The 59,958-nt window shown below is 41.2% G+C and overlaps 5 protein-coding genes across 6 annotated transcripts; all 5 read left to right on the top strand.

The window, feature by feature from the left end:
* Positions 1–12,071: 12,071 nt before the first annotated feature.
* Positions 12,072–14,167, top strand: LOC103017584 (gamma-crystallin B). Its single transcript, XM_057551485.1, has 3 exons — positions 12,072–12,080; positions 12,179–12,421; positions 13,892–14,167. The coding sequence occupies exons 1-3, from the start codon at positions 12,072–12,074 to the stop codon at positions 14,165–14,167; spliced, it is 528 nt and encodes a 175-aa protein (XP_057407468.1).
* A 7,464-nt stretch (positions 14,168–21,631) lies between these two features.
* On the top strand, positions 21,632–23,735 carry LOC130708718 (gamma-crystallin B-like). Its single transcript, XM_057551484.1, has 3 exons — positions 21,632–21,640; positions 21,747–21,989; positions 23,460–23,735. Exons 1-3 carry the CDS (start codon positions 21,632–21,634, stop codon positions 23,733–23,735), a joined length of 528 nt encoding a protein of 175 aa, XP_057407467.1.
* Positions 23,736–28,418: 4,683 nt separating this feature from the next.
* On the top strand, positions 28,419–29,985 carry LOC103021141 (gamma-crystallin C). 2 transcript variants are annotated; one of them, XM_057551500.1, is made up of 3 exons: positions 28,419–28,427; positions 28,534–28,776; positions 29,713–29,985. In XM_057551500.1, exons 1-3 carry the CDS (start codon positions 28,419–28,421, stop codon positions 29,983–29,985), a joined length of 525 nt encoding a protein of 174 aa, XP_057407483.1. The 2 variants fall into 2 exon arrangements, with proteins under 2 accessions (XP_057407483.1, XP_057407482.1); XM_057551499.1 differs by having other exon boundaries at positions 29,710–29,985.
* A 9,095-nt stretch (positions 29,986–39,080) lies between these two features.
* LOC103018156 (gamma-crystallin D) lies at positions 39,081–40,800 on the top strand. The gene is made up of 3 exons (XM_007187816.2): positions 39,081–39,089; positions 39,170–39,412; positions 40,528–40,800. Exons 1-3 carry the CDS (start codon positions 39,081–39,083, stop codon positions 40,798–40,800), a joined length of 525 nt encoding a protein of 174 aa, XP_007187878.1.
* Positions 40,801–47,897: 7,097 nt separating this feature from the next.
* On the top strand, positions 47,898–50,289 carry LOC103017309 (gamma-crystallin F). The gene is made up of 3 exons (XM_057551382.1): positions 47,898–47,906; positions 47,987–48,229; positions 50,016–50,289. The coding sequence occupies exons 1-3, from the start codon at positions 47,898–47,900 to the stop codon at positions 50,286–50,288; spliced, it is 525 nt and encodes a 174-aa protein (XP_057407365.1). The 3' UTR covers position 50,289.
* Positions 50,290–59,958: the final 9,669 nt, after the last annotated feature.

The raw sequence follows: 59,958 nt of genomic DNA, 5'->3' as shown, positions 1-59,958 counted from the left end.
GGAGGGAGAAACACTGTCTGCCTCTATGACCCACGATCTGAGGGAGAGAGGAAAGAAACATAATGAAAAACTATGAAACCCATATACAGGAGAAAATATAGAACCAGTTGTGGCTGGGATACCAAAGACAAAGGATTGCTGGAGAGGTTAGGGCAGCTGAAGTTTCAGGTAAGATTAGTCAAGAAAAGCTGAGTGAAAAGAGAAGTTTTAAGCGGAATTCCCAAAGTAGAGAAGGTCAAGTATGCATGATGAGGTCGTCTGGGAGGAGAAGTGTTAAATTAAGAGTTAAAGGGCCTGGGGCTCGCCGCAGCCAGAGAAAGCCCACGCGCTCAGCAACAAAGACCCAACTCAGCCAAAAATTAATTAATTAATTAATTAATTAAACAGAAAGAGTTAAAGGGCCTGAGTTGTTATCCTGCCTCTGCTACTTACTAATAAAATGCCCCTCAGTCTCAGGTAAACTAGGATGGTTGGTTACTCCACTTCCTAGCTTATCTCTTCGAGCAAGTCATTTCTTATTCTCTCTGTGCCTAAATTGCCTTATTGAAAACTACAGGTGATAATAAATTCCTGTCTCGCTAATTTCCAGGATAATTATGATGAACAGCTGGGGAAAGATTGTTACCACAATTTGTTATCTTTAAATGTTTGTACAAATATAAATGTAAGAAATTAATGTATTCTCAGGGTTTCCTCAAATTCAACAGTACAGTATACTCATCTTTATTTTGGACTCCAATATGAACTTTTATCAAGATTCAATTATGGAAGACTCAACTATGCAGAGTGAAGTAAGAATATTTGTTATCCTGCATACCGCTGGCATTTCTTTCCACTAGAGTAGAGCTGCTCTCCCAGAATGCTAATTCTTTTCACAAATTTACATAAGCAAAAATAGTGCTCTGTCCCAGTTAACTTCTTCATAGAAATTGAGAAGCTAATTTTAAAATTCATATGGAATTGCAAGGGACCCAGAATAGCTGAAACATTCTTGAGAAAAGAACAGAGTAGGAGTACTCACACTTCTCAATTTCAAAACTTACCACAAAGCAATAGTAATCAAGACAGCAGGGTACTGGCACAGGGTAGACATAGAGATGAATGGAATACACTTGAGAGTCTAGAAATAAACCCATATGTCTACGCTCAACTGATTTTTGACATGGGTGCTAAGACCATTCAGTAGGGAAAGAATAGCTTTTCAACAAATGGTGTTGGGACTACTGGATATCCAAATGCAAAAGAATAAAGTTAGACCCCCATTTCATACCACATATAAAAATTAACTCAAAATAATCAAAGAACTCAAGCTATAAAACTCTTAGAAGAAAACAGAGACATACATCTTTGTGATCTTTTATTAGGCAATGATATCTTAAATATGACCAAAAGCACAAGCAATAACAATAAAAATAATAAATTGAACTTCATCAAAATTAAAACCTTTTATGAATCAAAGGATATTATCAAGAAAGTGAAAAGACAGCCCACTGAATGGGAGAAAATATTTACAAACTTTTTATCTGGTAAGAGTCTAGTATCCAGAATATATAAAGACTCTTAAAACAACAACAGAAAGATAAACAACACAAATAAAAAATGGGCAAAGGATTTGAATATACATCTTTATGAAGAAGATATACAAATAGCCAAGAAGCTACTGAAAAGATGCTCAGCATTATTAGTCATTAGGGAAATTCAAATCAAACCACAGTGGGGTAGCACTTAATACCCACTAGGATGGTTATAATAATTTTAGGAAAAAAAAAAAAACAGAAAATAACAAATGTTAGTAAGGACGTGGAGAGATTGGAACTCTCATAAATAGCTGGTGGGAATGGAAACTATTGCAGCCACTGTGGAAAATGGTTTGGTATTTCCTCAAATAGTTAAATAGAGTTATATGACTCAGCAATTCCACTCTGATGTTTATACTCCAAAGAATTGAAAATGAGTGTTCAAATAAAAACGTGTACATGGGGACTTTCCTGGTGGTGCAATGGTTAAAAATCTGCCTGCCAATGCAGGGGACATGGGTTCAAGCCCTGATCCAGCAAGATCCCACATGCCGTGGAGCAACTAAGCCCGTGTGCCACAACTACTGAGCCTGCATTCTAGAGCCCATGAGCCACAACTACTGAGCCCATGTGCCACAACTACTGAAGCCCGTGTGCCTTGAGCTCATGCTCTGCAACAAGAGAAGCCTGCGCACCGCAACGAAGAGTAGCCCCCGCTCGCCGCAACTAGAGAAAGCCCATGCCCAGCAATGAAAACCCAAAGCAGCCAATAAATAAATAAATAAATAAATTTATTTTTTAAAAAAGTTTACATGAATGTTCATAGCAGCAATATTCATGACAACCAGAAGGTGAGAACAACCCAACTGTCTATCAGTGGATGATTGGATAAATGAAATATGATATATCCAAACAATAGAATATTATTTGGCCATAAAAAGGAATGACGTACTGATACATGCTACAACATGGATGAACCTTGAAAACATTATGCTAAGTGAAAGAAGCCAGTCACATAAGACCACATATTATAGGATTCATTTATATGAAATAACTAGAATAGGCAAATCTAGAGACAGTAAGTGGATTCATGGGTTGCTTAGGTGTGGGGGATGGCTGGATAAAGCAACGAAAACTAAAGGGTACAGGACTTCTCACTGTGGGATGGGCATGCTCTAAAATTGACTGTGGTGATGGTTGCACATAACTGTGAATATACTAAAACCATTGAATTATACACTTTAAATGGGTAAACTATATGGTATGTGAATTATATCTCAACAAAGCTGTTTAAAAATAATAACGCCTGACACAGAACCTTAAGTAATAAATAACCTCTTAGAATAAGATTCCTTCTTGCTGAAGGAACATATGGTATAAATTATAAATATGAAGATACACATATTATTAAACTGCTGTGGCTCTTACCAATACCAAATATACAGAAAGATTTGTTGTTTTGCCACTAGCTTAGTTAAACCATAGTGTGTTGTCCTTTGTTGGGTGACTAATGAAATATGAGCTCTGCTTTTTTTTAAAAAAAAGGAAAACCCAGGTCAGATGTCTCACTGAAAATAATTTTAACCTGAGGTTTTGTTTTGTTTTGCTTTAATCTAGTGAACTTAAGGGTTTAGAAAACGGCGTTTTATCTAAGAAAGCTCAGTGTGCCACAAGTTTTCTTCTCTATAAAATAAGGGGTGTGGACAAGAGGAGCTCCATGTTTCCTTCCAGCTCTGATTCTTTAAGACTGTATTAGGTTTCAAGGTGGAGCATCTCAATGGTTACCAATGTAGGCCTTGAGGTCCATGGACATGGTTTCTGGTTTGACCACCTAATGGCTGTGTGACCTTGAGCAAGTTACTTATGCTCCCTAAGCCTCAGTTTTCCCACTTGCATGTTCTTATGAGAAATAAATGAGATGCCTCCTGTAAAGAAGCTCAATAAATAGTAGTCATCACTCCATCAGTTTTACCTTGTTATGCTATATACATGGACTTCAAAAAAAGGGGGGGGGGCAAAGTAAATTAGCTATTTTCTAAAAAAAAAATCTCTAATTCAAGGAAATGTGAACATCCTCAATGTCCTTTTAATAGTCACCTATTACTGCTGTCTTAGAAGGCTACACACAAATCAGTGACTCAGGGATTAAGGAGCCCTTTGCAGTCAGTTAATGCTGAGATCCTAGAGCCAGGCTGAAGAAATCAGCCTGGCAGCAATCAGTCAATTGAAGAATCCACTAGAATTTACCAGAATTCCTGTTAAAGCCAAATATTCTCAAGGTTGGTAGGGAGAACAGGCTACTTTGGTGCTAGGCCCTTTACAAATTAAAAAAAAAAAAAGAATGACATTGAACCTGCTATGAGAAGTGTAGAATTAGGAAAAATATAAGCTATGCACATCTAGAAACATAACCTCTAAAACAAGTCATTGTTATATGCAGAAACAATTAGTTTAGGCCTTCAAGGCTGACAGACCTCAGTTCAATTCCCAGTGCCTCTACTTACTAGCTATGTGTACCTTTTTGAATTTGTTTCTCATAGTGATCAGTATGTGATTAGACTTGGTCAACTGGGGACCCTGGCCTGGAACGGGTGTTCAGAGATCCTCCTCTGGCCTCCTCCAGATACCATCTTCCCCACAGGATAGGAATGTGTGGAACAACAGGGACATGCCCACACGTCTTCTAGACCACACTCCTTATACCTGGAGCTCCAGAATTTCCTCCATTTACACCCTTGCTTCCAAAATCTAAGAGAGAGTCTTCACGCACTCACCCAAGGACACTGGTACTCAAAGGGCAGCTGTTTGGGGGGCATGGTCGGGATGGGGGGGTGGAGCATGTGGATGGAGCTTGGACATGTGAGGGAGTGAGAAGGGAGGAGGGTGGTCCATGGGGTGGTGGAGGGGGCCTCTATTTATGCTCTTGCCCTGGATGTCTCAAATATTTGGCAAAGTCCTGATAATAATTGTGCTGTGTTAGCTACATGATGTACTCTATATAAGATTCCTGGTACAATGTCTAGAACACACTAAACACTCTTCATACAGTAGGCTGTCATTATTAACTAGTACTATTTCCATCATCATGAGCCAAGTGAGTGCTGTAAAGTTTGCTGCAGGTTCAATCCTGCCTACTTAAGTGAGAGCAGATGTGGCTTCCTTCAGCAGGGTCATGTCAATGATGTGCTGATGAACTCAAGAGGTTTCATATGGGAGACACATAAGTGGTTACCAGAGAAAGAAGTCTGCAAACACTTCAGGAAAACCCAGCTGACAAACTAAAACATTTGTATGCGGGAAGCGAGGCAAGGAGGGTAATGAACTATTTCCACAGAGCCTTCTAACAGGCCTCAGGTAATTTAATGGCTCTTTTTTTTTTAAAGATTTATTTATTTATTATTTATTTTTATTTATTTTTGGCTGTGTTGGGTCTTAGTTGAGGCATGAGAGAGCTCTTTGTTGCAGCAGGCGGGCTTCTCTCTAGTTGTGGTTTTTTCTCTCTCTAGTTGTGGCACACAGGCTCCAGGGCACGTGGGCTCTGTAGTTGTGGCACACGGGCTTTTTTGCGCCGCGGCATGTGGGATCTTAGTTCCCTGACCAGGGATCAAACCCACGTCCCCTGCATTGTAAGGCGGATTCTTTACCACTGGACCACCAGGGAAGTCCCTTAATGGCTCTTAAATGAACTATTTTGTTTTTGGAAGAAACCAGGGTTATATTAGATCCATTCAAATATTTTGACATGCAAGTCTATGTATTTTGATATATGAGTTTGTTTAACCATGAGTTCCTAAAGAACTTTAAATGGTTTTTTAATTTTTTTTTTAATTTTTTAAAATTTAAATAAGACCTGTCTTTTTTAAAACAAGTTTTGCAGTTCTTTTTAAAGGAAAAACAAAAAACTTGTATATAACTTTAAACTTGGTATTCAAATATTTGTGCTAAAAGTCTCATTGGCTCAGTCCCTTAATCTCCCACTATTTTAGACTGGGGTGTTGGCTGATACTACAAAAAGACAGAACAAAGCATGTCTTGCAGCATCCAGGACCCAATGTCTTATTCCATTGGCCCATCCATCTTCTAAGATGCAAGGAAGTGGCTGGGAATCTCATTATTTTTCTTTGCAAAAATGTTGCTCATCACCTTTTCTTTCATTTTTGTTCTCTTTCTCAGGCCATCTCTCCTGTCTCTCTCCTTTAGCAGTTAAAGGTAGGTTCTGAGACCTTCACGGGAGAGCTCTGGTGGTGCTCTAACACCTCCCCTCCCCTCAGGAAGGCCTCCCTGCTGCCATCCTACACCAGCCTGCCCAATTTCTGGGCCATTTTTACCTCCCTTCAAATTTTCCCAGGTCACCAAGGACCAGACAGGAGTGGAGGCTATCAGAACCAGGGGACGTGGTAGAGGACTGAGTGGGAGAGAATGATGGCTGTGTCTCTGAACATCCACACAGGTGACCTCATGTGGGCGAGTTATTGTTTTCCTAAATAAAATCAGAATCATGTGCAATAAAATGGGTATCACTTGCTTAACTGTTTTTCTTGTTTCCAGGACTCTATCCATATAATTAATTAGTAAATAATCATGGGGGATAGAGAAGTGTGACATGGCCCTTACCCTTAAGCTTATTACCTTGTTGAAGACACTAAACCAGGCTGGGAAAACTGGACAGCTACATATAAAAGAATGAAATTAGAACACTCCCTAACACCATATACAAAAAATAAACTCAAAATGGATTAAAGACCTAAATGTAAGGTCAGACACTATAAAACTCTTAGAGGAAAACATAGGCAGAACACTCTATGACATAAATCACAGCAAGATCCTTTTTGACCCAGCTCCTAGAGAAATGGAAATAAAAACACAAATAAACAAATGGGACCTAATGAAACTTAAAAGCTTTTGCACAGCAAAGGAAACCATAAACAAGATGAAAAGACAACCCTCAGAATGGGAGAAAATATTTGCAAATGAAGCAACTGACAAAGGATTAATCTCCAAAATATACAAGCAGCTCATGCAGCTCGATATCAAAAAAACAAACAACCCAATCCAGAAATGGGCAGAAGACCTAAATAGACATTTCTCCAAAGAAGATATACAGATTGCCAACAAACACATGAAAGGATGCTGAACATCACTAATCATTAGAGAAATGCAAATCAAAACTACAACGAGGTATCACCTCACACAGGTCAGAATGGCCATTATCAAAAAATCTACAAACAATAAATGCTGAAGAGGGTGTAGAGAAAAGGGAACCCTCTTGCACTCTTGGTGAGAATGTAAATTGATACAGCCACTATGGAGAACAGTATGCGGGTTCCTTAAAAAACTAAACATAGAACTACCATATGACCCAGCAATCCCACTACTGGGTACATACCCTGAGAAAACCATAATTCCAAAAGAGTCATGTATCACAATGTTCATCACAGCACTATTTACAATAGCCAGGACATGGAAGCAACCTAAGTGTCCATCGACAGATGAATGGATAAAGAAGATGTGGCACATATATACGATGGAATATTACTCAGCCATAAAAAGAAACGAAATTGAGCTATTTGTAGTGAGGTGGATGGACCTAGAGTCTGTCATAAAGAGTGAAGGAAGTCAGAAAGAGAAAAACAAATACGTATGCTAACACATATATATGGAATCTGAAAAAAAAAAAAAAAGGTTCTGAAGAACCTAGGAGCAGGACAGGAATAAAGACACAGATGTAGAGAATAACTTGACATGGGGAGGGGGAAGGGTAAACTGGGACAAAGTGAGAGAGTGGCACTGACATATACACACTACCAAATATAAAATAGATAGCTAGTGGGAAGCAGCCGCATAGCACAGGGAGATCAGCTCAGTGCTTTGTGACCACCTAGAGGGGTGAGATAGGGAGGGTGGGAGGGAGACACAAGAGGAAGGGGATATGGGGATATATGCATATGTATAGCTGATTCACTTTGTTATAGAGCAGAAACTAACAGAACATTGTAAAGCAATTATACTCCAATAAAGATGTTAAAAAAAAGACATTAAACCAAGAAAAGGAGACATTATATGATAAAGACAATGCTTAAGTGCTAAGCTGGGTATTAATGAAGTGGATGTAAACGTTCAGAGAAAGGAGAGACAAGTAAAAGCTGGTTGTAAGAGGAGCCATCCTGAGAAGAGGAACCTAGACTGCCTTGAAGATTGGATGGAATTTGATAAGCCTCTAAGAAGGGAAGGTGTTCCAGTATTAGGAACAGCTTCCTTCCATAGGCCCAGATCATCAGACATCTTGAATTTAGAGGCAAGATGGGGAAAAAAATCTCCCTTCTGCACTGCCAAGATTTAAAACACATTTCAGTATGAATTGTGTCTACTCGTACTATTTCTCTACTTAACCAAAAAAGGGTTCAATAAAATAATGTGAGGACACTTTTGTGACTTGTTCATTATATATCAACTTTCCTTTCTATACTGCTTCAAAGACCTCCAAAGCACTTTAAGAGAAAGGATACAGTTATAATGTAATGAAAACTAAAAGTAAACACACAAAAGAACCTCACTGGTGACACGGAAATGAGAAAGGGGGGAAAATTCTACTGTTAGCCAAATCAGGCCTAAATCACCTGCTAGATCTGAAATGCACACACATACACACACACCAGCCCATACACCCCTAAGCCTCTGTTACACATGATGACGCCCCTGGCCTCTGCATCTGCAGTCCACCAACCACAGTGAAGTGGGTTTACAACAGGGGCTGGTCAATGAACTCACAACAATGTGTTCTTGAGAGGATTTCCCTTACTGTTGGCATGTTGCATTGCAGATCCCCTCCTATGAGGGCAGCAGCGACCACGCCTACCTGCAGCCGTGCTTCAACCGCAGCAATTTACTGCATGCAGGTGGACAGCAAGGGCTGGCCGCTCTGGGCTGGTTCATCCACCACCAGCACTAGGAGGACTTCAACAACTCCATCTGCTCTGACTGCACGATCGTCACATACGTCAGTCCTTCTCTTAGCATCTGGCTCCAGATCACACATAAATGACAGTCATCATTTGATTGTGAAATCAAAATTATCAAAGGATCTTTGCTAAATTTGATCAAAGCATTCCAATATATGAAATTACCAATTGATCATACTTAGTCTCCATACCATAAGCAAAAACGAAGGCTATGACATCAAAGCCCAGAAACACATTTATTTTTGATTAATGTAGCAAGGAATGCTATTATCGACTTCAGCATTTTTTTTTTTTTTAATTGCAAGCACTGATTATTAACTTCTTTTTTTGGTTTGGGTTTTTTCCCAGTTTCTTTGAAATGTAATTGACATACAGCACTGTATGAGTTTAAGGTGTAAAACATAATGATTTGACTTGTATACATCATGAAATGACTACCACAATAGGGTTTGTGAACATTCATCATTTCATATAGACACAACATTAAAGAAACAGAAAAAAAAATTTTTTCCTTAGGATGAGAACTCTTAGGATTTACTCACTTAATAAATTTCATATATAACTTACAGCAGTGTTAATTATCTTTATCATGTTGTACTTATTTATTCTTACATACCTAGTACTTATTTATTTTATAACTGGAAGTTCGTACCTTTTGACCACCACTACCTACCCCCACCTCCCACCTCTGGCAACCATAAATCGAATCTCTTTTTCTATGAGTTTGTTGGTTTGTTTTTGAAGTATAATTGACCTATAGCACTATGTTAGCTCCTGTGCACAATATAGTGATTCAGTATTTCTATACATTTCAAAATGATCACCATGATAAACCTAGTTGTCATCTGTCACCATACAAAGATATTACCTACTTGTTTACTATATTCTTCACACTGTACATTTCATACCTAGGACTCCTTTATTTTGTGACTGAAAGTGTGTACTTCTTAATCTCCCTCAACTATTTCTCTGGCCTTGGAATTTTATTTGTTGGGAGTTTTTAAAATTATTGATTCGATTTCATTACTGGTAATTGGTCTGTTCATATTTTCTATTTCTTCCTGATTCAGCCTTGGGCATCTTTAGCATTTATTAAAATATGAATGATATAATGTTTTTAACCACTGGTATTACTTTGCAATTTACCATGTGCTTTCAAGTCCATTATCTCCTTTGATTTTCATTGTCATTCCTATTTTACAAATGGGAAAACTGGGGCTTGGGGAAGGTAAGTGGCTTTCCAAAGATTACACAAGCAGTAACTGCAGGAGTATGGATGGATGGATGCTGCCATTGTTCCCTGAATGTGTTCACCAGAAATAGTGCCTATTCAAGAATTTCATGGTGCTTGTAAGTACTGTGAAAGAAAAAAAGAGAGAGAGAGCTTTAGAAGAAGCAGTGTGAATGCAAGGCATGGGCTAGGCAGGTAGGTGGTTACAGGTAGGGTCGTTTGCAAGCACTTGCTCCTCCACTAAGCAATGATGCAGGCCCCGATTGCACCACTCACCCCCTGCCTGACCCAGTCCAGATCCCTGACGCTCTAACATCAGAAGCTGACTATACACGTAAAAGGGCTTGTGTGTAGGCCTCTGACTCAATCTTTCCCATGACTTTGGAGTCAGCAGGTAAAGCTGTCTCTCTCACCAACCTCTTGAGCCAATACAGTCAGCCCTCTGTATCCATGAGTTCTGCATCAATGGATTCAACCAACCACAGATCTAAAATATTCGAAAAAAAATTCCAGAAATTTTCAAAAAGCAAAACTTGAATTTGCCACACACTGGCAACTATTTACATATCATTTACACTGTATTCACAACTACTTAACACAGCATTTACATTGTAGTAGGTATTATAAGTAGTCTAGAGATGATTTAAAGTATATGGGAGGATTGTGTAGGTTATATGCAAATACTACTCCATTTTGTATAAGGGACTTGAGCATCTGCAGATTTTGGTATCCGTGGGAGTTCTGGAGCCAACCCACGGATACCGAGGGATGGCCTGCTTTATTTCTAGTATTTTATTTGATCCCTAAAATGTCTTAATATAATTGTTTGCCTCAGTGGTCTGTTAGTGCTGCCACCAGTTTTGCAAGAGGTCAGGATGAATTCTACACTGTCACATGACATAGGCTATGAAATAGACTGGAGCCAGCCTGTAACCACCTATACTCTTTATCGTCCCATGGAGGGTCATGCCAGGGCCTGGGTATCTGCTGGATACTGTGTTGGTTCTATTCCAATAGGGGGACTCCTACTCACTGTGGGTTCCCCTTTTTATAGGAAGAGCCTTAGGTAGTAAACCTATTACATGTTAACATAAATAACATATTTTATGAATAATAACCATATTTTTCAAAGCAAAAACAATGAAAAGACTGGAATTGCTTTACATTTCACCAAATCTCTTTAATGTCATATAGCCTCTGGAAAAACTCCACTGTACACTTGTGAAGGGATAAGAGTGAAAAGGGCAAATAACATCCTGGTATTGTTATGAAAACTGTTCTGACCATATGAACCCCTTGAAAGTGTCTTGGGGACCTTAGAGGTCCCCATATCACACTGTGAAATCCATACTATCAAGATACTCTGTTGTCTGGCCTGGTATCAAGATGCTCTGTTGTCTGGTACTGTCTAGCATCTCAAAAGTCTGAGGAAGTAGAGGGTGTGGTACCTTGAGGGTTTCTACATCACTCCTTACACTAACTCAAATCACCCTTATCAAGTGAGCAAGAGTTTATCATGGTGAAGAGGAAAGATAGATCTTAGGACATTTGAAGGAGGCCAGGGACCCCAAAGAGCGAGCAAGTCTCTGGGCAGCCACCAGCAGAAGGAAGGATGTGGGCTCCAAGGGAGATGTGAGACAGGAAGGTCACAACAATCTGCTTTCTTTCAGGTCAAAGCCAAGGACTGAGGGCCTACTATGTGCCCAGCCCCTGCTCTAGGGCTCAGGGGCAGAAAGGAAAAAGAGAGAATTCCTGGCCTCAGGGAGCCCACAAATTTCCAGTCAAGTATCAATTTTACTCAAGATAGGCCCCCAAACAACAACATCGATGATCACAGAATCTTGAATTTGAACTACGCTTTATGCCTTTCAAAGCATTTTCACAGATTACTTGATTCCCTCTTCCTTAAGATTTCTTATTATTTAAATTCTGGTTTTCAAGAAGTATTTTTGTTTTGTTTTGTTTTGTTTTGTTTTTAAACACCAGTCCCTGAGCGGAACACGTGGTTTAGTTTAATTACCTTTAAGGAGTCAATTAAGCAGACCAGGCTATAAAATAAAAGCATGGGGATAGAATTTCGCTCATCCTTCTAAACGCCTAAGACTTTTGATTTCGGTGGCAACAGCAGCTTTTGTGAATTAGAACAACCCGAACCTACCAGAAAGAATAAGAGTAAACATTCAGCTAACCCCAGTGACCAGGGGGAGGGAGAGCGGAGAGCTTGCAAATCCCCTTACTCACCGAAATGGGCTCCTTTTGTGTGATTTCCTGCGGAGGCAGCAGTCAGGGCTGCTATTTATACAGCGGCCCTCCCCCTAGTCCCACACTGCATCCAGCGAACACCTCCTGCTCCCTCTCTCCAGAATGGGGAAGGTAAGTGCTGGGTACCTGATGCTCAATCTTTGCCGCGTCGCGGGCATCTTCAGAGGGGATGCAAATCGCTTCATGCTTCCACATTTCCCATTTTGCAGATCACCTTCTACGAGGACCGGGGCTTCCAGGGCCGCTGCTACGAGTGCAGCAGCGACTGCCCCAACCTGCAGCCCTACTTCAGCCGCTGCAATTCCATCCGGGTGGACAGCGGCTGCTGGATGCTCTACGAGCGCCCCAACTACCAGGGCCACCAGTACTTCCTGCGGCGCGGCGACTACCCCGACTACCAGCAGTGGATGGGCCTCAACGACTCCGTCCGCTCCTGCCGCCTCATCCCCCCAGTGAGTGTGGCTCTGTCTTTGCCTTCCTCTCTTTGGAAATCAAAGCCATTAACAACTGTCAGCCTTCAACCAAATCGTTCCACCTGGAGAGCAGAAAGGGGGAGTGACCCCAATGCACGCAGTCCGTTCTAGAAGGGTGTCCCAGATAGCAAGCCGTTCTTCATGAACTCTGTGGTGGTTTTCTTAAAATCACATATTCTCAGTGTTTCATGTTTTAAACGGAATCAAAAATGAAAAGACTCATTAACAAAAAGCAGAACATAGAAGAGACTGAAGTTATCATCTGTTCGAGTTATAATTCCTTTTTTTTGTATTGAAGTATAGTTGATTTACAATGTTCTGTTAATGTCTGCTGTACAGCGAAGTGATTCAGTTACACATACATACATTCTTTTTTTTTATATTCTTTTCCATTATGGTTTTTCACCAGATACTGAATATGGTTCTCTGGGCTATACAGTAGGACCTTGTTGTTTATCCATTCTATATATAATAGTTTGCCTCGGCTAACCCCAAACTACTCCCACTACAAGATATAATTTCTTTTTTTTTTTTCAAGATATAATTTCTTAAAGTGGTCATTCCAAGCCATATCAACTCAGAAATCCAATAGATCACAACTTATAAATACAATCTGGTTCTGTTTAATTGATAAAAATACTTTTGCTTGCTTTGGCTTACTTTTCTCTTTGATTATCCTCCTAGAGAAGACAGGCCCCCTGGCTTCTATTCTGATTTTGTAGGCAGTACCTATTAGCTCACCTAGAGGTAGAAATTAGAGGAAAGGCCACATCCAAAAATAAACTTTGAGATTCAGTCTTTCCTAGAGAGTGATGGCAGAGTTCTTAGAAGAATGTGTAGAAGTGTGGGAGCATGAGATATGGTGTCATCCAAACAGAGTTGCAAGAAGACCATTCCTGCTGCTGAGGGAATGAGGAAGTGGAGGGTAGGAGGCCAGAAAGGAAGCTTAAGAGTCACATAGGTTGAAATTTGAACTGCAAATGAAGTTATGAAAAGAGAGGTAGGGAAGATGTGTCATCTTATTTTTTTACAAGAGCTTAATAATCCATAGTATGCATGGGAACCAAAACATTAGTCTTACAGAAAATAGCTAAATGTTGATTCCTTTATAACAAGGGTAATATATCAAATGAGGCTTCACTTTCCAATGACGCTCACTTTTCTCCTTTGAGAAGGACATTCTCTAATAACAAGCACTAAAATGACCAGTTTTATTTTAGACAAACCTAAATTCCCAAGGACAGAGACTGGTGCATAGCAGTTGAAGAGCTGCTAAGTTCTGTTCCTAGCTTAGCCCATCCACCGTGAGATTCACGGCTGGGCGATGGGGACCAGGAAGGCTCCTTAACTCCGCAACATGGTTGTGGTGAAAGCAGACTTGGACTAAGGGATCTTTAATTTCTCTCTATTTGTGTTCACTTACTTTTTCTTTTCTGTCTGCCACCCTAGCACACCGGCACTTACAGAATGAGAATCTATGAGAGAGATGACTTCAGAGGACAAATGTCAGAGATCACAGACGATTGTCTCTCTCTTCAGGACCGCTTCCACCTCACTGAGATCCACTCCCTCAACGTGCTGGAGGGCTCCTGGGTCCTTTACGAGCTGCCCAACTACAGGGGAAGGCAGTACCTCCTGAGGCCGGGGGAGTACAGGAGATATCTTGACTGGGGGGCGATGAATGCCAAAGCTGGTTCTTTAAGACGGGTGACAGATTTTTACTGAAGTATTTTCATTCTCCTTTTTTCTCCTTTAGAATCTAATAAAAGATTTAGCTTGTGTTTCTGGCACTAATAGAGTCCTGCCTTTCTTTTAATCTATTAGGACTTCAAAAGCAATAATGTCACTTGGCCAGACATGATAACATATGTTTTCAAGATGGGGAACAACCTCCTATAAGGGGAATTAAGTAGAGGATATTATTGCCAGCATTCTTTTAAAGGCTAGGCCATGTAGGCTCAAAGTTCAGTTCAACTGGGCTCAACCCATTTGTGGTTAATCTTGCAAAGATATATTTACAGTTACAATAATAAACAAGTACTTATTGAAACACTTCAAGTTATCCCTCCAGGTTATCCCCACCATCTTCCCTATATAGTCCAAGTCTTAATTGATAAGGAAAGCCATTCTCATCTAGACTCTTACTTTAGCCCCATAAACAAACAAATAAATGAACTGGTTCTCTTACCTACTGCACTCCTTATCCTTCTAACAGCCTCCATCCCTTTTCTCCCATTTCCAATACCTCATACCTCCATGAGATTTCCCAATAGAGTTCACTGTCTCTTTGCTATATGTGCTTTGTACAAAATTTTCAGGATTTTTACCAAAAACCATATGCACATAGGAAAACTCTGCCTCCTATCATTTTTTTTTTTTTTCTGGCCATGCTGCATGTGGGTCTTAGTTCCCCTAGCAGGGATCGAAACCACACCCCTGCAGTGGAAGCATGGAGTCTTAACTCCTGGACTGTCAGGGAAGTCCCTGCCTCCCATCATTTTAATAGGAGTAAAGTACTCTGACCATATATGAAAAATAAGGGACTTCCCTGGTGGTGCAGTGGTTAAGAATCCTCCTGCCAATGCAGGGGATACGGGTTCCATCCCTGGGCTGGGACGATCCCACATGCCGCAGAGCAACTAAGCCTGTGCACCACAACTACTGAGCCTGAGTTCTAGAGCCCGCATGCCACAAGTACTGAAGCTTGCACGCTCTAGGGCCTGCATGATGCAACTACTGAGCCTGCGTGCTGCAACTACTGAAGCCCATGCACCTAGAGCCCATGCTCCGCAACAAGAGAAGCCACCGCAATGAGAATCCCGGGCACCGCAATAAGAAGTAGCCCCTGCTGGCCACAACTAGGGAAAGCCCACACGCAGCAATGAAGACGCAATGCAGCCAAACTAATAATAATAATAATAATAAAGAAAAATAATACTAAATCAAAAAAGGGCACTAAAATTTTCTGGAGAAGTTTGCTTGTTTGGTTGATTTGTTTTCTTTATTTTAAAAACATAGATTAAGGTCGCTAATAAAAAATTACAACATAATAAATTAAATAAATTAAAAATAGGGGAATGAAAAAATTGGGTCAGAAGAAAAGCAAGAGAGAGAGAGAGAGATAGAGCCAGGAGTGAAGTTTGAGCCCAAACTGGGGGCTATAAACGCACTTTGGTGGCTGAAGTTAGAACCAGATTTGGATCCAGCAGCCAAGACGTAGAAGGAAACATGATCAGTTCCATGACTGACAGAGTCCATAAGACAAATAAATTAATTCTTCAATTAATTCCCAGTACTGAAACCTAAAAGAAAATTTTCTTGTGGGTCCTAGTAAAGAAGATACTGAGTAAACAACGTCCTCAATAACATCCTGTGATAATTAAATACGGTTCTTAGCACTGTTTCTTATAAAGTTCCCCAATGAAGCTGACAGCTTCAGGTCAAAATTCATCTGAAGTACCCCATCCTTTGAGATTCTAATAAATGGCTCAAAGCTCATCTCACAGCAGGTGGGAGACTTATGTACCCACTTCTTCCAACACACATATACCCAATGTTTCTTGGAATTCTGGAGAGGAGACGAGTTGTTTATGCTTTTTCCAGTTACTCTCCACTCTGAACTCCTGCCTTGTCATTGAGTGGATCCACACTGACCCAAAGTGGAGACATAGTGCCTTTTCCTTGAACTCCTGAACCATTTCTCACATAAAGCATTAATGTGTGCAGCCAGCTTTGTTATAGAGGTTGTGAGGGGAGAGATGCAAGTTTAGATCACAATAGCACAACAGTATCAAGTTTAATATTGGATGACCCTGCTCTAGTCTGCAAGCTCCAACCTGCTGCTGGGTGGCCTGGTCTTACCCTTCCTTGCTCCTCTCTTCTCTGTCCTTAGATGTACCCACATGGTTGTTCACTCTCTGTAGAGTCTCCTTCCATCTCACACATTCAAGGGCTCCATATCCACCACCCAAGTGGCTTATTACCAGAGCAAGCATATAATTTGTTGCTTATCCTGAGTCATTTTTGAGAGTGAGTGTGTTCTATTAAGGATTACACTGGAGCAAGAGGCATGAACCAGGACCGTTCCAGGCAAGCTGAGGCACATGGTAAGGCTCTTTATAAAGGTTCCGTCCCTGGAAAATAGATTCTTGTATTATTTGATATTAATTGTTCCTAAATCTCAGCTCTTTAACCTTTAAACTCCCAAAACTAGTGTTGGCTTCCTGGAGACATTAGCCAGGGTCTTCTGTCAATAATAATACAGCAAACATGAATGAGAAAGCCAAAAGCTTCTTGCAGTGCCAAGTTTTACATTATTTGCCTAGTAGGCTTAAAATCACAGACATCAGACATGGAAATTATCCTGAAACACCTGAAATGAAGGCACATAAAATTAGAGACCCTGGATCTCATTGATCAAGTTTGCAAGTTGCTTCCCTTCCTGGGGCACAGGCAAAGAGAATGCTATCCACCCTCTAATCCCAACTTAAAGAAAAGGTCAACAGTGGGGAGTGGCCAGGGAAAGACATTATGCACAAACTAACTCCTAATCTACCCTTCCTCCTTCTCTCTATCCTCTCTCCAAACACTGGGACCTTGAAGAGATGAGTGTCTGAGGTGAAAGCAGAGAAGGGATACCCTACAGGATCCCACTAACCTTCTCCCCATGAAGATGAACCAACAATTTGAGATAACCCTGGTATCAGCCTACATACCCTACACACACTAGTATTTCCTGTATATCCTAGTTTGTTATAAGTCCAGATTTTAAAGCTTTTTCTTCCCTTTTTTTCCTCTTTTCTCCCTTTGAATCCACAGTGTCTTCTGGACTAACCTTACAAAAGTTCCACCAAGCACAGAAACTGAAGTAGCAGCTATTCCATAAAAGTGTCAAGACCCCACTCTATTGAGCTACACCCTCAAAATGTTCTCCTCACTATGGGTTCCCTCTCCAGTTTTCCTTCCCCATTGTCAAGGGGTAGGTCCTAATGTAAGCAGGTGTCTTATTCCATCCCCTCTGGACTTTTGGAGTTCAAATTTTCTTCTTTGTGGGTTTGTTAAAGCAAAACTGACAGTCACAACCACCTGTTGCTTAAACAAGAAGGCATATTGTTTTTGTTTCTTTTTTTCAAATATTTATTTTATTTTTGTTTTTTTATTTTGGGCTGTGTGGGGTCTTAGTTACAGCACGTGGGATGTTCATTGCAGCATGTGAACTTCTTAGTTGCAGCATGCATGTGGGATCTAGTTCCCCGACCAGGGATCGAGCTCTGGTCCCCGGCATTGGGAGCATGGGGTCTTAGCCATTGGACCACCGGGGAAGTCCCAAGACGTATTGTTCTTGTCGATGAAAAATTAATCAGTCAATTTAAGAAAGAATTGGAAACTTTTATTCGAGCCAAATTTGAGGATTATAACCTGGGAAGAGCATCTCAGGAAGCTCTGAGAACTGTTCCGCCTGTTAGAAGTCAAGACACAGTGTATATATAAGTTTTTTGAGACAGAGGGCTGTACATTAAATGACATATTATCGACAGTTTACATAATCCACATTTAAGCGCCATTGTGGTGGGTCACGTGACCTTTTACAAGCTCTAGAGGGAATGTTGGACTTATCTGGTGGCACAGTGGTTAAGAATCCACCTGCCAATGCAGGGGACACAGGTTCGAGCCCTGGTCCAGGAAGATCCCACATGGCACAGAGTAACTAAGCCCGTGTGCCACAACTACTGAGTGTGCGCGCTAGAGCCCTCGAGCCACAACTACTGAAGCCCGCACGCCTAGAGCCCGTGCTCCACAACAAGAGAGGCCACAGCGATGAGAAGCCCGCACACCGTAACGAAGAGTAGCCCTCGCTCGCAGCAACTAGAGAAAGCCTGCGCACAGCAAGGAAGACCCAACACAGCCAAAAATAAATAAATAAATATTTATTTATTTAAAAAAGAAAACCAAAAAGAAGGAATGTTATCTTTTAAGGAGTTGTCTTTTTGGTGCTAGGGGAACATTGCTGTTTATGGTTGAGCAGGTATTCTTGATGATGGGGGAGTTTTGGTTGATGTATAATGCAGATACACAATGCGGGGGGGAAAGGGGAAGCCAAAGGGCAGAAAAGAATTTTTATGTTGAAATTTTTCTTGCCTTGCCATAAAATATGAATTTTATTTCACATTTTGAACATGAAAATTCATTTGTTCCAAGAGGAATGCCATAGGAGTTAAGCAGACGTGGGTCAATGATTGCTTCCTGTCTTCATGTCAGTTACTGAATGGCCATCAAAGACAAGCCAAGAAAGAGAACCAGAGGCTGGTGTTATGATGGTGATCTCCGGGTCCTTACCCAGTCTCCTTGTTTGGGAGAGTTTGGTCTACATGGCCGCCAACCAAATGACCTCTTCTCATTTAACCAAGCACGTATATGATACAAATGCTACATTAATTATCAATACTAGGAAGCAAACATGTGGGTAGCAAGGTTAACAGTTGACTGGACCTCAGACACTAGCAAAACTCTGGAATTGGACACTGCTGTTGTAACAGTAATTTGGCATCTCATGAGACATAAAATTAGAATTACGAAGGAGCAGAGGGCTTAGGGGACAGCACAGTTCTGTTTCCTCTCTTTTGCTTACTCATCTCGCCTATTATAAACGCCCATTAGATAGATCAAATGCAGGGTGCTTGTGTCATCCTACACATTGAAAGTTGCAAATGCTGAACTTTGATGTGAGTGTGTAGGCCTGTTGCGCTGAGCATTTGAAAGAGGTCCCGTGGACTATTACAACGATGAATTTCAGACAAGGGAATAACGCTCATATCCCCCAGACATTTACTGAGTAAACTTTATGGCCCAGTTCATTTTTCCAGTTAGTGAGAATACAAAAGTAAAGATGGGTGGCAGGGCGGTGGGGCGGGGATTAACATATACACATTACTATACATAAAATAGTAAACAACAAGGACCTCATATATAGCACAGGGGACTATACTCAATAACCCATAAGGGGAAATCATCTGAAAAAGAATAGATATAAATATACGTATAACTGAATCGCTACACCTGAAACTAACAGAACGCTGTATATCAGCTATACACACAGACACACACACACACAAAGAAAAGAAAGGAAAAGAAAAGGAAAGAAGAAGGAATAAATCAGAGTAGTGTTTTTCAAAGTTTGGTCCAAGAACAACCTGCTGCTGCCAGTTAAAATGCAGATTCCTAGAGTCTTGTCCAGATCTAATGATGCAGAGTCTCAGAAGAGGGTAGAGCCTGGCAATTAGCATTTTTGATAAGCACAGGTGATTCTTAATGCATCCTGGAATTTGAAAAACACTAGATGATTTCTAAAGTTCCTTCCATATCTACATTTTTACCACAAAATGGCTTTGTGGTGGAGACATTTTTCAGGCATCTTTGAGAGAGACAAATGGGCTGAAGTCATCCTTAATAATGTCTCCCTATTACTAATATCAAACGTTTATTCAGTGCTCATTTGTGCCAAGTATGTGCCAAACACATTAAACACATAATCCCATTTATTCAGGTCCATGCCCTTTAGCCAAAAGCCACCAGACACACCTGTTGTGAAACAAAGGGGTTTGTTACTGGTTACAGTGACGGAGAGAACATACACCATGGGGAAGCATGGACTGTCTCCGTAAGAGGGTTAGAAAGAACTATGATAGGATTTCTACATTGGTTGGGTGACTTGGGGAAGTGCCTAAAAAGGCAGAAGTTGGACTTCCCTGGTGGTCCAGTGGTTAGGACTCCGCACTTTCACTGCAGGGGGCACGGGTTCAATCCATGGTCGGGGAACTAAGATCCCACATGCTGCTTGGTGCGGCCAAAAAAACATAAAATAAATAATACAATAAAAAGCAGGAGTCCACTAAATTGGATGTTGTCAGACAGCAAGGGTAATTTTATGATTGGATATCTTAACAGATCTACCCATGGGGAAGGGAGCAAAGAACAAGGATAAAGCTGCAATTGATAAAGAAGTAGCAGTTAATCATTTTGGCTGAGAGAGGGCCTGTGTCTGGTATTCTGTGGGTGGCACATTCGCTTTGTTTTTGCCTATGCTTAGACAAAATTATGAAGTGGCCTTATATTGTCTCATTTCATCATGGTCTCAGGGTAACCTTGCCTCAGTTGGTATTTTGTGAGATTGTTTATGTCTAATAGGGAAATATGGCCTAGCTCTGAGGGCCAGGCCAGCTTCCAAATATTAGAGGCTGCCGGCCGTTTCTTTCTTTCTTTCTTTCTTTCTTTCTTTCTTTCTTTCTTTCTTTCTTTCTTTCTTTCTTTCTTTCTTTCTTTCTTTCTTTCTTTCTTTCTCTCTCTGTCTCATTCAACATACTATATCCCATGAGATAAGTATTATGAAATAACTCCTGCTCTGAGAGGTTGTGTGGCTTGCCAAGTTCATGTGGTTACTAAGTGGACATTTTGAGTCCATGAAGCTTTACTACCTTCCCCTGGTAAAGGGAAAGCAGTCTATAAAGCAATATACTTCTCAGTCTTGAACTCAATGGTCATAAAACCTTTCTTTTGGTTCTTATCACAAGTCGGCTACGAGGGGCTGGTTTCCAGTTATATGAAGCGTACTCACCAAAGAGGAAGTTAAAAGCTATGCCTTAAAGCGTTGTCAAAACTAGCAAAAATCAGAATCCAGATTTGTGTCCTGTACTGGATTGACAAGTCCTGTGAAGAAAGCAGTTTTAAGATACAGTGGTCTCTGTGGTCCAGAAAAACTAGTGCTTGTGGCATTCTGCTTCACCCACAGCCTCTCTGGAATTCTGGGGCACTTCCATAAAGACATGGATTTTTTCCCCCATAATACACAGGGCATAAATGAATCATATGTATAGAGACGTGAGTTTCAGGTCAAAAGTTCAGACTGATGTGCTGATAAATTTATAAAACACTAAGAATCCAAATAAAAGCAACTCTAGGGACTCATCCAGAACCCGAACAGGACAGCGTTAGAATATACCAGAGAATGAGGGCAGACTAGACAGGCATTTCCACTGAATGCAGCATGTAAAAGCGATCCATAAAATCCCCTTACTCACCCCCGGGGCCCCTTTTGTGTTGTTCTTGCCAACACAGCAGCCGTCCTGCTATATAGACCCGCTGCGCTGCCAGGGCCCCATCACACTGAACTTGCATCATCCGTGTCAACCAGCCATGGGGAAGGTAAACGGAACACAAGTGAAATAAAGTGGAGGGGGGAAAAATGCCTCGCTACAAGATCTGTTATGGGGAGCAAATGATTTAATTTTGAATTATACTCCCTTTGTAGATCACCTTCTACGAGGACCGGGGCTTCCAGGGCCGCTGCTATGAGTGCAGCAGCGACTGCCCCAACCTGCAGCCCTACTTCAGCCGCTGCAACTCCATCCGGGTGGACAGCGGCTGCTGGATGCTCTACGAGCGCCCCAACTACCAGGGCCACCAGTACTTCCTGCGGCGCGGCGACTACCCCGACTACCAGCAGTGGATGGGCCTCAACGACTCCGTCCGCTCCTGCCGCCTCATCCCCCCAGTGAGTGTGGCTCTGTCTTTGCCTTCCTCTCTTTGGAAATCAAAGCCATTAACAACTGTCAGCCTTCAACCAAATCGTTCCACCTGGAGAGCAGAAAGGGGGAGTGACCCCAATGCACGCAGTCCGTTCTAGAAGGGTGTCCCAGATAGCAAGCCGTTCTTCATGAACTCTGTGGTGGTTTTCTTAAAATCACATATTCCCAGTGTTTCATGTTTTAAACGGAATCAAAAATGAAAAGACTCATTAACAAAAAGCAGAACATAGAAGAGACTGAAGTTATCATCTGTTCGAGTTATAATTCCTTTTTTTTGTATTGAAGTATAGTTGATTTACAATGTTCTGTTAATGTCTGCTGTACAGCAAAGTGATTCAGTTATACATATATACATTCTTTTTTTTTATATTCTTTTCCATTATGGTTTTTCACCAGATACTGAATATGGTTCTCTGGGCTATACAGTAGGACCTTGTTGCTTATCCATTCTATATATAATAGTTTGCCTCTGCTAACCCCAAACTACTCCCACTACAAGATATAATTTCTTTTTTTTTTTTCAAGATATAATTTCTTAAAGTGGTCATTCCAAGCCATATCAACTCAGAAATCCAATAGATCACAACTTATAAATACAATCTGGTTCTGTTTAATTGATAAAAATACTTTTGCTTGCTTTGGCTTACTTTTCTCTTTGATTATCCTCCTAGAGAAGACAGGCCCCCTGGCTTCTATTCTGATTTTGTAGGCAGTACCTATTAGCTCACCTAGAGGTAGAAATTAGAGGAAAGGCCACATCCAAAAATAAACTTTGAGATTCAGTCTTTCCTAGAGAGTGATGGCAGAGTTCTTAGAAGAATGTGTAGAAGTGTGGGAGCATGAGATATGGTGTCATCCAAACAGAGTTGCAAGAAGACCATTCCTGCTGTTGAGGGAATGAGGAAGTGGAGGGTAGGAGGCCAGAAAGGAAGCTTAAGAGTCACATAGGTTGAAATTTGAACTGCAAATGAAGTTATGAAAAGAGAGGTAGGGAAGATGTGTCATCTTATTTTTTTACAAGAGCTTAATAATCCATAGTATGCATGGGAACCAAAACATTAGTCTTACAGAAAATAGCTAAATGTTGATTCCTTTATAACAAGGGTAATATATCAAATGAGGCTTCACTTTCCAATGACGCTCACTTTTCTCCTTTGAGAAGGACATTCTCTAATAACAAGCACTAAAATGACCAGTTTTATTTTAGACAAACCTAAATTCCCAAGGACAGAGACTGGTGCATAGCAGTTGAAGAGCTGCTAAGTTCTGTTCCTAGCTTAGCCCATCCACCGTGAGATTCACGGCTGGGCGATGGGGACCAGGAAGGCTCCTTAACTCCGCAACATGGTTGTGGTGAAAGCAGACTTGGACTAAGGGAACTTTAATTTCTCTCTATTTGTGTTCACTTACTTTTTCTTTTCTGTCTGCCACCCTAGCACACCGGCACTTACAGAATGAGAATCTATGAGAGAGATGACTTCAGAGGACAAATGTCAGAGATCACAGACGATTGTCTCTCTCTTCAGGACCGCTTCCACTTCACTGAGATCCACTCCCTCAACGTGCTGGAGGGCTCCTGGGTCCTTTACGAGCTGCCCAACTACAGAGGAAGGCAGTACCTCCTGAGGCCGGGGGAGTACAGGAGATATCTTGACTGGGGGGCGATGAATGCCAAAGCTGGTTCTTTAAGACGGGTGACAGATTTTTACTAAAGTATTTTCATTCTCCACTTTTCTCCTTTAGAATCTAATAAAAGATTTAGCTTGTGTTTCTGGCACTAATAGAGTCCTGCCTTTATTTTAATCTATTAAGACTTCAAAAGCAATAATGTCACTTTGCCAGACATGATAACATATGTTTTCAAGATGGGGAACAACCTCTTATAAGGGGAATTAAGTAGAGGATATTATTGCCAGCATTCTTTTAAAGGCTAGGCCATGTAGGCTCAAAGTTCAGTTCAACTGGGCTCAACCCATTTGTGGTTAATCTTACAAAGATATCTTTACAGTTACAATAATAAACAAGTACTTATTGAAACACCTCAAGTTATCCCTCCAGGTTATCCCCACCATCTTCCCTATATAGTCCAAGTCTTAATTGATAAGGAAAGCCATTCTCATCTAGACTCTTACTTTAGCCCCATAAACAAACAAATAAATGAACTGGTCCTCTTACCTACTTCACTCCTTATCCTTCTAACAGCCTCCATCCCTTTTCTCCCATTTCCAATACCTCATACCTCCATGAGATTTCCCAATAGAATTCACTGTCTCTTTGCTATATGTGCTTTGTACAAAATTTTCAGGATTTTTACCAAAAACCACATGCACATAGGAAAACTCTGCCCCCTATCATTTTTTTTTTCTGGCCACGCCGCATGTGGGTCTTAGTTCCCCTTCCAGGGATCAAACCCACACCCCCCTACAGTGGAAGCACGGAGTCTTAACCACTGGACGGCCAGAGTAGTCCCTGTCTCCCATCATTTTAATGGGAGTAAAGTACTATGACCATATATGAAAAATAAGGGACTTCGGTGGTGGCGCAGTGGTTAAGAATACTCCTGCCAATGCAGTGGATACGGGTTCGATCCCTGGGCTGTGAAGATCACACGTGCTGCGGAGCAACTAAGCCCATGCACCACAACTACTGAGCCTGAGCTCTAGAGCCTGCACGCCACAAGTACTGAAGTCCATGTGGCTAGAGCCTGTGCCCCGCAACAAGAGAGGCCACCGCGATGACAAGCCCACGTACCATACGAAGAGTAGCCCCTGCTCGCCGCAACTAGAGAGCCTGGGTGCAGCAAGGAAGACCCAATGTAGACAAAAATAAATAAATATTTAATTTAAAAAAACAAAAAGAAGGAATGTTATCTTTTAAGGAGTTGCCTTGTTGGTGCTAGGAGAATGTTGCTGTTTATGGTTGAGCAGGTATTCTTGATGATGGAGGAGGTTTGGTTGATGTATAATGCAGATACACAATGCTGGGGCGAGAGGAGAGGCCAAAGGGCAGAAAAGAATTTTTATGTTGAAATTTTTCTTGCCTTGCCATAAAATATGAATTTTATTTCACATTTTGAACATGAAAATTCATTTGTTCCAAGAGGAATGCCATAGGAGTTAAGCAGACGTGGGTCAATGATTGCTTCCTGTCTTCATGTCAGTTACTGAATGGCCATCAAAGACAAGCCAAGAAAGAGAACCAGAGGCTGGTGTTATGATGGTGATCTCCGGGTCCTTACCCAGTCTCCTTGTTTGGGAGAGTTTGGTCTACATGGCCGCCAACCAAATGACCTCTTCTCATTTAACCAAGCACGTATATGATACAAATGCTACATTAATTATCAATACTAGGAAGCAAACATGTGGGTAGCAAGGTTAACAGTTGACTGGACCTCAGACACTAGCAAAACTCTGGAATTGGACACTGCTGTTGTAACAGTAATTTGGCGTCTCATGAGACATAAAATTAGAATCACGAAGGAGCAGAGGGCTTAGGGGACAGCACAGTTCTGTTTTCTCTCTTTTGCTTACTCATCTCGCCTATTATAAACGCCCATTAAATAGATCAAATGCAGGGTGCTTGTGTCATCCTACACATTGAAAGTTGCAAATGCTGAACTTTGATGTGAGTGTGTAGGCCCGTTGCACTGAGCATTTGAAAGAGGTCCCGTGGACTATTACAACGATGAATTTCAGACGAGGGAATAACGCTCATATCCCCCAGACATTTATTGAGTAAACTTTATGGCCCAGTTCATTTTTCCAGTTAGTGAGAATACAAAAGTAAAGATGGGTGGCAGGGCGGTGGGGCGGGGATTAACATATACACATTACTATACATAAAATAGTAAACAACAAGGACCTCATATATAGCACAGGGGACTATACTCAATAACCCATAAGGGGAAATCATCTGAAAAAGAATAGATATAAATATATGTATAACTGAATCGCTACACCTGAAACTAACAGAACGCTGTATATCAGCTATACACACAGACACACACACACACAAAGAAAAGAAAGGAAAAGAAAAGAAAAGAAGAAGGAATAAATCAGAGTAGTGTTTTTCAAAGTTTGGTCCAAGAACAACCTGCCGCTGCCAGTTAAAATGCAGATTCCTAGAGTCTTGTCCAGATCTAATGATGCAGAGTCTCAGAAGAGGGTAGAGCCTGGCAATTAGCATTTTTGATAAGCACAGGTGATTCTTAATGCATCCTGGAATTTGAAAAACACTAGATGATTTCTAAAGTTCCTTCCATATCTACATTTTTACCACAAAATGGCTTTGTGGTGGAGACATTTTTCAGGCATCTTTGAGAGAGACAAATGGGCTGAAGTCATCCTTAATAATGTCTCCCTATTACTAATATCAAACGTTTATTCAGTGCTCATTTGTGCCAAGTATGTGCCAAACACATTAAACACATAATCCCATTTATTCAGGTCCATGTCCTTTAGCCAAAAGCCACCAGGCACACCTGTTGTGAAACAAAGGGGTTTGTTACTGGTTAGAGTGACGGAGAGAACATACACCATGGGGAAGCGTGGACCGTCTCCGTAAGAGGGTTAGAAAGAACTATGATAGGATTTCTACATTGGTTGGGTGACTTGGGGAAGTGCCTAAAAAGGCAGAAGTTGGACTTCCCTGGTGGTCCAGTGGTTAGGACTCCGCACTTTCACTGCAGGGGGCACGGGTTCAATCCATGGTCGGGGAACTAAGATCCCACATGCTGCTCGGCGCGGCCAAAAAAACATAAAATAAACAATAAAATAAAAAGCGGGCTTCCCTGGTGGCGCAGTGGTTGAGAGTCTGCCTGCCAATGCAGGGGACACGGGTTCGAGCCCTGGTCTGGGAAGATCCCACATGCCGCGGAGCAACTAGGCCCGTGAGCCACAGCTACTGAGCATGCGCGTCTGGAGCCTGTGCTCCGCAACAAGAGAGGTCGCGATAGTGAGACGCCCGCGCACCGCAATGAAGAGTGACCCCCGCTTGCCGCAACTAGAGAAAGCCCTCGCACAGAAACGAAGACCCAACACAGCAAAAATAAATAAATAAATAAATAAATAAATTTTAAAAATAAATAAATAAATAAAGTAAAAAGCAGGAGTTCACTAAATTGGATGTTATCAGACAGCAAGGGTAATTTTATGATTGGATATCTTAATAGATCTACCCATGGGGAAGGGAGCAAAGAACAAGGATAAAGCTGCAATTGATAAAGAAGTAGCAGTTAATCATTTTGGCTGAGAGAGGGCCTGTGTCTGGTATTCTGTGGGTGGCACATTCGCTTTGTTTTTGCCTATGCTTAGACAAAATTATGAAGTGGCCTTATTTTGTCTCATTTCATCATGGTCTCAGGGTAACCTTGCCTCAGTTGGTATTTTGTGAGATCGTTTATGTCTAATAGGGAAATATGGCCTAGCTCTGAGGGCCAGGCCAGCTTCCAAATATTAGAGGCTGCCGGCCCTTTGTTTCTTTCTTTCTTTCCTTTCTTTCATTCTTTCTTTCTTTCTCTCTTTCTTTCTTTCTCTCTTTCTTTCTTTCTCTCTCATTCAACATACTATATCCCATGAGATAAGTATTATGAAATAACTCCTGCTCTGAGAGGTTGTGTGGCTTGCCAAGTTCATGTGGCTACAAAGTGGACATTCTGAGTCCATGAAGCTTTACTGCCTTCCCCTGGTAAAGGGAAAGCAGTCTATAAAGCAATATACTTCTCAGTCTTAAACCCAATGGTCATAAAAACCTTTCTTCTGGTTCTTATCACAAGTCGGCTATGAGGGGCTGGTTTCCAGTTATATGAAGCGTACTCACCAAAGAGGAAGTTAAAAGCTATGCCTTAAAGCATTGTCAAAACTGGCAAAAATCAGAATCCAGATTTGTGTCCTGTACTGGATTGACAAGTCCTGTGAAGAAAGCAGTTTTAAGATACAGTGGTCTCTGTGGTCCAGAAAAACTAGTGCTTGTGGCATTCTGCTTCACCCACAGCCTCTCTGGAATTCTGGGGCACTTCCATAAAGACATGGATTTTTTCCCCCATAATACACAGGGCATAAATGAATCATATGTATAGAGACGTGAGTTTCAGGTCAAAAGTTCAGACTGATGTGCTGATAAATTTATAAAACACTAAGAATCCAAATAAAAGCAACTCTAGGGACTCATCCAGAACCCGAACAGGACAGCGTTAGAATATACCAGAGAATGAGGGCAGACTAGACAGGCATTTCCACTGAATGCAGCATGTAAAAGCGATCCATAAAATCCCCTTACTCACCCCCGGGGCCCCTTTTGTGTTGTTCTTGCCAACACAGCAGCCGTCCTGCTATATAGACCCGCTGCGCTGCCAGGGCCCCATCACACGGAACTTGCATCATCCGTGTCAACCAGCCATGGGGAAGGTAAACGGAACACAAGTGAAATAAAGTGGAGGGGGGAAAAATGCCTCGCTACAAGATCTGTTATGGGGAGCAAATGATTTAATTTTGAATTATACTCCCTTTGTAGATCACCTTCTACGAGGACCGGGGTTTCCAGGGCCGCCACTACGAGTGCAGCAGCGACTGCCCCAACCTGCAGCCCTACTTCAGCCGCTGCAACTCCATCCGGGTGGACAGCGGCTGCTGGATGCTCTACGAGCGCCCCAACTACCAGGGCCACCAGTACTTCCTGCGGCGCGGCGACTACCCCGACTACCAGCAGTGGATGGGCCTCAACGACTCCGTCCGCTCCTGCCGTCTCATCCCCCACGTGAGTTCAGCTTGATTCCAATCATGCCACCTGAGTGTCCTCACTCTGTTATTGATGGGTGTCAGGGCGAGGGAGGTTTTCCTTTAAATACACGTAAGGGTTAAGTGGGCTTTGGGTAGCTGCCAAAGCCCAGGTAGATCCCGGCAGAAAAACAGCAGAGAATATAAGGAAGACTTCACTTAGGGAAAGAGTCAGTTTTGTTTTTATTCTTTGCTGCCATTAGGTCAGTCAAAGCTTGTCTGTAACAAATGCAGTATCACAATGGGATATAAAACAAACTTGCAAGTGGGAAGCTGTTTAGGCATAAGAAGGCAGTATTTCTAACAAATCAATTTTTACCTATAGTAAAGGAATTGATAATGAACAAATTAGATAGTTTCCACTGCAGACTAGTAAAAATGGAAAACTCTGTTGTTAATATAGGCTATTCAAAGCTATCTTCCAATTTTGGAAAAGGTAATTTGTCTTAATTTGGAAAATCAGTTGAATTCTGGTTTCAGACTATTTAAACAAATTTTCCACCAAAGTGTGTGATTTTTTAAAATCCTGTTTTAGTGGTAAATGTATGTGTATATGTATATAACTTTGGGAGATAATACTCTTATTAAAATATAGGCAAAATACTTATCGTTTTCCCCCCAAATGTAGGTTTATCACCTAGGAATCAAAAAATTATGGAATTAAGAATTAGGAATCAAGATATTTGAGTTCGTGATGGATTCTAACCCAGACCTTGAACTTCTTAAAAATTCCATCTCTCACATAAGAAATAGAAAATGAGCATTTGTTAAATGCTAATAGAACACAGATCCACATGAAGCATTCACAGCAATTTCAGAGTCTCAGTTTTGACACTGACAATCTCATGCCCCAACCTGCCAAGTTCATCTCTTGTTTGGTTGCTTTTTCTGCTCTTTCTCTCTGTGGACCGAGCAGACAAGCTCCCACAGGCTGCGGTTGTATGAGAGAGAGGATCACAAAGGCCTCATGGTGGAGCTGAGCGAGGACTGCTCCTGCATCCAGGACCGCTTCCACCTGAATGAGGTCCGCTCCCTCCACGTGCTGGAGGGCTGCTGGGTCCTCTATGAGATGCCCAGCTACTGCGGCCGGCAGTACCTGCTGCGACCCCAAGAGTACAGGCGCTACCAAGACTGGGGGGCCATGGATGCTAAGGCCGGCTCTGTGCGGAGGGTGGTGGATTTATACTGAAATAGTTTCACACTACCGTTTTCTCACTTTGGAACCTAATAAAGTATTTAGTCTGTATTGTTGGCAATCGCTGGCTTCTGTTTTTCTTTCATTGTGTGCCCATTAATTCACCTGTAAATACTCCCTCTTAAAGATTGAGGAGTGGATAAGAGGTGGCGGGGTCTGTTCTAGAAGAGCATCAAGGTAGGATGAGTTTTGAAGAAGGCTCAGAAGTGGGGGTGGAAAAAGGAGAGAGCCTGTCTGAGAAATAAAGGCAGATCAAAGGAGAGAGATGGGAGAGGGTGACTGGTGAGAAGGGAGGCATTCAGTTGAGGGCCTAAGGAACAGCATTCCAGGAGTTCCCATCTGACCCAAGAAGTAGTTGTAAGCCACAGAGTCACAGGTGAGTGGTGAGGGCAGCCCATTTTGAAGAAGCCTGATCAGACTATATAAGGAATTATACTTTTGTTTCCTTTCAAGCACAGTAATATATAACTAATGCCAGGGCTGCCATCAGCCATTGCCATACTTTTGGACTCAGCTGAAGACACTCCTTCTTACTCTAAAACAGCTCCTGACCAGGGTGCACCTCTTGGCCAGTACAGCTGCTGGACCAAACACTGAGTGAATTTTAGAAACTGCACAGCTGTTCACAGTGCCCAGCTAATGCAAATAAATTAATGAGATACACATTAATATTTTAAATAGATTTGCCTGATATAGTGTACCACAAACAATAAAAAGTTCTTGGGCTTCCCTGGTGGCGCAGTGGTTGAGAATCTGCCTGCCAATGCAGGGGACACGGGTTCGAGCCCTGGTCTGGGAAGATCCCACATGCCACGGAGGAACTGGGCCCATGAGCCACAACTACTGAGCCTGCGCGTCTGGAGCCTGTGCTCCGCAACAGGAGAGGCCACGATAGTGAGAGGCCCGTGCACCGCGATGAAGAGTGGCCCCCGCTTGCTGCAACTGGAGAAAGCCCTCGCGCAGAAATGAAGACCCAACACAGCCAAAAATAAATAAATAAATTAAAAAAAAAATAAAAAATAAAAATAAAAAGTTCTTTACTACAAAAAAGCAGGCTCAAATTTAAAGGCACATTGAAGAAAGCCATAATTTCTAGAGCCCTCTGTTTGAAGTAAAATCTGCTTGCTCACAAGGGAAGCCCTGCATATTAAAAAACAAAAAATGAAAATTCTTTCATCAGTAGAAAATTAATTTATTTTTAACTTGAAGTTTTCCCTCCAAAGTGAAAGTCTCCCATAATCTTACTACTTTACACATCCTATAAAGAAAGAAGTGGAGGGGTCCCTCTGATCCCACACTTCATTGCTAGCCCTTCTGTACATTTGGTGGGTACCCTTCTTGAATTTTCCCTCATTTATATAGCTATCTCATGAAACACATTTTTATTTCTTTACAAAAATGAACTCATGCTGTACATATTAGTCTGCAACTTGCTTTTATCAATAAAATGTAATGTGGTATGGACATCTATCTAGGTCAGTACCTTATTCTGTTAATGGCTGCATTGTGTTGCATTGTTGGAGGTTCCCTAGATTATTTAACCATTTATTCACTAGTGATTGGGCTTTTCCAATTTTGCTTTTCCAAACAAGGCTGCAACGAATATCGTCGTACATATACCTTTATCGACACACGCCATAGTGTCTGGAGGATAGAGACCTAGAAGTGAGACTGCCCACTCATAGTGCAAGTTATTTTTCCTTTTAATGGACTGCCCAATTATTAGCCACCAAAGAGCCTACCTTCTTTGAGTTAGGGACATCACCATTTGCTGAGCACCTACCATAGGCTTGCCATGTAAGCACTGGGGATGAAAAAACAAACAAAACAAACAAACAGAAGGCATTGTCCCTACTGCCACAGAACTCTACACAGAAATAATACTAAATACTGACACCAAACAATAAATACATAATCACTTTTTTTTGGTCAAGTACTTCCCAAGTACTAAATAACACATATGTAATCACTTGTTTATCAAGTGCTGTTGCTAAGAAGTTTTAAGGCATCCCATGACGCATTTCTAGGAGGAAAAATGGAGCAATATTTATTTATATATTTCTCGTGAGATGTGTTTTCATTCCTTAACATTTGGGGAGGGAAAGTGTTTTCTTGGCATGACATACACATTTAGAACTTAATTACATACCTTTCTGTGACACTTTTTTTTTTTTTCCTGTTTTGGAACAACACCTCCAATGAAAACAGTTTCCTGTGAATAGGAAAAAAGCTGTTTTTGACACAGCAGACAAAATGTTGTATCTCAGGAGTAGCCAGTTCCAGCCTTTGGCCCTTTGGCTGGGGAACCGGAGACCAGGAAGGCACAGGTCACTGTTTCTCTATCATGACCTCCTCCAGCTGACCTCCTTTTTTCTCGCCCCTCCTCCCACCTCAACCCCACCTCCACCCCCTAAATTTCTGCCCCTTTATTCCTTTCTCGAGCCCACTGGTCTTGAGGTACAAGCCTCCATTGGAATCCTCCAATGTCCCTCCTGTCCTTCAGGAGAAATTTTAACAATCCAGAACTACAAAATCTGCCTTTTTCTTATGCTAAACATGCTTAAGACGCACATATAGCAATTCTAATAACAATCCAAACATTTAATAAATGTCTTATTTTCTCTCTCTTTTTTTCTCTCACACAAAATCACAGGGAGCTTGCAATCCAACAAGAAGTGGACTTTTTCTTCTTTAGAATTCCAAAAGAGAAATGTTGAGGAACCAGGTTCCAATCACTTTTACAGTCGGTTTTGTGCCTTTACTGGTGAATCATACATCTTTAGTAAAGGATTCTGAGAAGAATAAAGATTCATTATAGTTAATGAGAGTGGTAGTAGACAGGGATGAAAATGCTTGAATAATTCTATTTTATTTAAAATGAAAATGTCATGTGACACAAGAAGAGTATGATAGTTTTCTAGTATAAGCTCCATTTGACGAACATTATCTTGAAGGTGAAAAAAAATTAGCTCAATCACATAAAAAGCTTATATATTGGACAAATTAAGCCTTTTATTTACAACACTTATGAAAAAAACTGGGGCTAAATTAAACTTAGTAACACGTCCAGGGAGGTGGGATGAATTGGGAGATTGGGATTGACATATATACACAATTGATACTATGTATAAAATAGATAACCAATGAGAACCTACTGTATAGCTCAGGGAACTCTACTCAATGCTCTGTGGTGACCTAAATGGGAAGGAAATCCAAAAAAAGAGGCACATATGTGTACATATAGCTGATTCACTTTGCTGTACGGTAGAAACTAACACAACATTGTAAAGCAACTATACTCCAATAAAAATTTATTAATAAAAAACACATCCAGTGTCCCACAGTAAGAAGCAAGGATGAGACTGTAGCATGTCCTTTACTGCTATGCTTATTCTAATGTGGGGAGTTCTATGGAGGGATAACTTTCTATCTTTCTATCTTTCTTCCTTTCTTTCTTTCTTTTTCTGTTAGATCTATTTTACTGAAGAATAGTTGATTTACAATAATAGTTTTAGGTGTACAACATAGTGATTCAGTATGTTTACAGATTATAGTCCTTGAAAACTTATTACAAGATAATGGCTATAATTCCCTGTGTCCTATGATATATCCTTGTTTCTTATCTATTTTATACATAGTAGTTTGTATCTCTTAATCCCATACCCCTAATTTGTCCCTCCTCCCTTGGAGGGATAATTTCTGGAATAACTCTAGGATAAGATTTTGAAGTATCAATATTATTAAAAAACAAGACCCCCCCAACAATTGCTCATCATATTTTCACATTTTTAAGATCAAGGGGTTCTTAATATTTTAGATTTCCCAGACCAATTTTCCTTAAATAGGAACCAACATAGGACTGCCTATTTTTATTTTGCCAAGCAAGGACATTTGAAATTAAAAACAAAACAAAAATTCAAAAGTAAGCACTATCTATTATTACATCATTTTATATTTTTAAAAAATACACTTAAAAAAGAATATTTCAATCCCTTCAAATACACAAGTTTCTAATAAAGTGTGGTTCAGACCAAGAAAGAATGCTTGAGAATATTGCTTTGATTCATAGGCTTTGTTATTTGGCAAAAACTAGTAGAAACTGAGCAGAGTTTGAAGACTCTTGTCTGAGGTTGCAACTCAATACCTTCAAGGGTCAGGGAGATGATGTAAATACAGGCATACCTCACAGACACTGTGCGTTCAGTTCCAGACCATGACAATAAAGCAAATATCACAATAAAATGGGTCACATGAATTTTTGGTTTCCCAGTGCATATAAAAGTTATGTTTACACTATACTATAATCCATTAAGAGTACAATAGCATTGTGTCTAAAAAAAACCAATGTACATATCTTAATTAAAAATACTTTAATGCTAAAAGAGGCTAACAATCATCTGAGCCTTTAGCAAGCCATAATCTTTATGCTGGTGGAGAGTCTTGCCTCATGCTAATGGCTGCTGACTGATCAGGGTGGTAGCTGCTGAAGGCTGGGCTGGCTGTGGCAGTTTCTTAAAATAAGACAACAATGAAGTTTGTCACATCAGTTGACGGCTCCTGCTTTCACAAACAATTTTTCTGTAGCATGCAATGCTCTTTGATAGCATTTTACCCACAGTAGAACTTCTTTCAAAATTGGAGTCAATCCTCTCAACCCTTACCACTTCTTTATCAAGCTCATGTTATCAAGTTCATGTAATATTCTAAATCCTTTGTTGTCATTTCAACAATCTTCACAGCCTTTTCACCAGGAATAGATTCCATCTCAAGAAATCACTTTCTTTGCTCATCCATAAGAAACAACTCCTCATCCATTTAAGTTTTATCATGAGATTGCAGCAATTCAGTCCCATCCTCAGGCTCCACTTCTAATTCTAGTTCTTTTGCTATTTCCACCATATCTGCAGTTACTTCCTCCACTGAAGTCTTGAATCCCTCAAGGTCATCCAGGAGGGTTGGAATCAACTTCTTCCAAACTCCTGTTATTGTTGATATTTTGATTTTTTCCCACGGATCATGAATGCTCTTCATGGCATCTAGAATGGCAAATTCTTTCCAGAAGGTTTCTAATTGACTTGGCCCAGATCCATCAGTGGAATCACTATTTATGGTAGCTATAGCCTTATGAAATATATTTCCTAAATAATATGACCTAAAGTCGAAATTACTCCTTGATCCATGGGCTGCAGAATGGATGTTGTATGAGCAGGCATGAGAATAACATTAATTTCATTGTACATCTCTATCAGAGCTCCAGAGTGACCAGGTGCATTGTTATTGACAGTAATATTATGAAAAGAATCTTTTCATGGAGTAGTAGGTCTCAACTGTGTGCTTAAAGTATTCAGTAAACCATGTTGTAAAAAGATGTTCTGTCATCCAGGCTTTGTTGTTCCATTTATAGAGCACAGGCAGAGTAGATTTAGCATAATTCTAAAAGACTAGGATTTTCAAAACGGTAAATGAGAACTGGCTTCAACTTAAAGTCACTAGCTGCATTAGCTCCGAAAAGAAAGTCATCCTGTCCTTTGAAGCTTTGAAGCCAGACGTTGACTTCTCTTCTCTAGCTATAAAAGTGCTAGATGGCATCTTCTTCCAATACAAGGCTGTTTCATCTACACTGAAAATCTGTTGGTTAGTGTAGCCACCTTCATTAATTATATGAGCTAGATCTTCTGGATAACTTGCTGCAATTTTTACATCAGCACTTGCTGCTTCACCTTGTACTTTTATGTTATGGAGACAGCTTCTTTCCTTAAGCCTCATGAACAACCTCTGCTAACTTCAAACTTTTCTTCTTCAGTTTCCTCGCCTCTCTCAATCTTCGTAGCATTGAAGAGAGTTAGGTTCTCCTTGCTCTGGTTTAGGCTTTGGCTTAAGGGAATGTAGTGGTTGGTTTGATCTTCTATCCAGACCACTCAAACTTTATCCATATAGGCAATAAGGCTGTTTCAGTTTCTTCATTAGTGTGTTCACTGGAGTAGCACTTTTAATTTCCTTCAGTAATTTTCCCGCTACATTCACAACTTGGCTAACTGTTTGGAGCAAGAGGCCTAGCTTTCAGCCTATCTTGACTTTCAACAAGCATATGCCTTCCTCACTAAGCATAATCATTTCTAGCTTTTGACTAAAAATGAGATACACGTGACTCTTCCTTTCACTTGAACACTTAGAGACTATTGTAGGGTTATTAACTGACCTAATTTCAATATTGTTGTGTCTCAGGGAATAAGGAGGCCCAAGGCGGGGAAGAGAGATGGGGAATAGTCACAGTGGAGCAGTCAGGACACACAACATTAATGGATTAAGTTCGCTGTCTTATATAGGTGCAGTTCACGGTGCCCCAAAGCAATTACAATAATAACATCAAAGATCACCGATCACAGATCACCATAACAAATATAATAATGATGAAAAAGTTTGAAATATTGTGAGAATTACCAAAATGTGATACAGAGACTCTAAATGAGCAAATGCTGTTGGAAAAATGACCCTGCTAGACTTGCTCGAGGCAGGGTTGCCACAAGTGTTCAATTTGTAAAAAACACAGTATCTGCAAAACTCAATAAAGCAAAGCACAATAAAATGAGGTATACCTGTAAGTGAAACAACCTTCTTTAAGATGACAAGAAGTAATGGGTAGTATGGTGAACTGTGGAAAGAATGAACCAACCTAAAGCATCACCAAAAACATCTAAACACTGTGTCAGCCAAGCGAAATACATCTCCAAGTCCACAGCCCTCAAGGCTGTTCTTATTTCCACATTGGCGTGAAAGCTGGGGAGAGCCACCAACAATGGACATCACAGTTGTTTCCAGTGAATCCTCCCTCACCATGAAACACCTTGGTACCATGTAAGCCCTCAAAACCCAACCATAGAGCCTGGGTAAGTGAGGAGAGGAAATCCCAACAATGACTAAAGTTAAATTTTCTCTCCATCCCAGTGGAATGAGACTTAGATTCATAAAATATTCTGAGTTACAGAAAATAAGCAAAGTGGTATTTCTTATATACTTCATTTTGTAGACTATTTACACTAGCTACACAAATCATTAACCCTGCATGCAGCAAAATCTGAACCTGAACTAGTCTCTTTTTTCTTTACTTTTGTTTGAAACCATGTGAATATTTATAGAGTGACAAAGGGTTACTTCCTGGACCAGAGCTCGGGACAACAGGGTGTTTCTTCTCTCTTGTTCTCCCTCCAAAGACAATTGCCATCATTCATTCCAGGCAACTGGTGTAGAGCTCTGCTTCTATGCCACAGGTGCAAGGAGTCTCAGGTCTTAACCTATGCTCACTTAGCACACTAAGTACAATTTGGGACTTAGGTTTTATACGCATTTGTCACTCCCAGAATTTTCTGTAGAGCATTGAAATTAAGCCACCTTTTGGCCCACAGCATTCACATTTCAATTCTATGAGAAGTGTAGGGGGTTTTCCCTATTTCTTCCCCCAGGCAGAAATAAAGCCTTCCCTCTTCCCATTTAATGAAAAAGCCAAGCCCAAAGTGCCCTTGTTTTGGTCCTCCAGTTGGATCCTAAATTTCAGCTGTAGCTGCAGGTCAGCTGAAGTGGTGGTCGCCACTGACATCCCCATGCTGCTCCTCTAGACGCTCTCTGGGACTCTGCATTAGGGTTCTCATGCTTTACTGTTTTCACCTATCAACACTCTCCCCACAGAAACAGCTCTGAGCAAAATGATGGTTTTTTAAAATTTGTTATTATTTTTCATTCTTATTTTTTTCATTTTTAATTAAAATGATTTTTATTCTTTAGATTCTGGCTGCATATATTCCACTAGGCTAACATAAGTAACTCTGCAAATACATGCCTTTACGTACTGGATAACAAGAACTGAAGCATCATATTATACACAGTTGGTGTCTAATTGATAAATATCAACTTACAAATATTTATGACCTAAAGTAAAGACAAAGTATTTCAATGAGTCAACATAGGACTGGGACTAATTCTTTGAACATCAAAGAGGCTAAAGGCGTAGGTCATCTTCCCCTCCAGTGCTCTTTCAGTCCTACAGACTATCCTCTTCCAGGCTGATAAATACTGTCTAAAGCCTTCCTAGAGTCCAAGCTTCTAGACATTTATTCCTCCCTCTCCCTACACCATTCCAGCTATAGCTCCTCTTTGTGTTCGTGCAATTAATTTCCTCTAAGTCAAAAGCTCTGTGTACTCTTGTTCTCCGTAGAACAAAGGTGTATCTAGATCTTACCAGAAATGGGTTTCTTAGGAATTTGGTTTTCTTTTATAATAACCTAAGAGGTAATCTGGTTTTGTATTTTAAAAGTATTACTTTTTCTTATTTCCTTAAACTTTTAGAAATTTCCCTTTTAGTTCTTCTTTCTGAGATGAATCATCTTAAAACTATTCTCCCTTTTGAATTACGAGTAGCCAAGATAAAACATCCAATCTTCAGTCTACTTCCACGTATGACTGCAACAAAATCAGACCAAATACTAAAGATCTGCGTTTGCTGTTTTTGTTTTTGTTTTTTTACCACACTGAAAGTTTGAAGTTTTGTGAACCTTCTTGGTAAAACATTCCAATTTCTTACACCCTTTAATGAGGAAGCTCTCTTAAAAGACTAATTTGAAATTTTCAGTATTCAGTACAGGTCATTTCCTTATTAACCATTAGTATTCAATATTATGGTGCATACTTCTTACAGATTAATTTATATTTGCCATATTAAGACTCTGACTTTTTTGCTCCACCGCTTATATTTTTTTGTTTTTCCCCAGCCCGTACAAATAAAAGAGTGGACTATATATATGAAATGGCTGAAGCTCTACTTCTATTATTAAATAGACAATGTCCCAAATTACTTTTTTTTTTTTTCCAAACTGTCTCAATAGCATCAGCTAGTGATAGAAACTCCAGAGAGAAAGGGACCAAAACCCACAATGAGCCCCACGGACTCTGACAGCAAAGAGAAAAAAGAGAACACGAAAATCCCCTCACCCGGGGGCCCCTTTTGTGTCGTTCCTGCCAACGCAGCAGCCCTCCTGCTATATAGACCCGCGCGCCCGCCCCTCCGCACTGAACTCGCGTCCCCGCATCCAGCAGCCATGGGGAAGGTGAGCCCCGCGCCGGTGGGAGGGGCCCGCAGCCGGGCTGGAGGCCAGGCCTCTGAGCCTTGTCCTTCCCTTCCCTGCAGATCACCTTCTACGAGGACCGGGGCTTCCAGGGCCGCCACTATGAGTGCAGCAGCGACCACTCCAACCTGCAGCCTTACTTGGGCCGCTGCAACTCAGTGCGCGTGGACAGCGGCTGCTGGATGATCTACGAGCAGCCCAACTACCTGGGCAGCCAGTACTTCCTGCGGCGCGGCGACTACCCCGACTACCAGCAGTGGATGGGCTTCAACGACTCCGTCCGCTCCTGCCGCCTCATCCCCCACGTGAGTTCAGTTCCATATCATTCTGGTTCACTTTGGACGCAGAATGGGTAGTTTCAAGCAAAGGTTAAACATTTGCAGTAGTGATCGTTTAGAATAATTGAGAGTTTGGGGAAAAGGTAAGCTATGGTATATTAGTTCAATATAATTTGCCTTGAACAAAAGTAAAGTGTTGCCCAGGTACCAGTTAATAAACAAATATTTATTGAGTAAGAATGTATCGGCTGCCCCGGGCACGTATAAAATAGAGGTCCTGACCTGGAATCATTTACAATGGAGTTGTAGAAAAACCACTAATATCCAACAGAAAAATAATTAGGTGCTAGTTAGTTTCTGAGCAGACAGGAGTCGAAAAGGAAAATTTTACAAGGGTTAATTCTTGTAAGACTCTTCTCCCCTTTTTGCCTCCCAATTGCATGTTTTGGTTTTCCCCACCTGTACAAATAAAAGTACTTTTTCTCAGTAGAGAGCAACGCAGAGATTTTACACACAGGCTACATATAATTCATACGTGTCTTAAAACACTAAGGTTTTTTAAAAGTTAGTCCTTGGGCTTAACTCATTTTTCTTTCCCATTTTTCTTCATTCTATTCATAAATTACTAAATGAAAATCAAGTATGTAACTGAGAGATTTCAGATGTTTCACTTTGCTTTCCACAGAAACAAAAGCATCTAAGTCCTTGGCGATTTTTCCAAGATTTATTTTAAACTCAATGTAGAGTAATTCATTTCATAAACTGACTTTACTGTTCAAAGACACATGCTTGAAAATTTAAAATAATTCTTCAAAATGGCAAAAACAGTAATAAGCTGTTAAAGATTTGGGTTTCTCTATGGTACAGTGTCCTGAGTGTGGTTAACAGTTCATCCTGGGAAATATCTGAATATATTAAAGAGTGAGATTTCCTTCTTAATTTTTAGTCACACTTTATGATCTTGGAAAGGTACTGAATCTCCACCTTTAAAAATGAAGAGTATACAAAGATTCAGAAATAATGCATTTTTACCATATGTTTGAAAATGGCTTGAGCTGGTCCTCACCAAACTGAATGGCATGAATGTGTTGGAATCATTTCATGGTTTGCTTTTCTCCTCTTTCCACCTCTGGATGGGCCAGGCTGTCTCTCACAGGATCAGACTTTATGAGAGGGAAGATTACAGAGGCCAGATGATAGAGATCACTGAGGACTGCTCCTCTCTTCAGGACCGCTTCCACTTCAATGAGATTTACTCTCTCAATGTGCTGGAGGGCTCCTGGGTCCTCTATGAGTTGCCCAACTACCGGGGAAGGCAGTATCTGCTGAGGCCGGGGGAGTACAGGCGCTACCATGACTGGGGGGCCATGAATGCTAAAGTGGGCTCCTTGAGGAGAGTCATAGATTTCTACTGAAATAAGTGCATCATTTCTCAATCTGGAAAGTAATAAAATATTTTCTGTTTTCCTGGCAATGGTTTGCTTGTGTTTTTCCTTTTTGTCCTACATTTATTATTTTATTTATACACTCACACACACACACACATACACACAAGATGCACGTGGAAATCAAGGTGTATGATCTACGGGTAACAAAGAAAATTCTCACAATAGAACTATGCCTTCAAATGAAGCAGAGCTTTACAGTTTACAAAACACTTCATAATACATTATCTTATTTGATTCTCTGGCCTTTAAACACATTGCTGCTCCAAACCAGATAGTGAGATATCTCTTCAGTTTTTCTTTGAGGAGTGAGGATCTGAAAGCTGGGGCTCAGAGATAGTGTGACCCGCTTGTTAAATCAGGGATTCTGAAGCTGGCTACAATGGGCTTCAGAAGATTTTTAAATTCCCTAAATTGTATGCAAAATTGAGTTCACAAATCTCTGGCAGGCAGACTCTCTCTTTTTTTTTTTTTTCTCCTTTCATTATTTTGCCTTTTTTTTTTTTTTCTTTCATGTTTGATTTTGATGCTGAACTGGTCTCATGACACTCTCTGGACATTGAAACATTAAATGGAGGAATGCTGATGGGGAGAGAGGAGATGGTTCTGGAAAAATTTTTGCCTTCCTAATGAAAGGGAGCAGCTGCCCTGGTGCCACAATTCCCTCTTATTTCAGACATTTTACACTCAAGGGGTGACAAGTACGAGGGAAATGTCACAGTTTCAGAAATGCTGGCCTTGATGTGGTCAAGCCCCTGAACCAATGTTTATTGGTCAGGGCTCTCCAGAGAAACAGAACCCATAGGATCTATATAGATATAGATGAGGAGATTTATTATAGGAATTGGCTCATGTGATTATAGAAATTGAGAAGTCCCATTATCTGCAAGCTAGAGAATCAGGAAAGCTGGTGGAATAATTCAGTCTGAGTCCAGAGGCCTGAGAACCAGGAGTGCTGATGTCTGAGGGCAGAAGGAAGAGGGAGTTCATCCTTCCTTCTCCTTTTTGTTCTATTCAGGCCCTCAACAGATTGGATGGTCTTCTCTACTCAGTATACTGATTCAAATCCTAATCTCTCCCGGAAATACCTTCACAGACACACCTAGAAATAATGTTTTACCAGCTATCTGGGCGTCCCTTAGCCCAGTCAAGTTGACATAAAATTAACCATCACACAATGCCAGCAACCCTTTACCTTGAGACTTCTTGTAATGGGAGTAAAGTAAACCCACATTTGATTATGACACCACCATTGGGTATTCTTTTACTTGTAGTTCAATACACATTTCTAGCTGACACAGAGTATATGTGACTTTTTCCGAGGTGACTGTTTAGAACTTTATTCAGAGTCTCAAAGAAATTCATAATGGAAAATCCCCCCCACCAAGAAGAAGAAGAAGGGAGGGAGGGAGGAAAGCAAGTCACTATAGCACAATGAAGTAATATGGTGTTTAACATATTTCAGACCTGGAGATCATCTAACCTAGATCACTCATTTTATGTAAGGTAGACTAAGGTTCAATTCTAATTTCAAACAGTTAATAATAGAAGTGGCATCAGAATTCAGAACTCACAGCTCAGAAAATCAGTGATTTTCCATTGTGGAATCAGGAAGATGCTTGTCAAAATAACGACAGCACCAGCTTACAGATTCTTACCATGAGGTAAGCAACCAACCAACTTGGAACTGAATTAAATATATAGGATAATCCAAAGCTGCATTCTCTGTCTATATAAATGCACAAATGATACACACACAGTTATATATATTTATATAACTGTATACATATACTCTCCATATGTGTGTATATCTGTGTGTGTTAGTATATTGCCTGTGTAAGGTTATAGGGAAGTATAACACTATATTCACTTACCTTAGTTCTTCTACTGCTTGTTTTCTTACTTGCACTCTCATTGCTAGAATCTTAGAAAGGAGGAGTGGCGACTACGTTTGTACTCAAAGACTGATTTGATCAAGTCATTTCCCTGATTAAAAACCTTTGATATTAAAAAAAAAACCTTTGATATTGCTCCACTGCCCACAGGGAAAAATTCTACCTTTTTCAAGAAACTGGCCCCAGCCTATCTACTTCCTCTCTTATTACCTGACCCCAGTTGTCCTTTACTCCATCTCATCCAAGTCATCCAATCACGTTAAGCATTTTCACACCTCTCTGAGTTTGCTCACATCTTTTCCTCACCCAGATTACTCTTCCCCACCTTCTACCCAGTGAGCTACTCATCCTCCAAAGCTTGATCAGAATTCACCCCAATCCTTTGGCCAAAAATGGATCTGAATCAGTTAGCATACATTAGACTGAAAGTAGCCAAAACACCATAGCAATGGATAAACAATGTGGAAATCTATTAGCTCACATGATAGGAAGTCCTAGGGTAGCACGGAATTTAGGAATGGTTAGTTCAGCAGCTCAACAATATTGTCAGGGCCCCAAGTTTTGTCCATCTCCCACCATATCATCAGCCTGAAGCTGGTGTCCCTGGAAACCATAGCTGCTAGCTGCAAGCAGGGCAATATACAAGGAAGGTTGGGTGAAGGAAATCAAGCAACAAGCTTTGCCTACAGAACAACTGTGCCCAGAGCACTAATTCCCAGGATTAAAGAGGACCTTGAAATATTATCAATTCTTGAATGTAAGCTTTGGTGGTGTAAGATAGTCAGAATGGAATGAATAAAGGGAGAAAGAGGAAGAAAGCCCAAGAAGGGAAATGTAAAAAAAAATTTTAAGACATTAATTATATTATTCCCTTCTTATAAAGTAAGAGGACTATAAGTAAGTTAAAATAAACTGTTTTAAATGCTTTTTAATTCCCTTTCAACCACTAGGAGTTTTCCCATTTTAATGTTTTCTTACAACCACAGTAGATTTTGTGTGTGTGTGTGTGTTGCACTGTGCAGCTTGTGAGATCTTAGTTCCCCAACCAGGGATTGAACCTGGGCTCTCGGCAGTGAGAGCGTGGAGTCCTAACCCACAGTAGCATTACTGAAATCAAGAAATTAATATTGAAAAAATTCATATTGATTCCCTTTTTTCTTGTTGCTCATGGAAGATGCTTTAAATTGTAATAAAATATACATAACATAAAATTTACCATTATAACCATTTTAAGTGTACAATTCAGCAGCATAAAGCACATTCACATAATTGTGCAACCACCAGCACTATTCATCTTCAGAAATTTTTCATCATCCCGAACTGAAACTCTGTACTCATTAAACAATAACTCCCCATTCCCACCTTCCCCCAACCCCTGGTAACCACACTTCTACTTTCTTTCTTTATAAATCTGACTATTCCAGGTATCTCAAATGCATTGAATCATATAATATTCGTCCTGTGTCTGGCTCATTTCACTTAGCATAGTGTTTTCAAGGTTTGTTCACGTTGTGGCATTTATCAAAATTTCATTCCTTTTTAATGCTGATTAATATTCCATTCTATGCATATACCACATTTTGTGTACCCATCCATTCCTAAATGGGCATTTGAATTGTTTCTTCCTTTTGGCTATAATAAAGAATGCTGCTATGATCATTGGGGTACAAATAGCTGTTCAAGTCCCTGCTTCCAATTCTTTCGGGTATATGCCTAGAAGTGGAATTGCTAAATCATATGGTAATTTGATGTTTAATTTTTAAGGAACTACCATACAGTCTTCCACAGTAGCTGTACCATTTTACATGCCCACCAGCAATGCACAAGCTTTCCAATTTCTCCACATCCTCTCTAAAACCTGTTGTTTTCTGTTTTGCTTTTGCTTTTTATACTAGCCATCCAAATGGGTGTGGAGTAGTATCTCATTGTAGTTTTGATTGCATATCCCTAATGATTAGTGATGTTGAGCATCTTTCCATGTGCTTATTGGCCATTGTATTATTTTCTTTGGAGAAGTGTCTAGTCAAGCCTTGTTTTTCAACTGGTTTTTTTTTTTTTGGTGGGGGGGTGTTTTATTGTTGTTGCTGAGTTATAGCAGTTCTTTATACATTTTGAATATCAATCCTTTATCATATATGATTTGTAAATACTTTCTCACATCCCATTGGTGTCCTCTTCACTCTGTTGATAGTCTCCTTTGATGCACAAAAGTTTTTATTTTGATGAACTCCAATTGATCTATTGCCTATGCTTTGGTGTTATATCCAAGGAATCATTGCCAATTCTAATCTCATGAAGATTTTCCTCTATGTTTTCTTCTAAGAGTTTTATAGTTTTAGTCCTTATATTTAGGTCTTTAATCATTTTGAGTTAGTTTTTGTATGTGGTGTAAGATAAGGGTCCAACATCATTCTTTTGCATGTGGATATCCAGTTTTCCCAGTACCATTGTTGAAAAGACTGTCTTTTCTCCATTGAATGGTCTTGACAACCTTCTCAAATATCATTTGACCATATGTGTAAGGGTTTGTGTCTGTGTTCTCTATTCTATTCCATTTGTCTGTATGTCTATTTTTATGCCAGTACCACACTGTTTTGATTACTGTAAACTTTGTAGTAAGTTTTGAAATCAGAAAGTGTGAGTTCTCCAGCTTTGTTCTTCTTTTTCAAGATTGTTTTGGGGGAGTCCACTGGTGGTCTAGTGGTTAGGATTCAGCACTTTCACTGTGGTAGTCCGGGTTCAATCCCTGGTCCAGGAAATGAGATCCTGCAAACCTCTCAGTGAGGCCAAAATTAAATAAATAAATAAAAATTAAAAATGGCTTCACACACACACACACAAAAATTGTTTGAGGTATTTGGGATCCTTTGAGATTCTATATAAATTTTAGAATGGGTTTTTCTACTGCCACAGAAAATATCATTAGAATTTTATAGGGATTGCATTATATCTGTAGACCACTTTGGGAAGTATTCATATCTGAACAATATTAAATCTTCCAATCCATGAACACAAGATGTTTTTCCATTTATTTATGTCTTATTTTCTTCAGCAATGTTTTGTAGTTTTCAGTGTATAATATACTCATGTTAAAATTTTAACATATGGTGAGCATTTTCCATATCCTTAAATAAATTCTTTGAAAACATGATTTTTGGTAGCTGTGTAGCATCTCATCAAAGAGATGTTCTATAACTTACCTAATTAATGCCCTATTTTGGACATTTTATTTGTATATAATTTTTTTAACATCTTTATTGGAGTATAATTGCTTTACAATGGTGTGTTAGTTTCTGCTTTATAACAAAGTGAATCAGTTATACATATACATATGTTCCCATTAATTTTTTATATTATAAACAGTGGTCTGATAAAATGCCACTGTGCATAATATTTTCATGTACCTTTAGCTATTTCCTTTGGACAAATTCTTAGAAATGAAAGTATTAGATCAAAGAAGTGAAAATTAAGAGCGTTTTTTTTGCAGGGGAGGAATGAGGTGTCTTTTTTATTGTGATAAAAAACACATAACATTAAATTTACCATCTTAACCATTTTTTAACCACATAGTACAGTAGTGTTAACTATATGGATGTCCTTGTGCAAAGATCTCTAGGACTTTTTCATCTTGCAGAACTGAAAGGAGGTCTTAAAATATTCATCCACAGTGATCTTTAAAATACGGTACTATGGTTTTAATTTTTTCCTCCTTTCTACTTCTCTATAGTTTCCAATTTTCTATAAAATTAGAATTTTTAAAAGAAAGACTGTGAATAAGGCTTATTAAATTTATGTGTTTCAAATAAAATTGTTCAGGGCAAACAATTTTATTAGCATTAGACTTAAGTAGCAAGAATCCAAACTAAGGAATGAGACACGTGTATCACGGTTATATCTGTTTGAGGACTAGCTCCTTCTAAAGCAGTGGTTTGCAACCAGGGTTGATTTCACTCCCCCAGGGGACATTTGGCAATGTCTGGAAATATTTTTTGGTTGTCACAACCTTGAGAGGAATGCAAATAGTATCTAGAGTGTTGAGACCAGGGGTGCTGCTCAACATCCTCAAATACACAGGACACACCCTCACAACTGAGAATTTTTTGACCCAAGATGTCAAAATAGTATGAGGTTGTGAAATCCTGTTCTAAAGAGTGGAGCACCGGAAGCTGCTGGGGGGATGGACGTGGCGGGGGTTGGGGGGGGGGGGGGGAAGGAAGGAAGCCTGCAGCCCCTGGAACCAGAGCATTAACTAGAGAGCAACCAGGCTTGCCCAGGGCTGGGGAAGGTACAGAAGGCAGAATCTTCCCAAGATTGTAGGATTTTAAATCTGTTACATTTGCATGTTAACTTGAATTTGTCAGCAGCTAGAACTAATTAACCTTAGCACCAGGTTTGCAAAATTATTGGTTAAATGAAAAGTCACGGTGTGAGTAATAACCACCCGTTAGTCCCCTCATGAACTCCAAAGTTGCGGGCTTCCTGCCGGTGGGCTAGAGGTAGCGGCTGAGTCGGGAGGTGGCCCTGGTCCAGTCTCCAGGGAGCAGAGCCGAGCCAGGTGCTTACACAGGGATTCCTGGGGTCCAACCCCCATCACCTTTCCTCGGGTGTGCTGTCTGCTGCACCCGCTCAGCAGCGGGGAGGCTGGTAGGAGGTCCTCTTAGAGGAGAATCCCATCCTCCTTCAGACGTCCTGCGGAGAAGGCAGGTGCATCCCACGTCCCACATCCTCACACCAGGGAAATGCTCTCTCATCTAAACGCCTCCCGCTGGAGCCCATCCTGACCTCTGACCCGGTCACTACCCGGTGTTGTTCCCCAAAAAGAGATCATTTCGAAATTCAATAAGGTTAAAAAATATTTCATTGCAAGTATTAACCCGGTTAGGCGCTTTTGCTCGCTTCCAATCTCCTGAATAGGCTTCATTTAAAGGCCCCAGAGGCACCAAGTGACAGTTTTACGCGGGTCATCAGTTCGAAAGCTCTGGAGAGTCTAAGAGAAAACATACAATAAGTCCCCCGCCCACCCCCGCCGTCATTATATAGAAGAGAGAGAGGAAATCCTCCTCACCCGGGGGCCCCTTTTGTGTCGTTCCTGCCAACGCAGCAGCCCTCCTGCTATATAGACCCGCGCGCCCGCCCCTCCGCACTGAACTCGCGTCCCCGCATCCAGCAGCCATGGGGAAGGTGAGCCCCGCGCCGGCGGGAGGGGCCCGCAGCCGGGCTGGAGGCCAGGCCTCTGAGCCCTGTCCTTCCCTTCCCTGCAGATCACCTTCTACGAGGACCGGGGCTTCCAGGGCCGCCACTACGAGTGCAACAGCGACCACTCCAACCTGCAGCCCTGCTTCAGCCGCTGCAACTCCATCCGGGTGGACAGCGGCTGCTGGATGCTCTACGAGCAGCCCAACTACTCGGGCAGCCAGTACTTCCTGCGGCGCGGCGACTACCCCGACTACCAGCAGTGGATGGGCCTCAACGACTCCGTCCGCTCCTGCCGCCTCATCCCCCACGTGAGTCCGGTTCCCCTGGGCCTGCCGTGCCCTCGGGTCACACCAGTGCTCCAGACGCAGTGGTCAGGCTGCAGGACGGTGGCCTTCTTTTGCTGGCTCTAACCGGTTCTCTTTCCCTTTATTAATATCTTTAAGGTTTCTTTCCACTGAAAAATTGAGTGATGCAATGCCCTTAATTGAAATTGTATTCTCCTTTGCTAAAATTAAACTCACCTCTACAGGGCAAAAGTGGTGCACGGTGTTAGAGTGTCTGTGCCACCGCTGAGGAATAAGCAACAGGTGAACTCCTCACACTCAGGTGGCCTTAGGCTAGTTATTGGGCTACTTCTCTCCTTCCTCATCTGTAAAGCGGGGTTAATAAGGGCAGTTGGTTCATCGAGCTGTGATGAGGTCAAAAGGAGGTTGCCCAGCACCTGGCAAACCACCCCCTCCTCCAAATATTAACCGTTATGAACATCAAGGGTCCCTCAAGTTCTGCTTTTTGATTAGGCAAAACAAATAACCAACAATGTGATTCCAGTAGCACCTGCAAAGCCCACTGCTACCCAAGTAAAGCCCAAGTAGCCTGGAATTCCACAGTTAGGGATGCTTTAATTTGCCTATGACAGAGTCCTGTGGAAAATGTACCACTCTGGGGAAGTTTGAAACCCCCTCAGAGGGCTGAAAGCCTTGATAGGACCCAGACTGGCATTAGGAGCCTGGAAATCTGGGCTTCCACTTTCCAGCCCTGACTCTTTGATTACAGCTGGAAAGCTCTAGTCATTAGTTTCTCATAAAAGAAGAAAAGACTTAGAATGGTTGCTCTATGTGTGTCAGGCTGTTGTGAAGATCAAATTAGATAACGCACATGTGCGTCCTCTGCAAACCATGGAAGATACCTTATTAGCAGTTTTTTATACCTCAGAATGAATTGCTTATGAGAACCTTTCCTAACGAGGATTTAATGGTGGAAGAAGGAAGAAGGACTTGAGTGCATACCTGCTGGGAAGGAACAAGCAGATAAAAGAACAAGTGCTCTGGAAGAGACAGACAGGATTTGCCCAGGACTGACAGCGTGCCCTTCCATTTTTCTAAAGGTTTTATAATCTATTGATCTAGACAGGCCTCCTTCATGATCTTGAGCTTCTATTTTTATTAATTACCTAAAAGTGTTTTGCCAGACCATATATTAGAGGTGAGAACTGAAAGCTAATCGTTATGATGGCTCCTGCTTTTCAGGATTTTAGAACAGCAGGACTCAAAGCAGAAAGGAAGGGATTAAGGAGTTGCCTGGGCTGGACTGCCACCATCTGTGCTTCACTTTGGGGAAAGCAATTCCACTTCCTCTCTCCCCAGCCTCTTCTAATGCTATCGAGATTGAAAATAATGCCTTTTGCCAGGGATAGATTTGTCTTTTTATTTTAATATCTAATTATTTTTATATCCTCCAAGGAGAGCTCCAGACCACCGTTTAAGTCTATAAAGGGGAGAGCACAAATTATATATAAAAATTGTCACTTAAGAATGGTACTAAGTAGGTACTGAATATGATTCATGTAGGTTGTGGCCCTAGAAAACTATGGAGCACCATGCATATCTTGATCTATGTGAATGGCCCCCTCTTCAGTTTGGCAGTGTACAATCTACCCAACTATACCCAGTGGCCCTGTTGTTGGCTGTCTTTTTAATTTGTCATCTTTGATATAGAAAAGATTTAAAAAGATGCCCATTCCCCCAGCGGTGTGAGTGACTGGTTGCTAAAGGCTAGGTTTTCCGACTCTTCCCATCTGCTGATTGCTGAACCCAGACCAGCTCCCACCGGCTGAGGATCTACGAGCGGGAGGACTACCGAGGCCAGATGGTGGAGCTCACGGAAGACTGCTCCTCGCTCCGCGACCGCTTCCACTTCAGTGAGATCCACTCCCTCCACGTGCTGGAGGGCTGGTGGGTCCTCTACGAGATGCCCAACTACCGGGGGCGGCAGTACCTACTGAGGCCGGGAGACTACAGGCACTACCACGACTGGGGGGCCCTGGATGCCAGAGTGGGCTCCTTGAGGAGGGCCGTGGATTTCTATTGAAATATTTTTACTCTACCGTTTTCTCCATCTGGAAGCGAATAAAATATTTCCTGTGTGTCTCCTGCAGTTATGTAGCTTTCTTTTCCTTTCAGATTTCTTGGAAAGAAAGGCTCAGCAAAAATAAAGCTGGGAATAATGTGGATTTTCTTACATGTATCAGTGGAAAGGGTGGTGTGGGGTAGCAGTTAAGAGGACAGGCTCTGGAGCCAGAATGCCTGGGTCCACATCCACTTACTAGCTATAGGCAATGGAGCAAGTTAGCACTTTTAACATTTTTTGTGTCTCAGTTTTCTAATTTGTAAAACAGGGGGTAATAATACTTTTCTCTTCATAGTAATCAAATGTGGCTTAATTAAGTTAATAGCCGTAATTCTCTTACAACGATGCCAGGCACAAAGCAACTGATATATAATAAGAACTTACAACGTAAGTGTTCCTTAGTTATTACTGAGTATCTGGACCTTGTACGTTAGTGTTTTCAAAGTGTCAGTCATGGGTTGAGGATCACCTGCAACAGAATCACCTGGGACACCAGTTAAAAGACAGAATCCTAAACCCCACCCCACAGGTGATTCATATGCAAATGAAATTTAAGAACTGCAGTTCTAAATCTAGTCTCTTGTACTACAGAATTACATCCGAAAAGATTGAACACCTCCATTTTTAGACACTGGGCTCTGTACCAGGAAACAACAATGAGCAGAACTGGGTCCTTGTCCCCAAGAGCTTACAGTCTAGTGAGGGAGCAGAATATCCAACAGAATTTTTAAAATAATTATCCCAGCAGCATGGTTGTGGCATGTATGTCTACACAGCCGTGGGAGCATTGAGGAGGAAGCCCAAGATACTGTCAGAGTGTCTGAGACGCTCCTGCTGCAACTTCATCCATCCCTAGGAACGACTTTGAATTCCCACCACCACACTGAGAATTATCAAAGATCTGGCTTATTATCAAGTATGAAAGATCCGGCTCCAAAATTCTTCTGGTAAAATTTCTAACAGAATGCTAGGAAAAAGAGATTGAAACAGATTGTCATACCGACATGACTGGCAATATAACAAAGGGATTAGAACTCTAAAATATGACTGCAGTTAGACTGCTTTAGTTTGAATCTCAACTATATCTTGTATGAGCCAGGCAAGAGTATCAGATCGGGTTCCCACAGACACAGATCATGAACCAAGGATTCAGGAAAAGTGACTTATGGGGAAGTGCTCCCACAAGGAAAGGTGAGGGAGTTGGAGAAGCAAGATGGGGAAGAAAATGCCAACTTCACCGGATCCCTTGGAGAGCCTCAGAGCATGGATCATACCTCCGAGTTTCTCCTGCCTGGAGGCAAAGGATCTGGGGGCTGGTTATCTGCCAACAGTCCCCTTTGCCATTGATCACAGGGCAAGGGAGATACAAAACTCCCAGAGTCCTCACTGGCTGGTGAGTGGCAATCGTCAGAAGGTTGCAGGGCAAGCGTTAGCAGCAAAGCCTGCAGAGGCTGGGGCGTGAGCACTCAGAGCTGGAAAGAAGGCCTGAAAGGATCTGGGCAGAGTGTACCTCGTCAGTATAATAGGGATAGTAAAAGTCCCTCCCTTGCATGGTGTGAGGTTAAAATGATATAAAGCCTGTAAACATTAAGTACAGTGCCTGGCACACGGTAAGTGCTCACCAACTGTCTACGATTATTATTATCATCATCATCATTATCATTATTATTATTAAGTTCTATGGATTTCGGAGAAATGGAAATAAATGTTGTGGAAATGCCATGAACTAATCTTGTCCCACAGGGAAGAAAGCATGGCGCATACAAGGGAAACAATGACTAATTTGTGTTGACTGAAGTGTGAAGAGCCCAGAGAAGTAAGAGAGAAGGTGGTCTGATAGTTAAGGCCAGATCTGGGAGGGAAACAGCATTAGTCATCAGACCTTGGCTGAGACAGAAGTGATATTGTCAGTAGGCTCAGAACCAGCATCTAGAACCTGAGCTCTAAAGCCAAAAGCATTTTCAAAAATAAAAGGAGAGCAATGGAACAAGCAAAATTATTTCAAATCCACATAAGCAAAAACCAGTAAAGGAGAAGCGTTAGTACAAAACGCTAACACTGCTGCTTCCTCCACAAGCAATGTGACCCCGTTCTCCTCCAAGAGGCCGAAGCTAGCTGCCTACTCAGACCTGTGAACTGGAAAAGGTGATTGTGTAGGGGCTTCCCTGGTGGCACAGGGAACACGGGTTCGAGCCCTGGTCCAGGAAGATCCCACATGCCGCAGAGCAACTAAGCCCGTGCGCCACAACTACTGAGCCTGCGCTCTAGAGCCTGTGAGCCACAACTACTGAGCCCGTGTGCTACAACTACTGAAGCCCGCTCGCCTAGACCCTGTGCTCCACAAGACAAGCCACCGCAATGAGGAGCCCGCACTGCACAACGAAGGGTAGCCTCCACTCCCCGCAACTAGAGAAAGCCCGCACACATCAACGAAGACCCGACGCAGCCAAAAATAAATAAAATAAATAAATGCTTTAAAAAAAAGAAAAGGTGGTTGTGTAATAATCAACACAAGCTATTTAAAACCTTTACATTTTCACTGCCACTCCTTCTCACATTACCTTTCATCAAAACTATTCCAATAACTTCTTAAATTAGTTACTTTCTCCTCGGCCCTTCCAGCTCTCGTTAAAAAACAACTTTTTTTCTCTAAGAACAAAACTGGAATATTGAATACATTATTTGGGGATACGGGTTGCTTCTGTTAGGATTAGTTGCTAAGGTTATTTGAAGAAACTTGAAAATAAAAAGAAAGAGGAAGGGGAGAGGAAGAAAACAGAGAGATACTAGCGATGAGAGAATGGTGGCTCAGGACAGGGTGTGGCATTTATGGAGGTGAAAAGTGGTGAGATTCTGAACATATTCTGAAGGCAGAGCCAACAAAAACTCTTGCTGGATTCAATGTGGAGGTGAGAGAGAGGTTTGGTCTGAGCAACTGGAAGGAAGGAGTTGCCTTCAACCCAAACAGGGAGAACTGCAGAGGAGCAGGTTTGTGGAAGAAAACCAGGAGGTCCCATTTTGGACAAGATGAGTTTGAGGTGTCTGTGAACATCTAAGTGGAATTGTTAACCAGGCAACTGGTTATACTAGCCTGGAGTTCAGGAGAGAGGCTGGGCTGGAGATCTACTTTTGTAAGTCATTGGTGGGTAGATGGTACTGAAAGTTATAAGTCTGAACAGGATGCCCAAGGGAGTGAGTGTAGGTGGAGAAGCCTGGGGTGCACTCCAGCTTTAAGAGCACAAGACAAAGAAGAATGTATGGGTCAGGGAAAGCTAAATGCTGTAACAAAGAGCACCAACAGTTCAGTGACTTACACAATAAAAGTTTTATCTTTCATTTAAAAAAATAATAAAATAAAATTTTAAACAATAAACAGAGGTTTTTTGTTTTTGTTTTTGTTTTTAACATAATGACTTTTTAGCTAGTTCTTCAGACCAGATACATCCAGAAACATTGACGTCAGCAGGAACAATGCCAATATAATTAGAGAAGTGGAATCTAATTGTTTTATATCACTTTTAATTTTTTGCCCATTATACTAAAAAACACTACATACAGATTCATCAAGGAAATTTGGAAAATTGTAATGAATACTTAAAAATACCAGGATGCCCTGTATACATCTATAAATCTCCTTCAGTTTGAACATAAATGTGATTATGAATAAAGCTGTTATAAACAAACAAACAAAAAATACCAGGGTGCCTGTGCACCCACATTTAGAATTACTAAGAGAGAGAGATTAAGGACTTCGAAGCTGTGGTAAGTAGAGCAACAGAGGCCTGGTGCACAACTGCCTAGATTTCCTTCCTCTTAGATGAGAGCACCACCCAGTGCTCACCAGAAGGAAGGCAGGTATGGTTTAAAAGTTTGTCCCAACATCACAATTAGTAAGAGATTATTTTGCACCTTTTAAATATACTGTTATGCTGTGTAGGCAAGGTAAACTTATAACTTAGCCGAAGAGCTTATTAAGTAAGTGTAAATTGTACTCAAATAGCAGTGTTTGAGAGCTTTGTGACACAGCATAGGCATTTCCTAAGAGAAGGTGAAGAAAGGCATGATGGTTGGTCTATGTTCACCGGAGTGGCTGTGGCCCTTCGGAGAAGGGAATCCAGCATTTGTTTGTGCCTTTTCTCAGAGCCTATGCCTTCTCCATCTCGCAACATCCGACAGATCCATTTCTAATTTATGAAACTTTGAGTTCATGAGTAAGATAGATCCCATACCCTTGTTCAAATACTTCCTTCACTTTCACCTTCAAGCTCAACACCTATATACTTATGATTTCTCAACCAACTCTTTTTTACATCCTTTACATTTTTTCTTACCATTGTATATGAGTAGTTCTTTTACCAGAATATTGATTCATCTCTTTTAGAAAACAGAGACAGCTATGCCACATGTCATTGGCTGACTTCCTCTGTGTCTCTATCCCTCTCTCAGTATCTACAGACATATATGGTTGTTCATAACCCACTGGTCTTAAAATGTCTCAGATCAATCTAGGTGTATTCAGACATGATGAGCAGTGTGTAGGGCAGTTCCTCTACCCATCCTTGCATTTGAAAGCCACGACCTTGGCTCTTTATTTTTTTTTTTCCTTTATTTTTATTATTTATTTATTTATTTATTTATTTTTGGCTGTGTTGGGTCTTCGTTTCTGTGCAAGGGCTTTCTCTAGTTGCGGCAAGCGGGGGCCACTCTTCATCGCGGTGCGCGGGCCTCTCACTATCGCGGCCTCTCTTGTTGCGGAGCACAAGCTCCAGATGCGCAGGCTCAGTACTTGTGGCTCACGGGCCCAGTTGCTCCTTGGCATGTGGGATCTGCCCAGACCAGGGCTCGAACCCGTGTCCCCTGCAGTAGCAGGCAGATTCTCAACCACTGCGCCACCAGGGAAGCCCTTGGCTCTTTAGAATAACACCCAAGCTTGCGTCTTGAGGCTGCTTTGAGCAGTATCCTCCAAACGATGTTTGTCTTTCTGCCTGAATCCTCCCACTGCCAGCTTACGCTGGTCTCAAAGGTGGGAATTGGGAACTGTTGATAGAGCGCATAAATATAGCTCCTGTTCTCATAGCCTTTGGGCTTTGTTAAGAGTTCCGGAAAATTTTCACCACACGTACCACATGAAAGGGGACCGCTGCAAATCAGCCCAGATCCCAGAGCCCTACTCAGACTTTGTGGCCACCTGCCTCACCCTCTCAGAGTCCTGACTTGGAAAATAAGATAAACCCTGTTGTACCTCTTTTCTTTCCTTGAAATCAGACTAGTCCATTCTAAACTAAGTCTCACCAGATCCTTCACCATGGTTTCCAGGTCCTACAGCTCACTTTTTGCACCTCCTTTGTTCTTGGAAACTCTTCCTCTTTAATACTTACTTAATCTGGCTTTATTTTTTTTTTAAAGAACTTCCCTTTTATTTATTTATTTATTGGTCACACCACACATGTGGGATCTTAGTTCCCCAACCAGGGTTCAAACCAGCGCCCCCTGCACTGGAAGGGCAGAGTCTTAACCACTGGACCGCCAGGGAAGTCCCTTAATCAGGCTTTATTTAAAATGTTTCTTTTCCCCCTTCATCCTCCATTATAATCCTCCATTCAAGGATTCACAGTACTCAATTTTGCCTTTAAGAAGCAGCAGCACTAGGGAAAAAAAAAAAGCTGCAGCAACAACAGATTTCAACTCAACAAATTTAAATTAACTAATAATCATTACAACTTTTAAAATGCTTCAGCGTTCACAGTTACAGTTTACCAGAACCCTCTAGCTGGTTTTCTGTTAGAAGCATTGCTCCTGAATTCTCAAGAGCTAATTTTGGGAATCAAACTTAGATACTAACATTACCATCCACTAGCTGTGAGACATCAGGCAAGCACTTAACCTCTCAACTGCAGTCTTTACAGCTGCCTAATGGGGCTAATCATAGAAGCCACCTCATGGGGCGTTTGTAAGATGTAAATAATAACATAGTGCTATAAAATGCCTGACATATAGTAACTCATTAAATGTTAACTATTGTTGTTACATTTTATTTATCTTTTTATTGTCCTAAGTATTGTATTTTGTACTTGTTGTGGACTTTTAAAAATTATCAAGAAACCCAAAGCTTGGCTAAAAATAATGTAATTATAAGAGTATGTAAGGGAGCTATAGTACCTAGAATACAGGAAATAATAGATCTACTGTTCTCCAAACTAGTCAAATAAATTTCTCATTTCTAGGCAATACATTGTAAAGGTATCATTACTAACGTCACATTTTCTAAAGAGGATACCAGAATTGTGAAGAGTCTAAAAACCATCTCCTAAGAGTAAAGAAACTGGGACTACTGGAACTGTAGAGAAAAAGTATTTTCAGATATTTAAAAGGATCCCATGTGAAAAAGAGCCCAGACTAATTTTCTGAGTCCAGTACAGAAGCAACAGCAATGGGTATAATTTATGGGGAGACTGCTATCAGCTCAGCATAAAAAAGACTTTAAAGTAGGTAGAAATAGCAGCAATGTAATAGGCACAGGGTAGTGACCATCCTGTTCCTTGAGGGGCTCAGGCATCCACCGAATAATAGAGGGTTTCTGTGCAGGTGAGAATTGAACTTAACTCTGAGCATCCCTTCTTACTCATGGGAGTTTATTTATCCGATTCTAGGGAGGTGGAGTAGATGCCTTCTGTTGCAAGTGACAGATGGTCAACTCAAAAGAGTTTAAACTGAAACAGGATTAGAACTAGGAAGTCACAGCTGTTGTCACGCCGAAATGTATTCAAGGGTTCAAGCAATGATATCCTTTCCTTCGTGTGGGCTTCATCCTTAAACAGGCTTTCCCCATGAGATAGTCCACAGGAATCCAGGATTACCAGATCACTAGTGTTCAAAATCCCCATCTCTCTCCCTGAACATTTAGATCAGGTCTCTCAAAAGGACTCCTGTTAGTCTTGCAGGGGTGAGTTGCCAGCCCTGAACCATGAGTGCTTCCTAGAGGGTGGCGTGTTCTAATTGGCCAGCCTTGGTCACATGACCACCATGTGTTGGGGAGATAGGACCTTGGGATTACTAGCTCTACATGTGGAGGAGCAGTTCTCAAAGAGAAGAGATGTTGGGCTGACAAAAATAACAGATATCTGCTACAAGGGGAGGCTTGAATATGTAGATATGAACAATTATGCCTCCAAAGTCCCTGGATGACCCCAAGAAATCCTCTTCTTCTGTAAGGTATTATCCATTATTCACAGATGTAAAGTATGGACAAAACCTTATTTTCCCTTTTGTAAACGTTTTTCTTTATAGGTCCATATTTTTCTTCTCTAAGAGGTTTATAAGAATAGATGATTATAATTACCAAAGTAATCTAGAAATTCTTTCTAGGAATAACTAGTGGAAAGTAGGAGTCAGTTGGGTTCAGTTTGGTGCAAATGAACCACAAATGGAAATATTCGTTTACATAGGCTTAATTTGACCTTTCCTTTACAAATTCAGATTAGTGGAGAAAGCCATTTGTAAGAATTAGTTCTTTGAATTGTGACTGTCGTGAATTTGGTTTGGGGCTACCCATTGGTTATTGATTCTTTCCTTTCCAGGAACAACGATTGCTTTCCTGTTTGTCTCATTTTGTGTCCTGGGAACTTTGGTGACTTTTGGAAAGTCCATAATGACAGGGACTGGTAGCCAGGGGGGCCAACCTGTAATTAGAAGTTTGAAACATCCAGCGCCACTGCCACCAGCCACCTGTGGGGAAGGGAGAGGTGGTCAGTAATTTAACCAACCATGTCTATGGAGTGAAGCCTGCTTAACACCCAAAAGGACGAGGTTTGGAGAGCTTCCAGGTTGGTGAACATGTGGAGGTGCTGGGAGAGTTATGCACCAGGCAAGGGCATAGATGCTCTGAGCCCCTTTCCCCACACCTTGCCCTGTGCAGCTCTTCCATCTGGCTGTTCTGCCCAAGATTTTTAAGTGACAACAAATGACATATAACTTTAGACTCTTTAGAATACTAAACCTGTCCTAAGAAATTTTCAGAAACAAAAGAGTAGCCACTTCCTGTGAAAGAAACGAGTTTAATAGCCATGATCTTATCACCAGCTATTTTTAGCAAAAGTCTTTTCTTTAAACCACTACTTATACTCCTTAAACAAATTAAAACTAAAACCTCTTAAAAGTCCTTTTATTAAAAAATATCCTTGGGCTTCCCTGGTGGCGCGGTGGTTGAGAGTCTGCCTGCCGGTGCAGGGGACACGGGTTCGAGCCCTGGTCTGGGAGGATCCCACATGCCGCGGAGCGGCTGGGCCCGTGAGCCACAGTTGCTGAGCCTGCGCGTCTGGAGCCTGTGGTCCGCAACAAGAGAGGCCGCGATAGTGAGAGGCCCGCGCACCGCGATGAAGAGTGGCCCCCGCTTGCCGCAGCTGGGGAAAGCCCTCGCACAGAAACGAAGACCCAACACAGCCATAAATAAATAAATTAATTAAATTAAATAAAAAATATATATATATCCTTTCCTAATAAACCTGTAATCTAGTAAATAAACTGTTTCTCTGAGTTCTCTGAGACAGTCTAGCAAATTAACGAAATTCAAGGAGGAGGTCATGGGAACCTCCAATTTATAGCCAGTAGGTCAGAAGCACAGTTGATAACCTGGATGCGATTGCCATCTGAAGAGGATACAGGCAGTCTTGTAAGACTGAGCCCTTAACCCACGGGATCTGATGCTATCTCTGGGTAGATAGTGTCAAAATTGAGTTATATTGTATGACACCCAGTTGGTGCTGGAGAATTGCTTGATGCGGAGGATGGGGGGAACCTCCACACATTTGGGGACCAGAGTACAGAGCGTTTGGAGTATTGTGTGTGGTGTAGGGAAAACAATAGCATGTTTTTTCTTTATATCTAACACCCTTCTCCAATAAAAGGAACCAGGGCTCCTAGGAGAAGTGGTTAATTCCAAGACAGGAGCAGGGAAAATAAATATGAGTATGGAACATTTTGTGGTACCAGAAAATAAGAAAATACTAAAAAAATAAAAGGGAGCGACACAGGCGCCAACCCAATGGTGATCCTAATGACAGAAGCTGGAACCATTTAAACCTCTATGTCTCAGCTTGTCCTGGGCTGGTGAGGATTCATTGTAACTGCTGCCCTACAGGGAGCTTTTTAACATGATGACCTGGTGGGAAGCAGCCTCTTCCCTACCCACTTCCTCAGTGGACCTATCAGTTTTAATATCTCCATTAGCTCAGAAGCAAACAAAAAAATTCCCCATGAGGTATAATACACATTATTATAATTTTAGAGATAAGACTTAATTGGCACTGTTCAGACGAGTCTCTGCTGATGCTTTATGACAGGAAAATATTGAAATTCTTTAAACATCTGGAATATATATCCAGACATGGAAAGCTGACTTGGTGGCTCTGTGTAATATAACTCCCGCATCAGTGACCAGGGATCAAGCAGCTGCTGAAAGGACAACAGCATTGGAAGGCTGTCCTGCTACTTTGACAATGTTTCTCTCTGCCATGTAGCCAATAATAATTGACAACATTTACGTTTCCAGTATGGCAGGCACAGTGCCAATCACTTCACATCCATTTGCTTGTTCCAATCTTTTCACAGCAGCCATATGAGTTAGGTACTGGCA

Source organism: Balaenoptera acutorostrata, chromosome 8 (assembly GCF_949987535.1).
Source record: "Balaenoptera acutorostrata chromosome 8, mBalAcu1.1, whole genome shotgun sequence".
Classification (NCBI taxonomy): Eukaryota; Metazoa; Chordata; class Mammalia; order Artiodactyla; family Balaenopteridae; genus Balaenoptera; species Balaenoptera acutorostrata.
This window is presented reverse-complemented; position numbering and strand designations above follow the sequence as displayed.

Bases quoted from the DNA above. Each gene is read 5' to 3' on its own strand.
- LOC103017584 (XM_057551485.1), top strand. The intron at 12,422-13,891 runs GTGAGTGTGGCT...CTGCCACCCTAG, and splicing joins CCTGCCGCCTCATCCCCCCA to CACACCGGCACTTACAGAAT.
- LOC130708718 (XM_057551484.1), top strand. The intron at 21,990-23,459 runs GTGAGTGTGGCT...CTGCCACCCTAG, and splicing joins CCTGCCGCCTCATCCCCCCA to CACACCGGCACTTACAGAAT.
- LOC103021141 (XM_057551499.1), top strand. The intron at 28,777-29,709 runs GTGAGTTCAGCT...CTGTGGACCGAG, and splicing joins CCTGCCGTCTCATCCCCCAC to CAGACAAGCTCCCACAGGCT.
- LOC103018156 (XM_007187816.2), top strand. The intron at 39,413-40,527 runs GTGAGTTCAGTT...TGGATGGGCCAG, and splicing joins CCTGCCGCCTCATCCCCCAC to GCTGTCTCTCACAGGATCAG.
- LOC103017309 (XM_057551382.1), top strand. The intron at 48,230-50,015 runs GTGAGTCCGGTT...TGCTGAACCCAG, and splicing joins CCTGCCGCCTCATCCCCCAC to ACCAGCTCCCACCGGCTGAG.